Raw genomic sequence first — 68,133 nt, forward strand, 5'->3', positions numbered from 1 at the left:
ACGCGAACTCCAGGAAGTGGAGCGGTGAGATCATGCTCATCAACGAGGAAGTCCAAGGCGGAGGAAGCCATGGGCGTGGTCGACATGTCGGCGAAAGGGAAAAAAGATTCATCAAAAACAACATGTCAAGAGAGAATAATACGATTCGACTGGAGCTCGAGACACCGATAGCCTTTGTGTTCCGAGGAGTAGCCAAGGAAGACGCATAGGGAAGAACGAGGTGCAAGTTTGTGGGGTGCTGTGGAGGACAAGTTGGGGTAACAAGCACACCCAAAAACTTTGAGATGGTCATAGGAGGGTTGGGTGGAATGAAGGTGGGTGTAAGGTGTCGAGGAGGCGAGGGTTTTGGTGGGGAGGCGGTTCACAAGATAGGTGGCAGTGTGGAGGGCCTCAACCCAGTAAACCGGAGGAAGACTCGCCTGAAATAGCAGAGAACGCATAATATTATTAATGGTGCGAAGGGAGCGCTCGGCTCTGCCATTTTGCTGAGAAGTGTATGGACACGACATGCGGAGTGCAACACCGTGGGAGAGAAAGAACGTGCGGGCGGTGGAATTATCAAATTCACGGCCATTGTCGCACTGAATGCTCTTGATGGTGGTGCCAAATTGCATGTGAATAAAGGCAAAAAAATTTGAGAGAGTGGAAAACGTCTCAGATTTTAGGCGAAGTGGAAACGTCCAAATGTAGTGTGAGCAATCATCAAGAATAACAAGATAATATTTGTACCCTGACACACTAACAATAGGAGATGTCCAAAGATCATAGTGTATCAAATCAAAATTATGACTAGCCCTAGAGCTGGATGATCCAAAAGGAAGCCGTGTGTGATGACCAAGTTGGCACGCATGGCATATATGGTGGAGATCATCTTTATTACATGAGATAACACTGGAACTAATAAGCTTGGACAGAGCTTCACGCCCAAGATGCCCGAGACGACGATGCCAAAGTGAGGTGGGTGCAGCGATAAGTGCGGAGGTGCTGGTGGCGGGTGGAAAGAACGGGTAGAGGTCGCCAGAGCTATTGCACCTGGCGATCACGTTCCTGGTTTGCAAATCCTTCACAGAAAGACCAAACGGATCAAATTCAATAGAACAATTATTATCGGTGGTAAAACGACGAATGGAAATCAAATTCTTAATAATGTTGGGGGACACCAGAACATTGTTAAGAACAAGATTACGATGTGGAGATGAAAAAATATGTGATCCGGTGGCAGTGACAGGAAGGAGTGCTCCATTGCCCACAATGATAGATGAAGGTGTAAAAGATGATGGTGGGGAAATGGTGGAGAGGTTACCAGCATCCGCGGTCATGTGAGAACCAGCACCGGAGTCGGCGTACCACTCGAACGGTGCCGGCGGAGTGAGCGTCATGGTGTTGAACGACTGCGCCAGGGAGTCTTGAGTCCAAGAGCCTCCATGGACGGGGTTCCAGGGTGCCGGCTGTGACACCTGGTAGGCCGGCGAGGGCCCCTGGAACGCTGGCGCTGCTCCCCCGTAGACGTACGGTGAAGGCGGAGCGGTGTAGCCGGAGCCATAGGCGCCACCGCTCGGGACGCCGCTGAAGGAGCTGCCGTAGCCGTACTGCGGGACGGCAGTGAACGCTGGTGGCGCCGGTGGAGGACGCCCATAGGGCCACATCTGGAGGGTGCCGGCCCAGGGGTGTGCAAATGACGGGTGCATACCTGGGGATGCATGGCTGAAACCGGGAGGGGCGCCAGCAGCAGGTTGCTGCTGCTGCTGCTGGCCGCCACGTCCACCGCGGCCGCGACGTCGGCCGGAACGCTGGCCACCAGTGGGTGCTCCCTGCTGTCCACCAGAGGGCGCACCATGGGGGCGCGTAGGAGGAGTGGGCGCCCCATAGCGCGGCGCGGCAGGGCCACCAGTGTTTGCCGCCGGGCGTGGCGCGGCGACGAGTGCGGCGGGAGGCGAGGGTGGCCTCGCGTCGATCTCCATCTCCTCCAGGAGGAGGTGCGTCCGAGCCTCCGCGAAGGTTGGGAACGGGCGATGCATCTTGAGAATGGACACCATGTGGCGGAACTTGCCGCTCAAGCCACGGAGGAGGGTGAGCACTAGTTGCCGATCACCAATGGGGTCGCCGAACTCGGCAAGTGACGAAGCCATGGACTCGAGACGACGGCAATAATCTGTGATTGTCAGGGAGTCTTGGCGGAAGTTGCGGAATTGCGTCTCGAGGAGGAGGGCGCGGGATTCCCGCTGACCGAGGAACTCATCCTCGAGGTAGCACCAAGCTTCGCGTGCAGGTCGCTGCCGCATCATGAGCGATTGCTGTAGATCGCCGGAGACCGTGCCGTGTATCCATGTCAACACGACACAGTCGGCCTGCACCCACGCCGGGCGCGTGGGGAACGCCTCATCCTCAAGGACGTGGCGAGTCAGCGCGTACTTGCCGAGGACGGTGAGGAACATGCCGCGCCACTTGGTGTAGGTGTTGGTGGCCTGGTCGAGAATGACGGGGATCAGGGCCTTGACGTTGACGACGGCGGTGGCTTGCGCCCAGATAGCTACGTGGGCGGCCTCGTACTCGTCCAGCGCGACGGAACGGAGGCGCTCTTCCTCGGCGCGGCGTGCTTTCTCAGCACGGGCAGCATCATCGTCGTCCGCCATGAGGGGCAGGACCGGCAGCCGCACCCGGTGGCGCGATCAACAGCACACCCGGCGATGTGGGCAGCAGGCAAGCGTACAGCACGTGCACAGCCCGTACAGCACGCAGCACACCCGGCGACGTGGGCAGCTCCAAGCACGTACAGGATGTACAGCCGCGTACAGCACGTACAGCACGTTGACGACGACGGCGGCGGGCAGGAGACGTACAGCACGTACAATAGAAGATCAGGAGCGGAGGCAGGATCGGATCGGCGGCCACACCCGGTGACGAGGGAAGCTACGGGGCGGGCGATGGGATCGGCAGCGCGGGCGATGAGACTGGCGACACACCCGGCGACATGTAGTCAGCGACGGGGGTGGCGATCGGATCGGCGGCGGCGCTGGTTAGGGTTGCGGAAGGGTAGCGGATCGGAACCGCGATTGATACCATGAAAGTGTAGGAATAGTTGGTTGTATTCCATACGTGTACAAGAGTACATATAGGGCAGCCGGGGTGGCATGCAAGCCTACCGCACAGGCGCGTGATTACATCCACAATTAAGGGACCTACTATATATACAATATGCTAACAGATCCCGTCCACCGAGCTGAGGAGATTGCCGACCGCATCAACAAGATGCTCGCGGTGCTCGACACCAACATCCTCTGTCTCAAGACCCGCAAGTACACCGAGGTCAAGCCCGCCCTAACCAACGTGGTTCATCCGCACCCAGCTCGCCAGCGCCCCTGCAGCGGCTTTTCCTTTAATTACAAGGAGGGTGCCATCAAAGAAGCCATTTGTCTTGAACAATATGGATCGTGTGCATCCGCTCCGTCTGTGGTTAGATTAGTATTTTTCTTGGCACGATGATCGCACCCTGCAGCTCATACCTGTGTCAGTCTTCGTGAATTTGGTGGTTTTCATGCAAGAGATTTTGCTTCGTGGCACAAAGGATTGGAACTTGATATTTCACGTGCCCACAAGTCACTCTGTTTTCGTTTTCATACAACATATTTTGCTTCAAGGCACTGTTCTTCGTTGGGAGCTGCATCTACATGTTTATACACTGATCCTCTGTTTTTCGTTGCGAGCTAGTACATGCACACTGATCCAGTGGTGCGCAATTGCAAGTTCAGAACAACACATAATAATTACAAGCAGCCCTTTGCAAGTTCCGATCCGTTACATGTAGCTTAACTGCTGAGGTTGCGCCACACCGACCAGACGATCCCGGCGAGCACGACCGCCGCCGCAACAGTGTTCACCAGCAGCTGCCTTGCAGGCTCCGGCGGCGGCACCGTCGTCGTCATCGCCGCCTGAGCTTGGTTCTTCCCCGGCGTCGTTCTGGCTTCCTCCACCTTACCTCTCACTTCTCCACCCGTCCTTTTCTTGCTCTTCTTCTTCGTCTCCGGTAGCGCCCTACTGACCCTGCCGTCTTCCTCTGGTACCTTGGCATCTTGCAGTGGCTTCCTCGGCGCTGCCTCTCCGTGACGAGGAGCCAGCGCCGCCGGAGAAGAGCCGCCTTGCAGTTGCTTCTCCGGCGCTTCCTCTGCGGGATGAGGAGGCAGAGGTGCCGGAGAAGGGGGTGACACGGAGATTGCCCTCCCTGGCATTATTGGCCCGGGAACGGCACCCGGCGTCCCATGTGGCGGCGGCGGCGGCGGCGGCGGCGACGGCTTCGGCTCTGCGGTGGTGGGTTTTGTCTGATCGTGAATGGTGGGCTTCGCCGGAGCTGATCGTGGAGGCGGTGGCGGCGGACGCGACGGCGGCGGTGGCAGGTCTGAATAAACAGGAGCGCGAGGGGGTTCGGGTGGCGGCGGTGGCGGTGGCGGTGGCGGTGGCGGGCGTCGCGGTGGCTCTGGATAAATAGGAGGGCGAGGTGGTGCCAGCGGTGGCGATGGACGTGGAGCCTGCGCCGCCGGCAGCTCAGTGCGAGCAGGAACACGAGGCGGCGGCGGCGGCGGGCGTGGGGGTGGAGGGTTGGGATAACTTGGACCAGGAGGCGGCCGAGGTGGTCTTGGACGGTCGTATTTTGTAGGAGGTGGCGATGGTGCTGGCGGCGGCGATGGAGGCCGACGCGGCGGCGGCAGCTCAGTTGGAGCACGAGGTGGCGATGGAGGACGACGTGGCGGCTCAAAATAAGTTCTAGGTGGTGGCGGCGGCGGCTCAGTTGGAGCACGAGGCGGCGATGGAGGCCGACGTGGTGGCTGAAAATAAGTTCTAGGTGGTGGCGGCGGCGGCGGTGGTGATGAAGGTTGTGGCGGCGGCCGTTCCGAAGAATAAGCAGGAGCACGAGGTGGTGCCAGCGGCTGCGTCGACTCGGAATAGCCTGGAGGACGACGAGGTGGCGGTGGGAGCGGCGGTGACGTACGCGGTTTCGGCGGCGGCGGCGGCCTAGAGTTGGATGAAGGAGGCCAGCGAGGCGGTCCCGGTGGCGGCGATGGGGTCGGCGACGGCGGCGTCCCGGGCGACGACGGCGTCCCGTCCGCCGGGACGGCGATGGGGAGCGTGATGATGAGCTTCTCGCCCTCGAACCTGGCGCGGACGGCGTCGGCGTCGCAGTTGTCGGGGAGGCGGAGGTCCTTCTTGAACCTTGCCCACCGACCCCCCCTCGCCGGCCGCTCGCCGGTGGCGCGGAGCACGCCGTGGTTGTCCACCTGCACCCTCACCTGGTCCTTGCGGAACCCCGGGAGCGAGATCTCCACCACGTCCACCTCGCCGGCCAGCTTCCACTCCACGACGGGATCGAAGTCCTCGAACTCCCGCGCGGCGGCGCCCCGCCGCCTGTCCATGGTCGGCGCCGGAGACGACGGCGTACGGCGCGGCGACCAAGCTGCTCGATCGCTTTCGCGGCGAGCGCGCGTGCACGGACAGCGACACCCGTCCTCTCGTCACTCTCTCGTGTTTATATATTCTCGGGGAGGAGGAAGGAATGCCATGGCGTGCCGTCGACCGGAACCGCGGCCTGTTTGAGAGGCATGGATGGATGGTGGAGCTGGGAGGGGGAAGAGTGAAGGAAGGGGATGCTCGGCGGCAGGAGCTGACATGGAGTGAGGTGAGTGTGTTGGGTCACCTCCTTGCTTGGGCAAGGACATGGTTCCTTTCTTTTTCTTGCCTCCATTGCTCTGCTCTGCTCTGCTGCTATGGTAGTAGCTGCCACTGTAGTGGAGTGCTAGCTGAAAATGGAGGCAAGATCAAAGCACGTGGCTTGCATTACCGGTCTTAAGTTAATGTCCTATCGCGGAATTAAATTTCTAATTTAAATAAATCATTGACGAAAGAAAAATGGAAATGACTGATTTGGTTTTGTAATTAACTTTTTTTGAAAAGAAATTATTAACCTATATTTAATACTCCTAATTAGTATCTAACATTCGATGTTTGGATCCTTGGCTTAAAGTTGAGATTTTCTCACGTTGAATGTTCGGATGCTAATTAGGACTAAACAAGAGGTAATTATAAAATTAATTGCAGAAGTCCTGAGCTAATTCGCGAGATGGACCTATTAAGCCTAATTAATCCATCATTAGCAAATGGTTAATGTAGCATCGTGTTGTCAAATCATGGACTAATTAGGTTTAATAGATTCATCTCACGAATTAGCCGCCATCTGTGTAATTAATCTTGTAATTAGCCTATGTTTAATACTCCTAATTAGTATTTAGTATTGAAAAATTCGATGTGACTGGATTAGGAATTAAATTTCTAATTTAAATAACTCATTAACAAAAGAAAATGGAAATGATTGGTTTGGTTTTCATTTTTCAGTTGCGATTACTCATTCGCGCATATGATGTTCTGCCGCCTATCCGAGTAATCTACGGACGTAAAATGCATTTGAAGACAATATATGGGCCTAGGCCCGTACAAGATTTACACCGACTAACGACGGGCCCCAGAAGAGGATTCGACGCTACAGATAGATATGTTGGGCCGTGTAGCCCACATTGTGTCGATTGATTGACAAGTACCGGCGGTGTTTGGTTCGGCTAAATGTAACGTAATCAAATTAACGCCGTTTGTTTTCACCCAATCCCTAGTTGGTTAACGCTGCAATATAATCCCACCTCTAATTATATAATTCCTCTTTACTCTTGTTTTCATCTACCTTGGTTGTCCTTGGATATATAGATATACACACACGGCCATGGATTTGATGCTTTTAGAATATTCTGAGATAAAAGCTACAATGGTATCCATGTGCTTGTGGATTTATTCACATCGTTAAAATACCAACAACCATCAAACTCTTAGCTCGACGAAGCTCTTTCCCGTCTTCCCCCGACCAATCTACCATCCCATGTACCCCTTGACGGATTGTTGTCCTTGAACAGCCGCGGGCTGATAATGTAGCCTGTTTGCTTCAGCTTATCAGCCAGCTTATCAACTACCGAACAGTATTTTTCTCTCACAACAAATCAGCCGTTTCAGCTTTTCAGCCGACTTATAAGTCCTGCCGAACAGGCCTGTAATCAGCACCGAAATTAATTATACGTGTGGCCACCTTAAGGCGCATTTGGTTGCTTGTATGCGGCCTGACCAGGCTCGGCGCATGCATCCGACGAGTGATTGGTTGACTGCAGCACCGCTAGTCAAGCTCCGTACGTGCAACTGAAGGGCGATTGGTTGCTTGCATCTCCGCCTGGCTCGTGCCTTCGCGTGCAGAAATCACCACTCAACCTGGCTCCCGAGAAACGAAACTGGATCTCGTTTCTCCGGAGCCTAGCTCGCTGGCTGCTGGTCCGTGAGAGCCATTAAGACAAAAGAGTGCTAAACTCTCTGCATGAAAGTCCCAAAACATGCGCATCAATCATCTTAATTATCTTTCATACAGATTAAGAAGAACACACAGGCAGCAGGAATGGAAATACATGATGGAAGAGTGAAAAAAAGGATCTCCAAAATAGAATGGCAGTCACTTGGGCAGGGCCACAATGTGCCCTTTCCAATTCATAACATTACAGTAGTACAGGTTATACAAAATATGTCCTGTCTTTCGAATTCACTGGACCTTCAGAATCGGGTTATTGTTGTTTCGATTTTCAGCAAGCTGGGCCAGTAATTCCTCCTTCAGTTTGTCTTCCAGCTTCGCCTTATCCCAACTAAAGCTAACATCGAGCAAGACTTCCTTGATGCTTTGGAGAATGTCTAGCCCAGCAAAGCCACGTTCTTCAGATATCAACTCACCCGTGACCTGCAGCTGCTCAAGTTTGGGGGCTGCTCCTCGGTCAAACGTTACAGACTTGATACCCCTCAAATCAAGCCTGAGCACCACGAGTTGTTCAAAAGCTGGGCTTTTGAAATGTACGCCTTTATCGTTGAACGACCACTGCTGTAGACGTAGGATGGCAAGGTTTGGTAGCTCACCTAGGATATCCATAGCTGCACTGTCCTCCGATATCCTAGAGCTCCGTAGCTCCAGCTTCACGAGATTCCTAAGCTTCTTGATCCATTTCGGGATTCGGACTAGGTTGCCATACAGCTTGAGAGACTGCATGTTTTCTGGAGGAGGGCACTGTTCATCCAATTCCAAGCAGCCAGATAGACCAGGGTATCCCTCTGACCGCACTAACAAGGACTCCAGGCACTTGAGTTTCGTGATGGTCAATAAGAACTTCCTGTAGTTTTTCTTGTTGAGACCCGTCACTCTTAGCTTGCGCAACTGAGTAAGAAATTGGAGATCTTCGAGAATATCATTTCCGCCATTGATATTGATAACACCCATTGTGTGCAGGGCCCTCAGCTTCCGGATTCCACTAGGAAATTTGACACCATGTGGATCCACTTCCCGCATGAATGAGAAAGCCAACCCGTTGAAACCATCTCTCCAAACTACCCATGGGATGCGCACTATTAGAGACAACAAGTAGACGGGGCCAAACACTATGAGAAAGAACATACAGCCAAAGCCTGCTAGCAAAGTCCTCAGCCATCCGAATAAGGGGCACACGAAGACGTCGAGTAGGTCACAGCATAGTTCGAGCAGGCACCGGGCGCTGACACAGTCATCGTCCTGATCTTGGACGACACAGCATGTGCAGCACCTCCAATAGTAGAAGAACTTGAAACAATAGCGGATCAAGCTAACGGCTTCACAAAATCTTCTCTGCTCCTTATCATTGCTTGGTAAGAAGCCTACACGAAGATATTGTAACATCTTTAGCTTGATAATTGCTGTTGGTATCTTGATTATGCGCGTGTCTCTGACATCCAGTGTTTGCAGATGCCTCAGATTACCCAATGAGTTTGGCAGCCGACAAATTCCATCACATCTTCGTAGGGAAAGGTAGTTAAGGTGAAAGAGCAGCCCAATTTGATGGAGGTGATGATTTCTTAAACCCTTTGTGTCTTCCAAATCTAGCACCCGAAGGAATCTCATCTTATCAGAAATGAAAAAGGCTGTCCAGTCACCAAATACTGTTAGCGAACGTATATGAGACAAGTCCAATGCACTCTCAAATGCCGTCTTGTCTCTTGTCCAGCTACTGCTTACAGCAAGGTGACGGATTTTGCCTTGGTTGTTGAGGTTGCAACCTTCCTCTAGTGTAAAAACAAGATTTTGCTCTACCGACTTTGAGATTGCAATTTCACGAATGAGATCATGGACATGCAAAAAGCCAACCCTCCGAGTGTTATGCGTTGCACCTTTTGATGGCCGAACCATGCTCCGGTTTATAAGGTCTGTGATGTAGCTGTTCCCAATTTCCTCTGCACTTGTGTTCCGTGTTCTCCTCAAGTAACCCTCTGCAATCCACCTTCTGATTAGACGTGTCCATCTGATGTCTTGATCTTCAGGAAAAACCGATAAATACAAGAAGGGGAGCTTCAGATAATATGGTAAGCCATCATAGCTCGAGGTGAGCACTGTCTTTATCATCCCAAGCTCTGAATTGCTCTCCAGCTCATCACTAATATGTTTGTTCAGATTTCTCCACTCAATGGCGGTTTTAGGTTTGGTTGCAAGGAAACTGCCTACAGTGGATATAGCAAGAGGGAGGCCACCACACTTCTTTAGGATAAGGTTTCGTTGCTCAATCATGTCTGGATACTTGTCAATGTTTTGTTTCTCCTCAACATTCTTGAATACCTGCAATTCCAAAACTTAGAATCTCAGATCAGGTAAACAACCTTTTTATTTTATTACTTTTACACCACAAAAGAGCTATAAAAATGTACTAACCATATATCAATTACCACATTAGCTGACAAACGAGAACAGAACAGTTGGCCCAATACAGACAATTCCTTTTTTTTATAAGAGCAAATGATTTTTTCATTGTTACTTTCTAAAGTGAAATTAAAACCCGAGAAAATTTTCTCGTCCATTATTCTACTATTGGTAGATGTAAGTGGGTTCTGATCCAATGGTAATGACCCGTCCTACTAGGCTCATAGCCTAGTGCCTAGGAGGACATAGGGAACGAAAGAAACATGACGGAGAGAAAGGCATGATGGTGGTAGGAAACAGGGAGGAGCTTGGAGTGAAGAATCACGAGACTAGTTGCCATGTTGAACACCAATTAATTTGTTATTGGACTAGCTGTGATTAATTTGTGGCACTAGCATGATTTCAGCCCTCTATATATATATTCTATGCAAAATATAATGAGGGCTTGATGAAAGTGATCAGGAAATTAAAGATGCAAAGATCGTAAGTGTTATAATGTTGGCACCCAACAAGAATAACAAGTATAAAGAAAACTATTTAGAAATAATATAAGTATCCCAGATGTCTATAGTCGTCGTACCTTCTTTTCAAATAGGCCAATAGCTTCCTTCCGATCTAGCATTTCGAGATTGTATACACGTCTAGTTTCTTCCGGAAGAGTTTGTAGCAACTCGCCGTTCCGGGTAGTGACAATAATCCGGTTTGAACTATTTTCTGGTAGGAGGACAAGTATCCACTGGACTGCCACAGTGGATGATAGATCGTCCAAAACAATGAGACATTTCTTATCCCGGAAAAGCTCTGCCAAATTTTCAGCCAGTTCTTTCTTGTTCTCTCGTTTATTATGGTCTGTGTGGCTGGGCTCATCATTTTGCGGCGTATCAGTCTTTTGTTTGTCATCGCGGCGTAATTGCCGGAACAATTCTTCAAGAAATTCTTCATGTTTGAAAGAGCGCGACACGGTTAACCAAGCGCGCCTGTTAAACGTGTCATCAAGTTCTTGTTGGTAGACACTCCTCACAAGAGTAGTTTTCCCAAGGCCACCTATACCACAAATGGCGATCACATAGCAACCTGCTTGACCAATTAATCCCTTAATCTTTTCTCTTGCTTCCTTCCGGTCGATAAGCTGATCATCCTCCAGGGCAGCTGCCACCGTACGGGCGCGAGTAGTAGGCTTCTTTACATGTGTCTCCTCGCCAGGATTCATTGAGCTACTAGCATCACTGATCTCATCTTTTGAACTGGACGCAGGAGGATTCGCCTGAACACAAACAAAAGTTGGTACTTTATACTGATTCAAACTTTGTGCTGCTACTAACAAGGTATATACGTGTGCATCATATGATTAATATAATATCCATTGAAAAAGAGGGAAACATCCATTAACTTATTATCCCTTCCATGAGTACATGGATGTTAACAACCATCTTACTATTACTAATTGGAGGCTCCTTTTGAAGCCTCGTGAAGCCACCTAGGATTCCTAGGTGGACACTCTAGAAAAAGAGAGAAATCCTAGAAATTCTCACAAAAAAAGCAAAACATCCTACCATCAATCGATAGATTCAAATCATCATAGCCATTAGATCTATTATGTTTTCTAAAAACTTACCCACCTATGCCATTGTGAAAATAGTCTAAAGTAACCCCCTAAATCTATATATAAATTACCCACCTCTGCCATTTTATAAAATAAACTAAAGTAACCCCCTAATCTTCATCAAAATTACCCACTTACGCCATTATAAATAATATTTAAAATAACCCCCTAATTTGCAACTGAATTTCCTACCACTATTACTTAAACTTAAACTAACCCTTTAAATTTGCATCTATATTACCCACACATGTTATTATTAAAAATAATATGAGGTAACCCATGTTTGAATCAAATAATCTTAATTAAAAATATACATCAATATATAATTTTAAATCGTCTATATCTTGCACTATTGGTATACGATAAAATAATTAAGGTCTATGTGCATGATGTGTGTCACCATTTATACTATGTGCATGATGTGTGTCACCATTTATAAGGATATAAAGTGATGGGAATATAGATTTCTATACTAAAATTGTATCTCAAACTTAGGGTTCATTAAACAAATTCAAGCGCATACCTGCGATCCAAAGTGAAAAGTTAAAGATTATAAATATGGATGAAATATTATAGAGTAATTACTAACTCAAATCTATCACAATTGGATGAAGATATTAAGTATATATCTACATAAGTATTGTGTTCGAATATTTAACAAACGAGAGGTAGCTTATGGTAATAGTTTTGTAGCAATGTAGTCTCATGTTTTTTTCCACTGGAGACTCCGCATTGCCACGAGACAAACTAGGAAAACGAGAGAAATTCTCATAAAAATTAAAAAACATCAAACACCAATCCTGTAGACTCTAATAATCATAGCCATTGATCTATTATATTTTCTAAAAAGTTACCCACCACTGTCATTGTGAAAATATTCAAAAATGAGTTCTAAACCTATATCTAAATTACTGAGCTCAGCTATAATAAAAAATAATCTAAAGTAACCCCATAATCTTCATGCAATTTACTAATACACATCATGATAAAGCATAACTTTAAATGCTATTCTAAAATTTTATCTATGTTACCCACGTATGTCGATATTAAAAATAACCTAAAGTAAACACCTAAATCTTAATCTAATTATCTTCATGTGCATCATACACAAATATCAAAAAGTAAACTAATATATGATTCTAAATTACCTATTTATATCATTGCTAATATAAAAATACTAAGTTAAAGTATATACACATGATGAGTGCCATCATTTAGACCATTTATACATGTATGTGAGGAATCGATTGAAAATATTGATTTGTATGCTAAACATAATGTATGGAGGATTGGAGGTGTGATACAAAATGGAAAAAATATGAATATGGATGAAAAAGTGCATAGAGTAATTATTAATTAAAAATCAATCACAATTGGATAAAGATAGGTACATATCTATATAATTATTATGTTCAAGTATTGGAAAAATAAGAGAACAGTAGGTAAACAATTTTGATTATTAGCTAAGAGTTTAATTTCTAAATAATTTTTATATACAATAGCTTCTAAAAACATTAGCCCGTGCGGGAGCACGGGTTGATGGACTACTAGAAATATAAGCCAAGCGTCAGCCGGTCTATATCGAAGGTCTTTTTCTTGCGTCTTGTAATAAAGTATGCCTATACATGCGTATCTACGGATGTGGGAGGCCAAATGCAATCTTGTTGGGGGTGTGTCAGCTTAATGCCGTGAGAAGACTAATATAACTTTATCTTTGCTTACAAAGTATAAATTTTGAGACACCTTCGCTTTCAGGACTGTAAATTCCTAATAAGAATAAAGGCTGCAATTTCTCACGAAATAAACATCATAGAAGGCTACACTTCTATTTCATATAGTAGTTTGTTATAATAATTATAAATTTAGTACCTTCAGGAGAATCGCAGGTTGGATTAAATTTAGTAGTTTGTTATAATAAACATCATAGAAGGCTACACTTCTATTTCGCTCGAATTGCGTGTAGACAGTCCCTTTTCTTCATTGTGCAGATAATTTAACTTTCGTTGAATCAGTTTTTGAAAGTCGAATTAGTTTTCCTATGTTCTAGCATCGGTTCATCCGTATAATTGTTGAAAACTTACAACAACTACATCGAAAAGTGAGGACCATTACCTTCTTGTAGAAGACATAAAATTCCTTCTCGAATGACCATTTCTGGTCTATCTCTGATACCATGTAAGGCTGCTCAGTGCACAAGCTCGCAACTTCAAACTGCTGCGTGGACACGATAATCCGGCTTCCGTTCTTCCTTGGGAAATATGTTGCTATCCAGTCCCACTCTTCTATGGTAGATACACCATTAATAACAACCAAGTAGCTCTTCCCGGTAACATACTTATTAAAAGCATCAACCAAATTTTCATCTTCTTTCAGTTTTTTCATAGCACCCATCCCTGCAGTCATCACTTCTGTTGTTTTCCCAGTTTCTATTTCACATGAATGCACGTAAAACTGCCTCACCAAACTGCCAAAGAATTCATCTGGATTGAAGGGATGCACCAGCCTTACCCAGGCCCGGCATTCAAACTTGCCTTTCACATTCTGATCCTCATAGGCAGCTCTAATGACGGATGTCACCCCAACATCGCTGCTTGCCCCCCACACTGCCATCACCCTGAGGCTATTTTCATCCTCCCCCTTGGTGATTAGTTCGACAAGGTCCACTTTCTTCTTCTCCTGCAGTGCAGCGCGTGTAGCTTCAGCCATCTCGAGTTGTACTTCAGTACTGATCACGAACTGCTCAGAGGTGGTGCTAGCTGGCTTGGAGACAGAGCTTTTTATAAGGCGGTACCGCAGGTTCCTCTTGCTAATATCCTCCACCTTTTCCCTAAGTTCCTTCATCTCCTTGGCCACACGGCGCCGGTCTAGAAATTTGCCAACGAAGCAGAACCATGATCGATTCTCTAGACGGACAGCGAAATCCTAGAAGTATGTATGTCAACCGATCATCAATATGAATGCTGATAAATTACGAATACAGATGCAAATATATATATAATTTGATAGCTGATCATTAATCATATCGAACTTAACTAATCAATCTACCCATTTATTTTTTACTTCAATGAAAAAAAATGTGAATTCAATGAACTAGTATCTTTCAACTAATTAGGCATGTGTATATCAAAAATCCTATCAATCTTCCACAAGATTTTTCCTTACATTTCTTCCGGTGTTTGAGATTCGTGTGGCCGCTGTCAGCTGCTCGATCTCCTTATTCTCTCTAGGATCGCTTGCTTGCTTGGCATGCGCTCCTGCTCACTCGTGCGTGCGCCGGCGAGGAGCCGGGTCCGGAGGGATGGGTGATAGGTGGGACCATCTTACTATTACTAATTGGAGGCTCCTTTTGAAGCTTCCAGGTGAAGCCATCTAGGATTCCTAGGTGGACACTCTAGAAAAAGAAAGAAATCCTAGAAATTCTCACAAAAAAGCAAAACATCCAACCATCAATCGATAGATTGAAACCATCATAGCCATTGGATCTATTATGTTTTCTAAAAAATTACCCATCTATGCCATTATGAAAATAGCCTAAAGTAACCCCCTAAATCTATATATAAATTACCAACCTCTCCCATTATATAAAATAAACTAAAGTAGCCCCCTAATCTTTATCCAAATTACCTACTTATGCCATTATAAACAATATTTAAAATAACCCCCTAATTTGCAATTGAATTGCCTACCACTATTACTTAAGTTTAAACTTAAAGTAACCCCTTAAATTTGCATCTATATTACCCACATATGCCATTATTAAAAATAACATGAGGTAACCCTACATTTGAATCAAATAACCTTAATTAAAAATATAAAGCAATGATTCTAAATCGTCTATATCTTTCACTATTGGTATATGATATAACAATTAAGATATATACGCATGATGTGTGTCACCGTTTATAGGGATATAAAATGATGATAATATAGATTTCTATGCTAAAATTGTATCTCAAACTTAGGGTTCATTAAATAAATTCAAGCGCATACTTGCGATGCAAAGTGAAAAGTTAAAGATTATAAATAAGGTTGAAAATATTATAGAGTAATTACTAACTAAAATCGATCACAATTGGATGAAGATATTAAGTATATATGTACATAAATATTGTGTTCGAAGATTTAACAAACGAGAGGTAGCTTATGGTAATAGTTTTGTAGCAGTGTAGTCTTATTTTTTTCCATTGGAGACTCCACAATAGTTCCCACGAGACAAGATAGAAAAAAGAGACAAATTCTCATAAAAATTAAAAACATCAAACGCCAATCCTGTAAACTCTAATAATCATAGCTATTGATCTATTATATTTTCTAAAAAGTTACCCACCACTGTCATTATGAAAATATTCAAAAATGAGCTCTAAACCTATATCTAAATTACCGAGCTCAGCTATTATAAAAAATAATCTAAAGTAACCCCATAATCTTCATCCAATTCACTAATACACATAATTATAAAGCATAACTTAAAATGTCATTCTAAAATTTTATCTATGTTACCCATATGTGCCATTATTAAAAATAACCTAAAGTAAACACCTAAATATTAATCTAATTATCTTCATGTGCATCATACAGAAATATCAAAAAGTAAACTAATATATGATTCTAAATTACCTATTTATGTCATTATTAATATAAAAATACTAAGTTAAAGTATATACACATGATGAGTGCCACCATTTAGACTATTTATACATGTATGTGAGGAATCCATGAAAAATATTGGTTTGTATACTAAACATAATGTATGGAGGATTGGAGGTGTGATACAAAATGGAAAAAGTACGAATATGGATGAAAACGTGCATAGAGTAATTATTAATTAAAAATCAATCACAACTAAACAAAGATAGATACATATATCTATATAAGTATTATGTTGAAGTATTGAAAAATTAGAGAGTGGTAGGTAAACAATTTTGATTATTAGCTAGGAGTTTAATTTCTAAATAATTTTGAAATACAATAGCTTCTAAAAACATTAGCCCGTGCGGGAGCACGGGTTGATGGACTAGTATGTACAAGTTAGGATTGGGTTTGGTGGTTTTCGGGTTAGATGGAGAAGGTTGGGGCGGCGGTAGGTTCGGCGGTGGCGGTGGTTCGGCCGACAATGAAGGTGGTGGCCGATGGCTCGTGGGTGTGTGTGTTGGGGGGAGGAGGTTGTTGTAGGAGGGCCATGAGAATGGGGGTGGCAGATGGTGGGTGTGTGGGCTGCGAGGCAGCTGCCGCCACATTGGATGGTGGTGGACGAGGAGGCGAGACGTTGAGGCTGGAAGGCATTGAGGAGAAGAAGAAGCCGTCTGCCTTGATGGGCCTCGCGGAAGCCGCACAGGAGTCTTGTGCATATACACACAAAGACCCTGTTTATCCCCTAGCGCGCCGCGGAGTGCCACCCCTTCTCGGAACTGGTAAATTTCAAGCCAAACAATGCAGGCCCTGTCTATTTCAACTCTAAATTTTAGCGACTAAAGTTTATTCACTTTTATAGCAACTTCAGAAGATTGCTAATCTTACCCTAATATCTTCTTTAGGGGAGAAATAAAAAAAAAAGAACTCCAACAGTTCTTCAAAACCTCCCCCAATCTTTTCACGACGCCAAAAAACAGCCACCCACCGCGTATATTTTAGCGTTCACGTTCCTTCCCCAATCCGCAGAAAAAACAGAAGTGCTCACGCTCATTCTATATTTTGCCATGCGCGCCGGCTGCTGCCTACTCGGCCCGCACCACTCGCCCCACACCAAGCCGTGGGGGTTCGGTGAGGATACCGTGGCGCCGCCAACATTTCGCAAGGGCAAGGCCTCCTCCGCCTCTGTCGCGCCCGCGCTCCTCCTCCACCACCACCACGTGGACGTGCCGATGGACGCTGGCATCTGGGCTCCCCGACAACCTGCTCCTCGAGGTGCTCGCCCATGTGCCGCCCTTCCTCCTCTTCCACCTCCGCCCCGTCTCCCGCCGCTAGGAGGCCATCCTCTGCAACCTGGCCTTCCTTGCCACGCACGCCGCAATGCCCTCCCACGGGCCCTGCCTCCTCACCTTCTCCAGGGGCGGTGGCGGCGGCACCCACTCCCCGCCGTACTGCAGCGTGCTCAGCATCCCCTGCACGTCCGCTACAAAGCTTCCCTTCGGCTTCCTCCCGCCCTGGGACCTCTTCCTCGTCGAATCATCGGGAGGGCTTGTCTGCTTCTCCAGTTGTGATGCGGAACTCGTGTGCGCAGTGGAACTGCTGTGATGCAGAGCCGGTGATGGGTGAAATAGATACAGGACGGTGAGGGGAAGCTGGTAGTGTGAGGAATCGAATGGAGGCGGCCGAGATACGGCGGATTTGACCGGCAGCGAGCTCTGCTCAAAGGAGCGATGGAGCTCTATTCTGGAGGTAGAGGGGCCTTTTTGTTCTGGAGGTAGGTCCAATTATGATGATGTAGCAAATATTGGGGGTAGTTATTGGTGTTCTGCTATGAGGTGACATGTTTTTGGGGAAAGAAAATTTTAGCATAGCCCCCAATACATCATTTTGGGGAAGAATTTTTTGGGGAACTCTTGGAGTTGCTCTGTCCCTAACTAAAGTGCCAAACAAACTTGCTTATGGGGACTAAACTTTAGTCCATAAGTCCCCAAGGGGTTGCTTATGGGGACTAAAGTGTACCGTGGATACCCCCTGCCCTCATTTATGACATGTCCGTGACCCCTCCCCCGCACCCCTCCACACCCACCCGTCCCGATCTGTTTCTGCCTCCCGTTCCATTCCCCGCTGCCGGCACACCCGCTGCTCCCGCTAGCGTCCCCACTCCTGCCAACGCCTCCACCGCCACACCCCCGTTCCGCCCCCCAGATTCGTCTCGCGGTTGTCGGTGTCGTCGTCTGCGACAGCATCTCCGGTTCGTGGCGTGGTGGTGCGGCAGTAGAGCGCGTGGCCGAGCGACGAGCGGCGAGGCAGGGCGCGGTGGCGATGGGGCCAGGCAACATGGTGGGCTGGGGTGTGGGGCGCAGGAGGCAGGCCACGGCGGGCGAACGGGCTAGGGACGAGCGGCATAGGTAGGAGGCAGGGTGCAGCGCAAGAGGGGCCAAGCGACGGGCAGACAGGCGTGCGGCGGTGCAGAGACTCGCGCAGTGCAGAACAAGAAAGGAACAGGGAGAAGGATGCGGCAGCACTCGGGATGAAGGAGCAGCAGCTGGATGAGGGAAAAGGGCAGGAGCAACATTGATTAGGGGTACTAAGGTCATTGTTCAAGTCATTTAATGCTCCTTAGTCCCTACAACTTGACTAAAGGGGAGTTTAGTCTATAAAAATAAGCAAGTAGAAACCAAACGCCAGCCAAAATAAGATATCAATTTGCACATAGGCAGCGGAATAAGAGTATTTGCCTAAGAAATCCCCCCTCCCCCCCCTATTTTTTTGTTACACTGAAAGAAAAACAAAAAACCAAAAAAGGTAATTGTTTGCACCCCTACCTGGAGACAATCTTCGACGTCGTAGGCGACGTCGCGGACTTGCTTCACCCAGATCTTGACCACCTTGTTGTCGTCTCGCTCGTCATGGGCAACCATCAGGAAGCCCTGCATCATCTCGAGCTCGTCGGTGATGAAGGCTTGGTCACGCTGGACTCCAAGCTGCAGCGCCACCTCCTCAGCTATGGTGGATTTGGCGTAGCTAAGCGCGCCATTAAGCACGGACTTCCCAACGCTCAGCACCGTGGCCTCCATTAGCAACCCTAAGTTGCTTTGTGTGCAGTGGATCGAGCTAGTCTGGGATATGATGGTAGAGGCTATGAATACTGATGCTGTGGGTACGTAGATCCAGAAGCCAAAATGTCAAATGAGGTAGTAATATTAAACAGAACTGGGCCAGGAGGCAGCTCTTTAGCCTTGTTTAGTTCCCAATTTGGGAGTAGCAAAATTGGCATTTTGCCATAAATGCGCAACTGTAGCGTTTCGTTTGTATTTGTGAATTATTATCCAAATATTGACTAATTAGGCTCAAAAGATTTGTCTCGTAAAGTACAACAAAACTGTGCAATTAGTTTTTGATTTCGTCTATATTTAGTACTCCATGCATGTACCGCAAGTTTGATGTGACGGGGAATCTTCTTTTTGCATAGTGTCAAAGTTGGGAGTTTGGAGGTAACTAAACATGGCCATTCATTTCACCTGGCCGGCAACTCTCTTGCTACATGTGGATGCGCGGCATATACAGCTGTACATGCATTCAAAATTACTGGGTACTCCCTCGGGTTCCTCCGTTACAAATCGCAAGTCCAACTTTTTGGAAAATCAAAACATCTTAAGTTTGATCAAATTTATACAATAAAATATTAACATTTATTGTATCAAATAAGTACTATTAGATTCTTCATTAAATATATTTTCATAATATATCTATTCGGTGATATAAATCTTTGCAATTCTCTCTATAATTTTGATTAAACATAAAATGATTTGATTTTCTAAGAAAGTTGGAATGACCTATATTTTGGAACGGAGGAGGAAGTAGCATCTAGCACATGGGTTCATCAGCAGAATAATCCGCCTCACGTCTCATATCACTAAATAACTTTTTTCGATGACTAGTTGATCCAACGTCCTGATCTAGATCAGGGTCAACTCTTTGCTCGAGATCTAGAAACTGTTGCAGCAGTATAATATTTTGTGGACTTTACGAGTCAACTCCAGCTTTATTTCATTTCTGTTTCCTAGGCCATTTGATAAACTAGTCAGGTTGGCGGACAAAGCCATAGGAATTTGCAGCTATTTATAACTATTATGCCTTAGTATTTGGCCAACAAATGCATAAGTTTGTTGTGCATTGCGTGCATAATATAGAACAAAATTGCATCTCAGATGTTGCGAGGATATACTTCTATGGTGTTACATAAGAATTGTGCTAATTGCATCTCAAGACAAAGACCTACGGTTAGGAATTCTAACATTGAAACGAAAAGAAGATCAAATCACACGGCTGTTCTAGGAGAACATAAAAGGGGAGAAAGATCATGGCAGACGGGGCTATAGACTTGAGCTAGCTTGTTAAACTTCCTCTCCTTAAGCATGGCATGGGTTCATTTCTTTGCAGGGCTCAGGCACACACTTTGTATTAGGGTTTAAAAAAAATATTTGAACTCTTATAAAGCTTCATTCCAAAATCACACTATGCAGAGGGGGCCTTAAAAACATAATCAATACCGCATTAAAGATATGTGAATTACGAATGCAGAGGTATAATGATAGCAAGGTGCTAATTCTTATTGCTATCAGACAGGCAGCAGACATCGAGTTCTGACGTGAAATGGTGAGCTGAAGATTGACCAGGCCATATCGTGATCCAGTTATTCCCTTTCTTCATTGCGTTGCTCAAGAGGCGATTGACTCAAGAACAAACATAACTCTAGTTTTTTTTTTCCTCCGCAACAACATGCATTGCCAAAAAAGACAGGGAGAGAACAAAGTGCTTCTGTATGCCTGCAGGAGCTAGCAGCTGTGACTGCCGGCAGGGCCTCAGCTAGGGGCAATCTTCTCGATCTCTTTGCCTTGTTCTATTGCTACACACTCAAACATTTGGAGCTAGAGCTACCTTTTAGAATTCTGCAAAGATTTTCCTTTTGGCTCAAGAGATCTGGATTATAGGGCAGTCAGTGCTGCTCCTCAGATTCTTCTTCTTCTGAACTTGTGACGTCCCTGCAAGTGCCTGCCTGAAATCCACTCCACAGCCAGTCAGCCACACTGCAGGAGGTGGTGGACAGCAACCGCGTCCACTCCGCCGGCGATTTCACTCTGGCATTTGGAAGTGAGCAACGTCCGGAGGGTGGCGCCGCTCCGGCGAGCCGCGCGCGGCATGAAACCAGAGACGGCCTTTTCTCTGCCAGCCTGAACACCGGCCGCTCCTTGGGGCTCTGAAAACACGGTTTTCGTTCCGCGCGAGCTGGGGCTGCTTCGAGATGGGCAGGAGGAAGAAGAGGCACACATGGGAAGGACGCCCGGCGTTAGGCGGCGCTCCGGGCGGAGGACCGGACCGGGATTGAAAAGTTTGCAAAAGCCCCCGGATTGGATCGCGACTGTTAATCGCGATCCGATTATTTGCATAATACCTCCTAGTTTTTGCATTTAATTGGATATATCGCGATTATTGGTCGCGATCCGATTATTTGCAATAGGACACCTGCTATTTTCACATAGCCCCCTGGTTTGGATCGGGTCCTCCTCCCGCCCGTCCGGCGAAGGCGCCGCCGTCGTCCGCCCCCGCCGGAAGCGCGGCATTCGCAGGGCGGCCGAGCTCGCACCGCCTGGTATTGGGCACGGCGACCTCCAGCGGTGGTGGACCCGAGACGTGTTCGTGGAGAGATGCCACGCCCGCCTGGCCTCCGACGAGAATCGCGCGCAGCATCCGCCGCCTGTGCAGAAAAGCTGCTCGGTGATGATCCGGCGAGACTAGCCGCTGCCGTCGTCGGTCCTGATCCGGGAGATAGGTCATGCGGTTGTGGGCAATGCAGCAACGCACAGCGGTGAGCTCAGAGCTGCTTATTAGAGGTGATCTTTGCTGTCACTTGAAATTGTCAAGACAAATTCGATGACTGAATTTGCTCAGTCCCTAGTACTCCCAACTCTTTTTCCTACTTGCATAACACTGTTGCTTAATGCTCAAGCTGCATTCCGTCTTCACCTGACAGCAGGCCTTTTTTTCGACCTGATGTTCTTTTTAGCACTCAGTTGTCGGTGCTTTGTTTCTTGTACTGGATTGCGTCTTTCAATAGACTTCCTATTTGACAAATGATCAGTTTTTTGTATCTTATCAATTTTTGTATCTTATCAATTGATTGCAGAGGGAATGGAAGACGTTGAATCACTACAATGACAGCATAAATTAGGGCAAAACTCTGGTGCAATCTTAAGCTTTCATTGACCAGAATAAAGTGGCGCAGGATAAATTATTTGAATCAAATATAACACCGTCTCCATGCAGCACCGTAACAATGATACAAACCAAAAAAAAAGTAATTAACTGTGATGACTTGCTGACAGGAACTGAATCTCAAGCAACAGTTGCATGAATCTCTTAGCCAATGTATTTCAAACTACAATGCAGCAGGATATCTCAGCACCTAAGTAGATGTTGCTCTTTTGTCCATGTAAGTGGCTTCTTCATGGTATATTTGACAATATCCTTTTGGCAACACTCGGAATTGGAAGTCCAGTGATCTTCTGTGATACTTCGCTTAGAAATCATGAGCTTCAGAGCACAGAAATGATAGATGGAAGAATTATGGTACCTTCTTCTGGAAGACCTGAATCAACAATCAGCGAGCAGGTGAGTGCCCATGGGAAGGCCAATATGTTTATAGAGTAGCCTCTAAAAGAAAAAAAAAATATAGATATTTTCAGCAATATAAGATTATATTTCATTCCTGAATTAGCTGAGCATATTGTACTGTACCTTTTGAAAAGCTATTGCCTTTGCCGGCAAGCTATTAGCAACGTCTATGGGTGAAAGATCATACATCAAGTTAGTGAAACCCTTGCCTGCCTGTGAACTTGTTCTGAACTTGTGATGGTCCTGAAAGTGAGGTGCGTCTATACGTCGCAAGAGGCGACAAAAAAAAGAATCATCACCTCAAGCATTGGAGCAGGGTGCGGATAGTTAAATTAGCATCATGAGCCAATAGGAAAGTGGTATGGGTCGCTAATAGCAAATAGAATAGAGATTCGGTGCATCAAACATGACAAAATTGATGACATCAATGCAAATTAAATTCCGATTACACTAATGAATTGCTTACACCAAGATTTTTAAAATAAGATCCCACTTAACTATGTCTCGATGGTATTTTAAAAAATTATTATTATTAATACATAATAATTAATTCTAGTTACTACAAACAAATAATTAAATATAGTAAACAAATGATTAACCGTGACGAACAAAATAATAGCACAATGTGAACTAAAATAATTAGAATCATGAACAATTTATTGTATAGAACATAATAGAAAATGGATATCACGAAATAAATAAGTACGCATTACACAAAAATATAATCTTAGAATAAATTATATGAGTTTACAAAATAAGATGTGTACAGTTCGAACAAAGTATATGAACCTATAGAACAAAACATCTATACACGTCGAATAAATTATACGAACTCATAGAACAAAAATCTATAAACCTAGAACAATTTATATAAACTTACAGAACAAAACAGTCATGTGCATAGAACAAATTGCATGAACTCATAGAATAAAAGAATACACCTAAACAAAACAATTCAGTATCCAAAGGAAAAATAAAAGGATAAAATAATATGAAACAGATAACATTATAATAACTAATAATAAATTAAAAAGAAAACTAAAAAGAAGAGAAATAAAATAATAATACTAAATTTAAAAGAAAAGGAAATAATAAAAAAGAATAATACAATAATCAATTATTATAATAATATATTAATAAGAAAAAATAAAAAGTAATAAGTAATAACATGATAAGAAAAGGAAAGAAAAAGAAAAGAAAACGAAAGGAAAAGGAGTAAGAAATAAATATAAAGAAAACAAAAAAAAAGAAATGGTGGGAACCGTAGGCGATAGTTAAATAGATATATATATCATATGAGTTACAAGTGACATGGTGGTTGAATTGTAGTTCACTTTGTTCCCATGCAGGAGATCTTGGGTTCAAAACCCACTACTAGCACTATTTTTGGTGCGTGTCGGGAGCCCGTCGTCATGGCCTTCTTCTCCGTGGTAGTCATGGCTGAAACTAACACGCCCCCGGCGCCACCTCCTCCTGCACTCGTGCAGCAGCATCCTGACCTGCCTCCTCTGCGCAATCTGGGGCTAATGCCATGTGAGAGAGGCAGGAGGAAGAAGATTCATCAAGAGAAGGGACGCCCGGCGTAGGATCGGATCGCCGGTCGGATTGGATCGCGATCCGATTATTTATAAAATATCCTCTATTATTTTCATTTAATCTCTCATTTTGGATTGCGACTATTAATCACGATACGATTATGTGCAAAATGACTGGGCTGGTGGGCACGGCAAGGTCCGCGGCGGACCCTGGACGTACGTGTTCGTGGAGAGATGCCACACCCGCCTGGCCTCAGACGAGAGTCGCAGCATCCGCCGCCTGCGGAAGCTGCTCGGTGATGATCCGGCGACGGCGAGAGTAGCGCCGCTGCCATCGTCGTTCCCTGATCCGGCGAGGAAGATGAATCCCCGAGTCGCAGAGGCCCATAAGCTGACTGAGCCCACAGCCCACATCTTGTTACGCTGCAAAAGAAGCGCTGGCCCACCGTGGCGCCACGTGGGCCTGTAGGAAGATGAAGCCCGTGTTGTCCAAATTTACCCCTTTTTATTTTTTACGTTTTGCAATTTTCTTTTCAGCTCGGCACTCGAGAGTTGAGTGAGTTGAGACTCGAATCAGCAAGGTTCCTTAACCGACTATGTGACCTGAAGTCGAAGGTACTACACAAAGTTCACTAATTTAATGGCACACACAAGCTAGAGAGTCTTTCAGTAAAAGTCATGGCAGCAGGTTAGTGGCAAATCACCTGAGCATGATTCTTTTCTGAAAAAAAAAACTACTTGACCATGATTAGAGAGGGTACTTAACTTGCAAGTGCATCTGCCAAGCCAACCCCCAACTTGTCCAGAAAAAAAGTTACACGTAACCGTTGCATGCACTTCAAATCAGGCAGGCAGGTAGAACATTTGTCGATACGAGCTAGCAAGATCAGTTCCAAGTGCCCGTTTCCAGCTTAAACTCGCTGCCCCTTCCAAGTTGCTGCTGCAGAGTGTGCCAAGAACAAAAAAAATCTAAGAAGCTGGTAGTCTCTGCGTCACCTTCCTGACCTCATTGCTTATAATTGCTTGCAGCTGCAGATCACAGTGGTTGGTGGGCCGTTGGGGCAAGCATGCGTGAGGAATCTTTGCGCTTTTTTAGTCTGATCTGATAAGCTTTATGAGGATGTTTGTTGCTGTTGACTATTTCTCGTGACGTTTGACCATTGATCTTATTTGAAAATTATGCAAGTATCATTTGTTTTGTTTGTGACTTACTTTACCATCAAAGGTATTATAAACTTGACTTATATATTTGCAATAAATTTTTGAAGATGAATGGTCAAATATCACGAGAAAAAATTAACAGCGACAAATATTTTGATACGGAGGGAGTATCATATTACTACCAGCGTAATCGTACTAGCACAGCGGTTTAGCTGATACGTTCACACACGCATCACCTCCCGGCCGGGGAGATAAGCTCGTGGGACGATCACGAACTCGATTTGATAACTCGATCTCTGACGATACCCCCATCCTACCAACTCATTACTACTTTACGACTGGATCTGAAAATTCTGAATCATTGTTGAATATGGAGCAGCAACGTGCAAAGAACAGGTTGGATAGGTCAAGTCCTGGCTAGGAAGAACACACGACAGCCTGACAGGGAAACTTAAGTTGTAACCACGCTGGGGTGGTCACCGTTGATTCTCCTTGGGATAAGCCAAGCTCTGGATGGCCACCGGTCACCGCCCCGCTTGTCCTGGCTTCTGGTCCCTGGCCGCTTTTGGTGTCTGCATCCTCTGCAGCACCATGCAGCTTCTTCTTTCAGGCTTTCAGCTCTCACTCTTTCTTTTTTTGAAACGAAAGGCGTGGCAGTGTCGTCAGGCGCGGGCGGTCGACGGTGAGACGTGAGACGACGAGACCTGATGGTTGCTGACTGACAGGATGGCGAGGGGAGGGGTTAGCCTTAGGAGCGCGAGACGTGTCGTCCATGCATGCAATGGCCGGGAACCGCCTGATTTGATTAGCAAGCAATCAGCGGCTTCCGGAAGGAAGGGGGCATCGTGACCATTTTCCTGCCGAGTTCCCACACCATATCAAAAGCTCAAGCTCTCGACAGAGACGACCACAAAGCAAAACTCCCTTGCTCAGGCCTCAGATAATCGTATCGTAACACAACTCTAGATGAGTATTCCCTTCATGCGGGAACACGTGCAGATATGAATTCTAGAAGAAGAAAAAAGACACGTGCAGATGCAAAGACCAAATATGAATTGACCCTAGTAGGTTGATGACGCGTTCGCAACTAATAAGCAGCAGGAGTCCTCTTGACTCTTTAGTCCTGACGGGATCTGATGATGGCGGGAAGGGAAGGTCGTCAGGCTAATCTGAAGATAGATACAGACAGGTCAAGGTTGCTCGGTAACCACCAAGCAGCGGATGGCCTGGCTTGGCCATGGTCGTCTCCTAGGCTCGTAGTAGCTCCTACCTCTGCTGCTGCCGCGCAGCCATTCTTGCCTGAAACCTTCGCCGGCGGTTGGCAGCAACGACTTGCCGACTTGACTGTCGAGAGTCATGGGGAGCGTCAGTGCCACACTGACACACGAGACACAAGGATTATTGCCGCTACAATTGTGTCATGTTGCTGCTACCGCTTTCGGCATCTCTGTCCATCGACCTGCCGTTTTGGAAGGGAAAAAAAAAAGCCGCTCTCGCACGTTCCGTTCCAAGACGCCACCATCCACAGCTGTACACACATCCAAATCGACGATCGAGTGACGTCTCGTCCACTACTACTGCTAGTCTGCTACTCTGGAAGATGCATGGAATGGATGGAGCTCGGATGATCAGTCTCTGCTGAGCTTTTAGGCGCTCGTGTTGCAGTCCCTGTCTCAACTTCTGAACCGTTCAAGATCAAACCGATCAGAGGAGTAAAAACATCCTCCATGGAGCCATAGCGCTGTCGCTTAGCGTTCAGTTCAGGCGGCGCCTCCATGTCCATGGTCCCGTCCCTGGACGAACGGCGCCGACGAAAGCAACCATTTTTTTTTTCTGGGAGGTGCTACCGCAGGCAAGAAGCCAGCCTCAACAATTGTATTAATGCGAGAGTGTTGCATGCAAGATTTGGGAAGGAAGAGAAAAGGATAGCGACATGTCTAGTTTACAATGTTCCTAAAAAGCAACCATTTTTATTTCTGCCTGCACTGAACTGATTGACTGACCTAGTATCAAATTGGGAGCAGCGGCTACAACTTTTTATTTTTTTTTAAACAAAAAGAAAGATTTTTAAGCAGCGGCTACATGAACACGTGGTCAGTTGGCGCTCCACGCTTGGACACGATCAACAAGCGATCAAGCGGCACGGATTACCAGAAAAGAAATCAGAACAAGATCAGGGGGCGAAGGAGGAGGGGAATGATGGAGGAGATCAGGGAGGCCGGTCAGGCAGCTCGAGCTGAATCAGCAGCTCACCTGCAAGAAGGGGACCTCGTGAGCTGCCACTTGTCCTTCCTTCTTCTTCTTCCCCACCACCAACATTTTCCTGCCAAATTCCACACGAGCACAAATCGAAACTCCCTTCCTTCTCTCTCTCTCTCTCCCGACCAACAAGCCAGGAACGCATACAGAGACTGAGACACGGCGGGGACCAGGTCGAGGACAAGCTGTTGCTGTGGATCGGCTGGTTCTTCCCTATTCATTCATTGCATCCATCACCCATGCCATCATAGTACCATAGTTCACCACCACCACAAGTCCAGAATTCCACAAGCTTATTACCTACCTCAGCTCACTCCCCGCCTCCCATGGCGTTCCTGTACAGGCTCCTCAAGTGCCGGCGCAATGCCGCCGCCGCCGTCGCTAGCGCCGCCTTCCTCCTGCTCGTCCTCGTCCTCTCCGTCCTCCTCGCCGCCGCGCGCCGCGACGGCGACGCGGCGGGGACGATGGTCTTCTTCTCCGGCGCTTCTCCCGCGATCTCGGCGGCGCCTTCCTTGCTGCTGCTGGGCGGCCAAGAGGAGGGGACGAGCTGCGAGACGGCGCTGCGGTCGCTGCCGGACCACGGCTCGCGGTGCCGGTACCTGTCGTGGCAGGGGCACCCGCCGTGCGCGCCGGGGGCGTACGTCGACTACCTCCGGCTCTTCTACTGCGACTTCGGCCGCGCGCCGTGGCTGGGCGCCGGCGCGATGGCGCTGTGGCTGCTGGTCCTCTTCTACCTCCTCGGCGACACGGCGTCGCGCTACTTCTGCGCGTCGCTCGAGGGGCTCTCGGAGGCGCTGCGCCTGCCGCCGGCCATCGCGGGCGTCACGCTCCTCTCGCTCGGCAACGGCGCGCCCGACGTGCTCTCCAGCGTCGTCGCGTTCGCCGGCACCGGCGGTGGCGGCGGAGGCGACGCCGGGGACGTCGGGCTCAGCAGCGTGCTCGGCGGCGCGCTGTTCGTGTCCACGGTCGTGGCCGGCGTCGTCGCCGTCGTCGCGGAGAGCCGGGGCGAGGTCGTGATCGAGCGGCGCGGGTTCGTGCGCGACGTGTGCTTCCTGCTCGTGGCGCTGTGCTACCTCCTCGCCGTGCTGCTCGCCGGCACCGTCACCGTCTGGGCCGCCGCGTCGTTCCTCTCCCTCTACGCCGCCTACGTCCTCATCGTCTGGTTCTCCCATTGCTGCGCGGCCGCCGGAGCGGAGGACGACGACGACCCGCTCCTGGAGGACGGCAAGAAGCCCGCCGCCGCCGCGAACAATTCCTCCGACGTCCTCGCCGCCCCTCTCCTCCTCAACGTCCACGGCGACGGCGGCGCAGCACCTCCGCTCCCCATCTCCTTCAACAAGTCTACCACTTCCCCGCCGCCGGAGAAAACCTTCTCCCAGCGCGCCATGGACGCGCTCCAGTCGCCGCTGTACCTCCCCCGGCGCCTGACGATCCCGGACATCACCGCGCACCGGTGGTCCAAGCGCTACGCCGTGGCGTCCGCCTTTCTCTCCCCGCTCCTCCTCGCCGCCACCTCCTCCCCCACCAGCCCCGCCGCGCTCTTCTCCGCCTTGGCGGCGGGTGCCCTCCTGGCCGCCGCGGCTGCCCACACAACAACCTCCACCTCCCCTCCTGAGACCCGGTGCGGGCGCCTCCCGTGGCTCGCCGGCGGGTTCCTGATGTCGGTGCTCTGGTCCTACCTCCTAGCCCGCGAGCTCGTCGCCCTTCTGGTGGCGATCGGTCTCGTCGCCGGCGTGAAGGCGAGCGTGCTGGGCGCGACGGTGCTGGCGTGGGGGAACTCGCTGGGGGACCTGGTGGCGGACGTGGCGATGGCCATGCACGGTGGCGCCGGCGGGGCCCAGACGGCCGTGTCGGGCTGCTACGCGGGCCCGGCGTTCAACACGGTGGTGGGCCTGGGCCTGTCGCTCACGATGGCCGCCGCGGCCCGGTACCCGCGGCCGTACGCGATCCCGGCGGACGCGTCGGCGTACCAGGCCGCGGGATTCCTTGCGGCGGCGCTGGTGTGGGCCATCGTGGTGCTCCCCGCCCGCGGGATGCGGCTCGACCGGGTGCTCGGGGTCGGCCTCCTCGTCGTCTACCTCGCGTTCATCGCCGTCAGGCTGGTCTCGCTCGGAGGGTCTTGATCTTTTTCTTTTGCTATTATTTAATCATTAATTTTGGGGTGGTTGTATATTATCATATATAATTGGGTGGTGGTGATGGTCGATTTATTGGGACGTCAATTTTTTGTTGGATTGGATATGATGCATAGAGAGCTGTTGATCGATGATGATGATGTACCATGCCAAGAACTTCTCTCTTCAAATCAAATGTACATGTATAGCGTATTAATTAAATGGTGTTTTTATGTAAGTTTTTGATCGATTATATAGGTTGACTTTTTACATGTTAACATTAGGCACCGATAAAGACTGCGAGGTTAATTATTTTCTCAACTGTTTTTTTTAAACGGCATTATTTGTTTCTCGACTCCTGCTTTTCGAAATCCGGATTAGTTCACTTATAGTTGCATATGTTTTGTTGGTTGATGAGACCCAAATGATTTAGAGAATGAAGAGCCAAATATCATCGATCATGATGATAATGACATGTGAGTAGCCAGTAGATGAAGCTAGCCTTAATTAGGATGTCTCACAATATGTCTGTCGGCATGGACATTATTTGATAGGCAAGCCTGATGACGACACTGCTTGCATGCATCTTGTCTCTTGTTGCTGCATTCATACATGCATGTGGATGAGTTATATGCATTGCTCTTATTGTTGGGTCCCTGGTCCGGTGTGCATGCATGTACGTGTCGATCGGCCGAGTGACATCTTTCCTTCTTCTTCTTCTTCTTTTTTCCATGCTTCGTAATTTTTGTTGCAAACGCTAAGCATATCTTAATACATGTTCAGGTTGGCAATTTGCCTAGCGTAGAGTGCGGAGGAACGAGTGTGTTTGTATGACCAAAGGTTTTAGATAAGACCAGAGCAAAGGCTCAATCATCTAGAACCACATTGACATTGTTGGCACAATGGAGAACCGGGGAAAGGAGAGCTGTTTCATGAACAACACAAAGAATCGAACGATTTGTGTGAAATATAAAAATATTAAAGCAGACATAGCAAGCACGCCAGTGGTCTATGGTGCAATGTTCTTTTGCATTTTCCTTTTTGCACTTTTCAGCAACCGCATACGTTTATTTTGTACCCAATACTAAGTCTTCTTCCATCTTCGCTACAGGTCCAGACAGTCTTAGACTCTTAGTCCTAAACAGCATGCATGTCCTTCTTTTCTGAGACTCTGGCAACTGGATGAAATTGTTCTGATTGGGAGAAGAATTGCTCTCTCCCATAATGTACAAATGATCATGGCGGTCCTCCATGCTGCGCTCTAGGGGTACCATGCAGCAGCTCCCTAGTTCGGTCCCGGATCTCGAGGGCGCTGCGCTGTCGCGATTCCGAAATGATCTGCCTATCTTTCAGTTCGGTCCTCCAGCTGCATTATTGCCACGCCCGGTCCTGCAGGTACATGTTTGCGGCAGCAGAGAGATGGGCATGACGGCATGCATGGGCTGATGGCGCGTGGCGTCAACTGGGCTGGGCACCACCCCTCCCGCTTGATCCTCATCTTTTCTCGAATGCTACACAGGTACTGTCAACGAACTGCATGCATATACTATACTGTATATGTCATGCACTGATGCAGCACGTATTCTAATTTAGTCTAGGTTCGGGTTTAATAAAAATTGGATCATACTATTATATAATTTTAAAGGGCTGAGTTGGATTGTGAAGGAGACATGTTAGTTACGTAACATGCATCACGATACATACAAGAAAGAGCAGTAGATCATCCATCTCTGACGATATAGGTCATTGTATACAGTATACTGCCACTGCGTATCAGAGACACCTGCACTACAGTCTACATGTGCTCAATGGTCACTGCGATTTCTCCTCTTACAAAAACCACATTATATAATTTATTTTTAAGCCCGTCCGATATGATGGGATCCTCTCGCATGGATCTCGCTTACTTTGCAAGTGTCCATCCACGAGCAAGGCTAGCTGGGCTAGGCATCTGAATCTGCAATCCATCGACGAGACAAGACATGCCAGCCAGCAGGAGCAGCGGCTCCCAACGACCACCGACCGGCCCATCCATATCGTTCTTCGTACAATTCATACAATCAACAGGATCCGATCATGGTCAGAGAATGGCCGGTGTGATTATATTCGAGATTGCATACTACCGCTGGCAGTGGCAGTGCCATCAGCAGCAGCAGCAGCAGCGCTGGAACGAGTGATGAGCCTGCTGCATGCGACAGGGGAGCACGAGCTCGATCCTAGTCCTGCAAGCGTGCGGTGGGCACACGTGGTGGATGGATGGGAAGGCGATCTCAATTATTATTTTGATTGCCCCGCACCAGCCCAGTGGTCGGATCATCGACCACCCTTTCTTCACCATCGGCCAGGCACCCTGCATGCCTGCTCCTGCCAGCAGATACATGTATACTTCTCTGCTCCAAATTTTAGGTTGTTTTGATTTTTTAATTTATATACCTAAATATAGTGTATGTCTAGATGCATACAAACATACATGAATTTAGAAAAGCTAAAACGATCTACAATTTGGAACGGAATTTGGAACGGAGGAAGTACAAGATAAGAAAAGAAAGTGAAAGAAAAAAACAAAAGATAACAAAAGAAGAAGAAATGAATAGGATTATAAGAAAAGGATTTGAAGATAAGTAAATAATAGAAAATAAACATGAAATGGTTGTGGACACGAAATTTAGGCCTGAAACTAACGGGGGCTCCTATCTGACTTCCGTGTGCCAGATAGGGAGGATGGATTAGAGGTCCATTAAGCCCACAACCACCTCTTCGTCCTCACCGCTTCCTCTTCTTCCCCGCGAGACTCCACTACCCGCCCCTTCCTCTGCCGCTACCCCCTCCAACCCGCCCGGTGGCGCTCCTCCTCACCCTCGCCGCCGCCCCCTTCCACGAAGAGTCACCTTCTTCCCGAGGCTTCCGCTTCCCGCTGCCACCTCCACTACCCCGGCCGGTGGTGGCAAGCCGCGCTGCCCGTCCACCAACCACCGCTGCCCTTTGGCCCGCCCTTCTATTGACACCGGTTTTTTACCAGAGTCAACCGTTGTGGATAAAGTTCTGATAGCCGATGAAGGAGGGAGAAAAGGGTATGTGGATGTAACTGTAGTTGATCAAGATTCTAGAAGCCGATGGAAGATCAGGCGGGCCCAGTTTGAAGTGAAATTGACTCACCGAATAGCTATAATAGTCATGTCGTAATCGACTAGGATTTTAACTTGCTCCAAGGTATAAATATAAACTAATGAGCCTTGTAAATAATCATCAATAAATCAAATATAACCTTTTGACGCAACGCCGCCAAAACCCTAGGAGTAGGAGTAGAGTAGATTCGACGAGTTCCTTCTAGCGCGCAAAGCTGCATCGGCTTCAATCTCAAGCGAGCTTGTAAGTACCACCATCTGATCATTACGACCTCTATCAAAACTTTCTGAGTTAAGTTTTATATTCTGATATTGTTGTGTGGCTAGTTATCGAGTTATTTTAGATTGCGAGTAGAACTTTGCAGGCTTTGTCTAATATTCTACTTGTCTTCGATGTTGCTCATAGTTATCGAGTTTGCTTAGATCTATCTAGGTTGTCTTTATCGGCTCCTTGGTTGTTCCTGAGCACTCATAGTTATCGAACGGCTAGATCTGGCTAGTTTGTCTTCATCAGCTCCCTTACCTTGTTTAGACATACATAGTTATCAGATTGTATCAGCTGGTAGACTTTGCATTCTTTTATTGCTTTATATATGCTAGGTCCGATATATCTTTACCCCTGCCCCTCGTATTGCTAACCATCAAGCCCCTGACGTCAGCACGCTACTGTTGAGAGCTGATGCTTCAGTCGAGTCATGATGACATCATTGAGCCGATAGGGGCGTGTACGAGGACTTGCTACTGCGAGCTCGTCTAGTTGAGTTAATGGGCCGAAATTAATGCCCTCTCACCATGTTACCTTGTCCAAGTTCAATTACACGGTCATGACATTGATTAAATTTCGTTAACTTAATTAGCTTGTAAGTGGTAAGAAAGAGGTCCTTGTTTGTTGTGCTCTAATCTTTTAGGTTAATAGATTGACATCAATGCCTTCTCATTCGTGTTATCTTGTCTAAGTTCAATTACACTTATCAAGATATTAAATCTATTAACCTATCTAATGCGTGCATGGTTAACAAGGGTTCCGTTTATGGCTATTGTGTTACAATACTTTATCTTATCCCGTCGGCTGACATAGCCGATGGCACATGCCATTAATATTTTATTTATTTACACCGCATGTTTACATTAAATATCTATTTGTTGTGGTGTTTATTCCAAGAATGTCTACCATGAGTTCGAAAGGCTTCGCCGCCGATTGGCTAAGGAATTTAATGTTTACCTTTTCAATTTTCAGGTCAAATTGACCGGCACGCCTTGCACCACTCGCGACCCGATTTGGAGCTTTCACTAGAGTTAAGCAGATCTCCTAGGTCCTCCGTGTTGTTCAACATAGGAGCTTGAAGTTCAGATTTTGCGTCAATACCTACCTAATTTGGTGACGCTCCTTCTCACCCTCGCCACCGACCACTACCCACCGGATGGCCAGCCCTGCCCGGCCGGCGGTACTCCCACGCCGCCTCACTTCCACCAATGGCCAACCCGCCACCTCCACTCCCGCCGGCCTTCCTTTCTAAGGCCGGTGGGCATTGGAGCCCCCCGACACCCCAAAACCCTAACCCTAAGATCTCCCGACCTCGACCACCACCGTCGTCGCCAGCTGCTCCTGCCCACAACCCACCCCTCCGACCTCGGGCACCGGTGGAACGGCGGCGAGGTGGACGGCGGCGGCGCATGAGGACAAGCAGAAGCTAGGGCGTGGGGAGGAGAGGAGATCGGCCGGAACATCTGGTGTGCACCAATATTAAAGCACCGGAAGCCATATTAAGATTGGCGAAACTAACCGGGTTGTTTTTTATCGGCCCGGCCAGTTCGCCTGTTGCTGCAATGCGGCCCAGCCCACAAAAACACTATCCCATTCTCTCCCCTCAGATGTCTCAGGCACCCCCGCCGCCACTTCTCCAGGGGCGACCGGCGATCCCCATCTTCCCCGGCGGCCGGTAAGCTTCCCCAGCTCGGCGAGCGCTGCACACCTCTCTCGCGCTCATCCCCTCACGTACTTCTCCTCTTGTCCATTCGAAGCGGTATGGACGACCCCAAGAGGAGCGCGGCGGCGGCGCCCTCCCTGCCCGACGACGCCCTCGTGGAGATCCTCTCCCGCGTCCCCGCCAAATCCCTCTGCCGTTTCAAGTGCGTTTCCACGGCCTGGTGCGATCTCATCGCCGACCGCCTCCGCTGCAAGAGGCTCCCCCAAACCCTCGAGGGCTTCTTCTACGCCTACGACGGCGACGACGACGACGAGATACACGGCGGCGACTGCGACGATGGCAGTGGCAAGGGTGACGGCGGCGGCGGTGTGAGCCCGGGTCACGTCGCCCGCGGGCGCTTCATCAACACGTTGGGTAGATTCGTGCCCCTCGCTTCCTACTCCTTCCTGCTGGAGCAGCTCGGAGTTGAGACCATCTGTCTCATGCGTTCCTGCAACGGGCTCCTCCTCTTTGGGCACAGAAGGGATTCGGACACCTACGATTCACTGGGCTATATCGTGTGCAACCCCGCCACCGAGCAATGGGTGGCCGTGCCCAGCTCCGGCTGGAAACCTTTCTCCCTATGGGATTGGGATGAGAGCGAGGACTCGGACTCGGACTCCGACAATGAATCATCTAACTGTAGGTTCACCTATTTGATCTTCGACCCTGCTGTGTCCGCGCACTTTCAGTTGGTCGAGTTCTGGTCAGGCGATGCTGTGTGCGTGGAGGAGGTGCACACCTACTCATCTGAAACTGGGGTATGGTGTAAGAAGACAAGTGAGTGGAGTTCAGATGAGGCCGTATCATTCTTTGCTGGAAGCGCCTTTGTCAGTGGCATGCTGCATTTCAGCGTCACCAACTTTGATACGCACCAGGAGCAGATAGTTGCAGTTGATGGGGAAGGGAAGAGGTGTAGGATCATCGTCGGGCCAGAGAAGAGTTGTGATGCTGTTTTTATTGGTCAATCCAAAGGACGCCTGCATTACCTGAGTCGACGTACAGACAGCACTAGCAAGATGACTGAACTGTCCATTTGGGTTCTTCAGGAGTACAATACAGAAGATTGGGTTCTGAAGCACAGGGTGACCTTTTTGCAGCTGTTTGGAAGAATGAGTTGCCGAGATCAAGACTACAATGTGGTTGCCATTCACCCGGATCGTGATTTGATCTTCTTTCTTCAGCACTGGGACCTGCAACTGAAATCATATGACATGGATAGCAAGGAAGTGTGTACTCTCCGGATTCTAAGGGTGGGTCCTCAGCATATTTTCCCATATGTTCCCTATTTTGCGGAGTCAACGGCTGTTGCTTGCAAGCACTGAAATTGTGCCTTGTGACTTTGTGAGGTACTGGTCAAATTTGATGTTCCAAGTATGGAGCACAGGAGCAGCTATTAACATAAATATATCTATAGAATTAGGTATCTGAAGGTACTTCAATGTATTCCTTCTCGTACATTTTGTCCATTTGCGGCATTCCTGTAAGTTAGCACTACATATGTATGCAATTGCCTAAGTTGCACAATGTATGATGTTTGGAGTTCAAGTTAAAAGTTCAAACTGGGCACTTTGTGTTTCCAGAATCATATTTGTTGCATGCACTTTCTTTACTTTTCTTTTCCATGCCACTGGGTGTTCATGAACTGTGAATATTTGTTTGCTCGCCCCTATATATGTTTTCTTGTGCTGAAAGGATATATCTTCCTCGATGTTGCCAGCAATACATGGTATTGCAAAATTCAAATTTAAATTGTGCGATAACATCAAAAACTGCCTACCTTCGTTTACGCTGTTGAAGAGTAGGTAGAACCTTTTTAATTGGATAGTTTGGACTGGGCAGATCTTACCTGTAGGTCATGTTCACCTGTGTCTATGATAACAGCTCTGTGAAAAATGACTACAGTATTTAGAGGTGGCACTTTCACAACTACTTGGTTTAAAACTTTACAAGTTAACTTCATCTCCAACATTGTACTTGTGAACTTCCAGGACTTTCAACGGAATCTCAAATGCCAAACAGATTCATAATTTATTCGTATATGTTCACAAACTGTGCATGATCTCACAAGTAATGTTGCTTACATTCAGAGTATTACATTTGCTTGTCGTTGTACCTGTACCTCGGATACGCAGATGCGGCTTGTAAACTAGGTTAACTGGACCTGATATCCTCCTGCCTGTTGCTGCAATGCGGCCCAGCCCACAAAACACTATCCCATTCTCTCCCCTCAGATCTATCAGGCACCCGCGCCGCTACGTCTCCGGCGGCGCCCGGCGATCCCCATCGTCCCCGGCGGTGGGTAAGATTCCCCAGCTCGGCGAGCGCTGCACTCCTCTCTCACGCTCATCCCCTCACCTACTGCTCCTCCTGTCCATTCGCAGCGGCATGGACCACCCCAAGAGGAGCGCGGCGGCGGCGCCCTCCCTGCCCGACGACGCCCTCGTGGAGATCCTCTCCCGCGTCCCCGCCAAATCCCTCTGCCGTTTCAAGTGCGTCTCCAGGGCCTGGCGCGACCTCATCGCCGACCGCCTCCGCTGCAACAGGCTCCCCCAAACCCTCGAGGGCTTCTTCTACGTCTTCGACGGCGACGATGAGACGCAGGGCGGCAGCAGCGATGCCGGCGGCGTGAGCCCGGATCGCGCCGTCCACGGGCGCTTCATCAACACGCTGGGTAAACCCTCGCCCCTCGCGTCTTTCTCCTTCCTGGGGAAGGTGCCGGGGATCGAGGAATTCGGTCTCCTGCGCTCCTGCAACGGCCTCCTCCTCTTTGGCCACAGAAGGGCTGGAGATTCCTATGATTCACTGGGCTACATCGTCTGCAACCCCGCCACCGAGCAATGGGTGGCCGTGCCCAGCTCCGGCTGGGGACCTGATTACAATGACGAGAGTGAGGACTCTGACTCCGACACTGAAACTAGCTGTACTTTCACCTATTTGGTTTTCGATCCTGCCGCGTCCTCGCACTTTCAGCTGGTACAGTTCTGGGTCGACGATACTTCGCGCGTGGAAGCGGTGCACACCTACTCCTCTGAAACTGGGGTATGGTGTGAGAGGCTAAGCACGTGGGGTGATGATTTCGTAGCATTCTTTGCAGGAAGCGCCTTTGTTGGTGGCATGCTGCATTTCAGTAACACCAGCTATTTCGGATGGGAAATAGATCAGGAGCTAATAGTTGCAGTTGATGGGGAAGGTGGGATTTGTAGGGTCATCAGCGGGCCGCAGAAACTTTGTGATGTTGCTTTTGTTGGTCAATCCCAAGGGCGCCTGCATTACATGAATCAACATGGAGACAGCACAGGCGACATGACTGGACTGTCCATTTGGGTTCTTCAGGACTATGACACAGAAGAATGGGTTCTGAAACACAGTGTGACCTTTATGCAGCTGTTTAGAAGAATGAGTTGCCGAGTTCAGTATGACTATAGTGTGATTGCCATTCACCCAGATCGCAATCTGATCTTTTTCTTTCAGCACTGGAACCTGGAACTGAAATCATATGACATGGATAGCGAGGAAGTGTGCACCCTCCACACTCTAGGGGTTTGCCCCCATTATATTTTACCATATGTTCCCTATTTCGCAGAGTCATCGGCCCTTGCTGGTAAGCACTGAAATTGTGGCTTGTGAGGTACTAGACAAATTTGACGTTCCAAGTGTGGATCACAGGAGCAGCTAGCAACATAAACGTATCTGTAGAATTAGGTATCTGATGGTACTTCAATGTATTCCTTCTTGTGCATTTTGTCCACTTGCGGCATGCGTGTAAATTAGCACTACATATGTATGCAATTGCCTAAGTCGCGCAATGTATGATGTTTCAACTTCAATCAAGTTAAAGTTCAAATCCCGCACTTTGTGTTTCTAGAATCATATTTGTTGTATGCACTTTCTTCACATTTTTTCCCCATGCCACTGGGTGTTTACTGACTAACTGTGAATATTTGTTTCCTCACCCCTCTGTATGTTTTTTTTTGTGCTGAAAGGATAAATCTTCGTAGATATTGCCAGCAATGCATGGTATTGCAAAGTTAAAATTTGAACTGTCGCATTAACATCAAAAGCTGCCTAGCTGATGTTTATTACATGGTATGTCTAGCTTCCAGACACATTTTTCCCTTATTTGCTGAAGAATAGCCAAAACCTTTTAATTTGATAGTTTGGGCTGGGAAGATCTTACCTGTACATCCCGTTCACGTGTGTCTATAATAATAACAGCGCTGTGAAAAATTGACTACAATATTTAGAGATGGCACTTTCACCAACTACTTACAACTTCACAAAGTTATCTGCAGCATTATACTTGTTAACTTCCAGGGCTTTTTAACTGAATCTCAATGCCAAACAAAACTCTTCATAATTCATTGCTATATGTTCACAAATTCTGCATGATCTCATTGCGATGAAGTTTTAGAAATGTGCAAAGTTCAGGAAATATTTAGAGAAAAGGACCCCTGGGATTTTCATGTGATGTTGCAATGACAGCCAAGGAAGATGTGATCATATTGGACAGCCACTGCAGGCTGAGCAGCAGTGCTGGAATGAGTCTGCTGCAATAAGTAACAGGGAGCACGAGCTCGTAATCCTGATCTTCAAGTGTAGTCGTTCATTGGTTGTTTGTTCTGTAATAGACTAATAGTTACTTTTTCCCCCTTTCATTATTAACACGTTGACTTTATTAAAAAATAATGTCTTTGCCGTGTTCTTCCATTTCCTGCAACAGCAATACAACAGTGTGCACAATAATATCATTCCTTGCTCCCATCCCCCCTCTGCAGGTCCATGAAGGGCAGGGCAGCGTAAGGCAAGGGATGAGGTGCAACAAGAAGGAATTTTTACATCTTCCCCAAGGTGAAGTTGGATTAAAGAATTCATCTCTAACCTTCGTAAGGCTAGCCCAAAACTGAGAATCCCCGGCATATGTTGAACTTTTGTGATAGTTCTATCCGTTAAGTATTTCCTTATTAACAGATTCTGCCAGACTCTGTCCCCATTAGTTACTTTAAACAACCACTTGCTAAGTAGACACCTGTTGTGAACGTTTAAATTTAAGACCCCCAATGCTCCTTGATCTTTTGGAGTACAAACCACGCTCCACTTAGCTAGCCTATATTTCTTTTTATGCTCATCACTTCGCCAAAAAAAATCTAGATCTATAATAATGTAGTTTCTAATCTAGTTTCTTTAGAACACCCATCGGTATCTAAAAAAAGGATAGCATAAACATAGGTGTACTACTTAGGACTGAATCAATCAAAATCAAACGTCCACCCACGGAAAGGAGTTTACTACATCAGCAGCACAACCGTTTCTGAAAATTTTCCTCAATGTGTCTCCAATCGCTATTGCGGAGTTTGCGGTGATGCATGGATAGAGAAAATCAATAAAAACAAACTTCGGCCGCCTGGTGGATGAAAGCTAGGAAATGTGTGCACAAGGCTGACAGGAAAACTTTCGACTCGATGATCATAATTGTGGCCTAGGTTATATGGTTGGAATGAAACGCTCGTACCTTTAACAGAACAGAGAGGAAGGCAATTGATGCAGGCGATCACAGAGGAAGCTTCGGTGTGGGTTTCTGCTCATTTCAGCTGCTTAGCTCCTTTTGCTATGCTGGGTTTGAGTGTTGCTACTGCTCTAGGTACTGATCAAAATGCTGCTGCTAGTTTGGGTTGCGCTGCAGTGTACATGTAACAGCAGGTTCTCTCTGAAATGCTCACGAGGTCACCTCTCCAGATAACACTGTAACTCTGTAACTGTGTAACTGTTTCTCCTCCCTTCCTCCTAATGAAATAGGTGCCAAGGCACGGTCGCGAAAAAAAATTAATAAAAAATGAATTCGGGTATATCCATTTAGTACCACGATGCAATTGCAGTTGCCCTGTGAGTATCTCCGATCCTTTGATCTAGCTTCTAGGGCTGTGGCTGTGCATGAATTGCTACATTGGCATGAGGTTTAGTTATACTTATGAAACTGGTTGACCACATTTGGCATGAGGTTTGTCTTCCGTATGAACATTTTTTGTGCGCCTGTTTCATCTGAATATTTATGCAATGCAACCTGTAGATGCCAGTGACTTGGCTGGAAGGCGGGAACACAGCTCGACCTCGACCAACAGTATCTGAAACAGAACCTAGAGATCAACAATATGAACCCTTACAATGCAACCTTGCAACCTAGTGTAAACAGACTATTGTCAAAAAAAAAACTACTATATTACTGGTGTTCACAGAGGTATGCATCCTTGATTCCATGCAACCTTGCAGCCACCTCTTGCATGTCCACGCGCTCATTCGGGGATGTCTTGACGCAGCAAAGCCCAATGTTCAGCACCGAAAGTAAACACCCCAAACAGTTTTCCTTCATGGCCATTGGAGCTTCCTGAGATCGCAAGTCTCGCAGGAGTTCAGGATCAATGATGTCCACAATCCTGTCAGGAAAATTCATCTCAACGTATTTTGCAATGTTCAGGCCATCCTTGAACATATTGTCCGTTGGTCTCTTCCGTAAAAATACTTCGAGAAGAACAACTCCAAAGCTATAAACATCTGCAGCAGTTGAAACTTGACCTCCGCCTGTTGCATACTCTGAAGACCATACATGGCATGACAGTAGTTCAGTCAGCTCATAGCACAAAAGCAGCCATTCTGAATTGGAAAGGAAGAACATGGCGCAATATGAAATGGCATTACCTGGAGCAACATATCCAATAGTTCCCCAGAATGCAACTGTTGAAGAAGCCGAGTCAGCAAAAGTTGATGTGCTTGAGTCAATCATCAATCTTGCGAGCCCAAAATCTCCAACATGAGCTGTCATCTCATCATCCAGAAGAATGTTGCTAGGCTTAACATCACAATGAACAATAGTTCCTTGACTGTAATGGTGGAGATACTCCAGCGCATCTGCTATATCCACCAGAATACTTAACCTTTGAGCCAGTGTGATATGGTTTGAAGTGTTCTCATCCTCACAAGTTGAGTACAGTAATAGATGCAAGTCACCACGTGGCATGAACTCATACACTAAGGCTTTGAAATCACTCCCGTTACCATCGATGCTTGAGCATGCAGTAAGGATAGGAACTAGATTGCGATGCCGCACGTTTCTCAAAACATTACATTCTGCTATGAAGCTGTTTTGTGCTCCCTTTATCTCTAAACTGAAGACTTTGATTGCAACAGCTTCACGCGCAAAAAGTTTTCCTTGGTACACAGAACCATGTCTTCCTCTGCCAATTAACTTAGATTTTGAGAATCCATCTGTTGCTCTAGCAAGATCATTATAAGAAACTATAGGGAAGCTGCTGCTATCAAATGAGGGAAAAGCAATAGATTTTCTCCTCTGCTTCCCTCTCCATATAAACAAGACAAATACTACTATAGCAAGTGACACCATGCTCGCAACTGGGAGCACTACTTTCAATTCAACAGAATGCTTGTGCTTGGTTAAGTTCAAAGGCATGACCGAACAGGTTGGCAAGTGTAATTGAGGTACTCCACCGCAAAGCTCCCGATTTCCAACAATATGTATAGCTGTTGCATTCCTGAATATTCCTTTCGTTGGGACCTCACCCTCGAGGTTGTTGAATGACAGATCTAATTGCTGAAGAAGTTCCAGGTTAGCAAGAGACACTGGTACCGTCCCACTTAAGTTATTATGAGATAGGTCAAGCGCTTTTAAGCTACTTATGCTGCCCAAAGTTGTGGGGATGTTTCCACTGAAAACATTCCTGTCCAACTTGATATCTTCCAGGCTTTTGCAACTTCCCAGAGTATGTGGAATATCACCAGACAGTTTATTATACGAAAGGTGCATATACATGAGTTGCTTGGCATTGCCTACTTCAGTAGGAAGTTCTCCGTCAAGTTGGTTGAACGATAACCAAAGTACTGAGATTGTCGGAATTCTAAAGATGTTATTTGGCACCCTACCATGAAGATTGTTATGGGAAACATATAGCACTTCAAGCATCTGGAGGTCTCCCAAGCTTGGGGGTATGTATCCATCCAACTTATTTGTACTTAGCTCAAGATGTACCAATTGGGATAAGTTGGATAGAGATGCCGGAATGGACCCTAAAAAAAGGTTATTATATAAAGCTAGTATCTGTAAGCTTTTCAGAGATCCAAGCCAACCTGGAAGAGCATCTGTAAATAGGTTACCACCCAATTCTAAAGCAATTAAGTTGGGAAGGTTTGCTAAGCCAGAAGGCAGACTCCCTGATAATTGATTCCGTCCCATGTGTATGTATTGGAGTTGAGTGGAGCGGTTTCCGAATGAATTCGGCACAATGCCCTTCAGACGATTCCCATATATGGAGAGCATTTGTAGCTCAGTGCAGTTGGCTACACTAGTCATAAACTCCAAGTCTTGCTCGTCATGTGCATGGAGCTTGTTCATTTCAAGGTTTAACCAAGACAATTTAATAAGTTTTCCTACTGAGCTAGGCACAACTCCAGTGAAACTGTTGATAGCCATGTCGAGAAGGTACAGTTTCGAAGCATTTGTCAATGAACATGGGATATGGCCGTGAAATAAGTTGCTGCCCAATCGTAACACTTGGAGATTGGGTAGAGAGTTACCGATATTAAATGGTAGCACTCCGCTTAGATAGTTGTAGGCAAGGCTAAGTTCAGTAAGAGTAGAAAGGTTCAAGAAGGCTTCTGGAAACCAACCTTCCAACTTGTTTACACCTAGTTGCACGGAAAGCATCCCAGGCATCTTTGCAAACTCTTTTGGTATGTTCCCAACAATGTAATTATACTGACAGTGAAGACTTCTCAGAGTTGTGACATTGGCAAGGGAAGCAGGTATAGCTCCAGTAAGATTATTGATTGAAATTTCCAAAGTTCTAAAGCCTTGAGGCAAATCTGCAGGGATTTTTCCTACAAGATTATTGCCATTAAGCCATAGCACCTTGAGGCTGGAACAGTTGGCAAGATTAGGTATCCTTCCTTGTAATGTGTTATTACTCAAGATGATAGCCTGCAGGTGACGCAGCTGACCTAGGGATGGAGGGATCTCTCCAGTGAATGAGTTAGTGTCTAGGAATAGAAATTTTAGGAATGTAAGGTTTCCAAGTGAAGGAGAGATTTGTCCTACCAAACCTCGATTTGTAAGATTAAGAGAGGTGACACGACGCGGAATTTTTACCCTGCACCGGATACCCTCCCAGTTGCAAAAGTGAACGCTATCATTCCAGGACATCAAGGTTTGTTGTGGATCAAGACTGATTGCCTTCTTGAAATCAAGCAGTGACAGCTCATCTGTTTCGTTTCGGTATAACAAGCCACATATGACGATAGGCTCAGTACAAGTCATGAGCACCAACACAATCTGCACAGTTGTAATAACCTTCATTGTTCGCTAGCTATGTTGGTTGAACTTTGCTCTTCACTACATACACAGACAGAAACAAAAAGGTCAACGGTAATAATAAAAGGATATCCTGCTAACTTGTCATTATTCTGAATTTGGTTCTCGATCATCTAAAAGTAGATTTTCTGGATGGGAAATTAGGTTCGTGTGTTTATCTTTCATTTTGTCAAAAGAACTAATTTACACTCTAATTTTCATATCAGACTATTAGAAAACCAAAGCATCAAGGTACATAGGAGATAACTGATGTGCTGATCAAATCTGTTCCAGCGTAAACATATCCATAATCAGTTTCATGCAGCTACTTATAGCATGTGTGCAAACCGCAAATCATATAATTATATAAATTTCAAAACAATTACTGAGGGAACATCAAGTTTTAACAGCAAAACAGGAACATGAGAGGTACAGGAGATGCTGAAACTCACAGCTCACAGCTCAAAGGCCACCGGAGAGAGGAGCAGCACACCAACGGCGCCCGCCCTGGATGGGAAAAATAGCTGACGAGGATGCCACTGCAGCCACGAGACAGAGCAGGCACGAGTATATATGACTGTGGATCCTTTGTTGCCCATCCCTGAATATATTTGTAGGCATGGCGCCTAACTGTGAAGAGGCAGATGAGGAAATTGAAGACCACAGTTGTTGACTATGAAAATGGCTTGGGTCTTCAGTTGCATCATTACCAAAACTAGACAGGAGCGGGCTCCACGGTGACACAAGTTTCCAAGGAGAAAATGGGACATCGACATCTCATAGCACAATTGAATATACAAGTGCCAGTGCTAGGTTTTGGAAAAACACATCATATATATATATATATATATATATATATATATATATATATATAGACACACACGAACAGCGCTCGGGCACTCACCGCGAGTGGGTGGAGCACCTCGGGATGAGCAAAAAGTGGCGGCACTATTCGCTCGCTATTCCGCACTATTGAGCAACTATTTGGGGTCGCTTTCAGCAACTATTCAGCAGATATGACATGCGCGGGTGCGTGATTAGGCGTATAGCTTAATTATATTTATTCGTAGGATCTTTGTGGGTTGGCAAGACCAAGAATTCAGCCGGTTGTGCTGCTATGCTTAATTCTTGGTCTCGCCAACCCGCAAAGATCCTGCGAATCAATATAATTAAGCTATACGCCTAATCACGCACCCGTGCATATCATATCTGCTGAATAGTTGCTGAAAGCGACCTCCAAATAGTTGCTCAATAGTGCGGAATAGTGAGCGAATAGTGCTGCCATTTTTTGCTCACCTTGAGGTGCTCCACCCACTCGCGGTGAGAGCGATGTTCATATTCCTATTTTGAATAGTAACCTGAATTTGAATAGTGCCTCTCAATTTGAATAGTAAATCAATAATTTTAAATAGTACAGTGAATAGTAACTCGAAATTCAATATCCAGAGTTGCCAATCCCTGTGAAGAGGCAGACGAGGAAATTGAAGACCACAGTTGTTGACTATGAAAATGGCTTGGGTCTTCAGTTGCATTATTACCAAAACAACTAGACAGGAGCGGGCTCCACGGTGACACAAGTTTCCAAGGAGAAAATGGGACATCGACGTGCATCTCATAGCACCATTGAATATACAAGTGCCAGTATGAACTAACTTTTCATCGTAGAGAGGTAGGTTTTAGGAAAACACAGCACACCGGGGTGACCTTTAGATATATATATCTATAGCCAATATGGCTCGGTATATAAGGAATATAATCAAGTATACATGGAAAGTATATAAAAGGCTATACAATCTCTAATACCCGCCCACAGTCATAGCGGGAGAATCGCGGACATGATATCCGCGAACTGGTGTGAGGACGGAACGTGGAGCACGCGAACCTGCCCCAAGGCCACCTTCTCGCGAACAAAGTGGATGTGGATCTCGATATGCTTCATGCGCAGATGATGGAGCGGGTTTGCTGTCATGTAGATAGCACTCATATTGTTGCAACAGACAACTATGGCTGAAGCAAGTGGAACGTGGAGCTCCCGAAGAAGCTGGCGCAGCCAGCAACACTCAACAACTACATGTGCCACAGCCCAGTATTCCGCCTCGGCGCTGGATCTGGAGACGGTGGTCCATCGCTTGGAGGATCAAGAGACCAGAATGTCGCCAAGGTAGACGCAAAAGTCGGAGGTAGAACGCTGAGAGTCCGGACAGCCCGCATCAGAGTATGCGGCCAAGGATTGGATAGGGCTGGTGCCGATGTGGAGCCTGAAGGACAGAGTGCCCTTCATGTGGCATAGGATGCACTTGATCAGCGTGAGATGAGGCTCGCAGGGATCATGCATGAAGAAGCACACCTGCTGAACCGCGTACGTTAGGTCGGGGTGAGTCACGGTGAGGTACTAAAGAGCTCCTGCAAGGTTCCGGTACTCGGAGCCGTCCTTGAGCTTGGCACCATCCGTCACCGAGAGCTTGAGGCGAGTGTCAATAGGGGTCGCCATGGAGTGACACTAGGCCATGCCAGCATGCTAAAGGAGGTCCAGGGCGTACTGGTGCTGAGACAGGAACATGCCATTAGCAGAGCGCGTGACGGAGATGCCGAGGAAGTGGCGGAGAGCACCCAAGTCCGCCATGGCGAACTCGGATTGTAGCCATGCAGCCACGTGCTCGAGAAATGTTGAGGACGAAGCGGTGAGGATGATGTCGTCAACGTACAACAGCAAGTAGGAAACACTCGCACCGTCTTTGTGTAACAGCCTGGGTGCTTAAACGGTGTTTTAATCTTAAGAGCAGGTCCTTTGTGCTTAAAAAAAAGCTTTGGCAACTTTTGGGCAAAGTCCAAGCTTTGGGACTCTCTATTTAGAGGTTTCCAATGTCATCTTGAGCTAAGCCCTATACCAAAGTTTTAGAGCTTTGGGACCTTAACAACTTTGCTTTAAGGAGCAAGTTTGAAATCTGCCCGAAAGCCTTCAAAATCTAGGTCAAAGTTCCCTAGTTTGGTCAACTCAGCCTCTTTAGCCATTCCGGCTAAGTCTGGATATCATCCCGACCTGGCGCCTTGAGGCGGATTTATCTTTGGAAAGTTGAGCAAAACATCAAGAAACCCCTTTATAGAAGTTGGAGAGCTAAGTTCCTACAACAACCTTGCTAATTGGACCTTGGTCCAATTCACCTCGGAAAATTCCCAAATCTGCAGCTCAAATCAGCCGCGACCCTTGAAAACCAGCCAAACCGCCGTTTTTCCCTAAGTCCCGGAAACCGGCGTTCCTCCAAACTTTGGAGCTTTGAATCTCCAAATCCATCATGTTTTTGAACTCGGTCAAATTACAAGAGTTGGACCTTGGTCTGTGTACTACAACTTGTAAAGGGAGTCAACGTGGCGCAGTTTGAAAATCGGGAGATCAAGAGGCTTGAAGATGGGCTCGGCAAAGGATCTCGCGGATCGGTTGGCCAGACAGTGCCAGAGCGCGCGTGCGCCGCGCTCCAGAGCACCGCCGCCGTGTGGCGTGACCTCGCTGGTGAGCACCACCTCGCCCAGTCGCCGGCCATGACAAGATGGGTCAACGCGTCTCGCTCCCCAGTCGCGCGCGATGACGACCCGCGGTCCTCCGCTCTATCCCGTCTCGTCTCGCCCGAGGCCTCGCTGATCGCGCCACGCGTACTGCCCGCAGCTCCGCCGTCGCCCCAGCCACTCTACGACCGAAGATCGGCCGCTGCCGCGCCGGTACCGCCTCACCTCACGCGCGCATCCGCCTCACCCGGATCCCCGGCCGCGCGTCCCAACGCCTTTCGGCCCTCCCGTCACACCCCAGCCGCGCTGCCCGCGCGCGCGCCCCGCGACGCTACCATCTCTGCCAACCACCGCGCAGGCAGTGACAGCTCCTTCCCCCGTCTCGCTAGTAGCGTGCCCCGGCAGAGCCGCTAGTCCCACGCATGCTTGAGTCACACCGCTCGCCCTGTCACCTCACCTGCAGCGTCCTCGACTGCAGTGCCCTTCCCTCCCTCCTGTCCGCTAATGGCGCCGCCACCATCAAAGGCCGTGACCTCACACACGCGCAGACCTAGCAGATCCGCGTGCCCAGCAAACCCGCTTGCCCCCAGCCCCAAAATCCTTGCTACCCAACCAGGGCAAGATTGCGTCCGAGCTCGCCAATGGAGACGCCGACCAATCGCCACCGCGGCAGAGCACTCCTTTTCTCCCTCGATCTTATCCTCTCGCCGCTCGAGCTCGTTTCTTTCCTCCGAGCACTTCCGCGCAGTTATAAAAGGGGTACCGAAGCCTCTTACCGGAGTTCCCTTCACTACCACCGCCTTGCCACACTACCTGCTCTGTTCTTCTCCATCGCACTCACCGCCGCACACTCCTCTGCTTCGCGCTCAAGCACCGCCGCCTGAGCTCTCTATGGAGCTCCCCCTTTCGCCCAACACCGCGCCTTGCCGACCCCACCAGCTACTTCGCCATCCTTTCGCGTAGCGCTAGAGCTTGCTTGTTGTCCACAAGAAGCACCACCACCGCCGAAACGCCGTCGTTCCGCGTTCCGCCTCGGCTTGTTTCTTCCCGACCCCGAGACCTCATCAGTAGGACTAGAGGTGAGACTGTCGACCCCTGTCCAACTCACCCGACCCTGTCCGACTTGCCCGAGTGTTGTCCGCCTCGCTCGACCCTATCCGCCTTGCCCGAGTATTGTCCGCCTCGCCCGAGGGCTCGGTTGTGTCTTTTTCTTTTGGACCGAGGGTATCTGTGTAAAATTCCAAAGATTTCTCTGTATTAAATCTAAGAATCCCGGTGCAGTTATTCCTTAAGTCTAAGGGTTAGATTGTAAGTTTTTCCCGATCCGACTCTTTTAACTTGTTTTAAATCGACAGAAGCTTGGAAATTACATCTTAAATCGAGGAAAAATCGGAAAAATGTGAAATCACTTTGGTTGAAATCCTCGTTCTGAGTAGAATCCAATAAAGTGGATTTCACACCTTTTCCTGTAGTTTTGCTACAGTTTTTGGGTTAAATCCTTGCATATGCTGTTGAAATCACCGTCTAAGTGTCTTACCCTTGCATTGCATTTCGTGTAGAGCTGAACCTCGCCGACGGCACCTACGAGCTTCACCTGCCGCCGGAAGACGAAGTCGTAGTTGAGCCGCCGCCTGCAGGAGTCGAGCCTGTGCTCACCGTGGACCAATTCGCTACCACCCCGCTTGAAGGCAAGCCCCGGAGCATAACCCAGTTTTTCTAAACTTGTGCATACCTTCTGTTGTTATGTGTGTGCATTTACGTTCCAGGAGTTGATTGAAACTGTAGATGCATGACTTAGATTCCCTTTGATCTGAACGCTAGTATGATAGGCCGAGTAGCTGCTTGCTTAAATAGGACTCGGTAAAAGTCGAGTGATTTTCTGTCACTCGCAAGTTATAGGAGTTGCTTGCTTCTTCTTGCTACAACTATAAGGACAATGGACGGGGCAGAGCTCTGTGAACTATTTTGGTGGTCGGTGGATTGCCCCGCCTGTCTACATGAAATTGGATTAAGGTCGGAAAGTGTAGTGTTTGTGATTAAGTGTTTGAAAGTACTAATCTCATACCTAGTATGGGATGGGAAAGTCTAGTACCTGATTGAACCGGCAAGTGGCTTATACCCCTGCTATCCTTGTAACGTAGTTTCCATGGTGCATCATGAGGGTGCAAGTGCGGTCACAGTACGGTAGAGACCGGGATTGTGGAGCATTGCATGTCAAAGGCGGTTTGGACCTGACACGCGCCTGGGAATTGATGGGGACGGCTGACAAGTGAAGCGACCCCTCGTGGTGCGCGGATGTCGTGAGATTAGGTTCACCATGCATGGTTAAGAAATTCGAATCGATTCGTCTGCCTCTCACAGTTTGGGACTGCTTGATCGTTATGCTACACTGAGTAAGAATGGAAGATGATGGTGATCTAAATATTGTTACTTGTTTAATTGCTTGGAAACTATGCTTGTTTAGTATAGTTGCTAACTTCGATTGGTAATTGAACGTAGAACTTGTGGCTACAATATTGAAAGTAAGGACCTACTGTAGTCGCTTTTGGCAAAAACAAACCCTAGAGCCAAAGAGCTTGCATGTCTAGGCGTGGGTGGATTAGTACCACCGGTCGGTTAAGTCTTGTTGAGTATAGTTGCTCAGCCTTGCTTGTGGCATATCTTTCAGGTGATGTTGAAGCCCTTGAGTTTGCTGCTTGTGGCACTTGGCCTCCCCAGCTTCCTCCTGGGTGGACGGTCGGGTGGGATCCCTCCTCGGACAGCGAGGACAGGACTCATTGATGTCATGATCGGCCTCGTCGTGACGTCTGACTTCGGCGCTAGCTTCCATTAGTTTATTTTCCGCTGTTTAAGAACTCTGCAAACTTTGTTTGAATTTCGAACCTGATGTTGTAATAAATTAATGTACTTGTTTAATTTGGATGATCTATTATATTCTCTGGAACCACTCACCTTCATGTGAGCTCTGCTTTCTCGGTCCTGTGTAGTGGTTTATCGGATGAAATCCGACGAACTACCGAGTTAACTTGATTAAAACATATGATCGCGTGTCAGGTGACTTAATTGTGCTTTAGCTAAGTTAATTAGGGCGGTTCCACCACACTTTGTAAACAAAGAGGGAGGTGTCGGACGTGGAGGCGACGAATCCAAGTTGGCGGATGAAGGTGGCGAACCGCTGGTACCACACGCGCGGGACCTGTTTCAGACCATACAAGGACCTCTGCAGCAGACAAACGTGTTCAGGGGCGGCGGGGTCAACGAAACCCGGAGGCTACTGATAGTACACCGTCTTGTCGAGATGGCCGTGAAGAAAGGTGTTCTTCACGTCCAGCTGGTGAATCGGCCAAGCGCGGGAGGTGGTGATGCTAAGAACAGCCTGGATCATCGTTGGTTTGACAACCAGGCTAAACGTCTCATCGTAGTTGATGTCGTGGCGCTAGGAGAAACCACGAACCACCCAGTGCACCTTGTGGTGGGCAAGGGAGCCATCGAAGTGGAACTTATGCTTGAAGATCTACTTGCCCATCACAATATTGGCCGAGGGGATGAGCCACCAAGTTCCGTTGTCAATGAGAGCCTAAAACTCATCAGCCATGGCCGCACGCCAGTTGGCATCGGCCAATCTGCTGCGGTAGTTCATCGGGAGTGGCGAGATCGACGAAGCCATGGCGGAGAGGTTCCTGTACCACACCCGCTGTATCGTCTCGGTCTGTGAGCGGGTCACAGGAACAGGAGCTGAAGTCGACGGAGGTGGCGCTGGAGCCAGTGTCAGGGCAAGCGTGGAAGGGGCAGGAGCTGCTGCTGCCGCGGGGAGGTGCTGGTGACGAATGCCCAACGCCTGTGCCCTTCCTTGTAGGGGCAGGGATAGAGCTATTGCCCTGCTGAGACGATGTAGAGGAGCTGGAGAGGCCCGGCTCATGGAGGATGATGGTGGGGTCCTCCTCGACTGGAGTGGGGGGCGACAAGCACGGTTGTTCAACATCAGCAAGCAGTGGAACATCTGCGGGGAAGGGCGCCGCTGCTGCAGTGCATGGCTCTGACGCGGCACATCTAGCCAAGAGGAAATCAAGACCGGAAGACGAGCACGGCTGTTGGCCAAAAGGAAAATAGGACTCGTCGAACACGATGTGGCGAGAGATGATGATGAGCCTAGTCACGAGGTCTAAGCAATGGTACCCTTTTTGAGATGAATGGTAGCCGAGAAGAACACAAGCAGTGGAACGCGGAGCGAGCTTGTGTGGTGCTATGGCCGAGAGGTTTTGGTAGCAAAGGCACCCAAAGACGCACAGGTGGTTGTAATCATGGGCTTTCCTATAGAGTTCGAAAGAGGTGGCCTGGGAAATAGCTGAGCAGGCACGCCTGTTCAGAAGGTAGGTGGCCATGGCAAGGGCCTCAGCCCAGTAGATGGGTGCCATGTGTGCATGAAACAAGAGGGTGCGGCTGATGTTGTTCAGGATGCAGAGAATGCGTTCAGCTTTGCCGTTCTGCAGTCAAGTGTATGGGCAGGACAACCTCGAGTGAATCCCACAAGAGGAGAAGAGAGAGGAGAGTAAGATTATCGAACTCTGTCCCGTTGTCAGCTCGAACATATCTAACAAAGAGATCGAACTAAATCTGAACATAGGAGTAGAAGTTTTGTATATGGGTGGAAACCTCCGATTTGTGAACTAGGCGAAACGTCCAGTGAGAGTAGTCGCACGGGCCACGCGAATCAGCCCTCTAGGTTTTCCGAGCTTGGACGTCGCACGGGCTCAGGCTTAGATATTCAGCCCGGTGCATTTTGGGTCGGGCTCGTGCCTCGTGTTTAGTTCTTCGTGTTGCTGCAATGCGGCCCAGCCCACAAGACCCCCAGACCTAATTTTAGTTCCAGGCCCCGCCGCTCTTGCCCAATCGTCGCCGGCGGCCACCGGGAGCACGCCTCGCCGGAGCTGAGCCTATCGAGATGCTCAGCAACAAGGCAGCTGCGTCGGGCCGCTCTTCGGGCCGCTCCGGCGGAGGGATCAGGATCGGGCGGTTGCAGCTGCGCCCGGCGATCCCCATTGTCCCCGGCGGCCGGTAAGCTTCCCCAGATCCGCGAGCGCCGCACTCCTCTCTCACTCTCACGGCTCATCCCCTCACCTCCTGCTCCTTCTATCCGTTCGCAGCGGCAAGAGACAGAGGAGAGCGGCGGCGGTTCCCCTGCTGCCCGACGACGCCCTGGTGGAGATCCTCTCCCGCGTCCCCGCCAAATCCCTCTGCCGGTTCAAGTGCGTCTCCAGGGCCTGGCGCGACCTCATCGCCGACCGCCTCCGCTGCAAGAAGCTCCCCCAAACCCTCGCAGGGTTCTTTGTCAACGACGGCGACGAGATACACGGCGGTGACAGCGACGATGACGGCTCGGATCGCGTCGTCGGGCGCTTCATCAACACGTTGGGTAGATTCGTGCCCCTCGCTTCCGTCTCCTTCCTGGGGAACCAGCCGGGCATTGAGGAATTCGGCTTCTTGCGTTCCTGCAACGGGCTCCTCCTCTTCGGGCACAGAAGGGCTGGAGACACCTACGATTCACTGGGCTATATCGTCTGCAACCCCGCCACCGAGCAATGGGTGGCCGTCCCCAGCTCCGGCTTTAAACCACTTCCCTTATTTGATGAGGGCGAGGACCCTGGCTCTGACTCCGACAATGAAATTGGATGTGCTTTCACCTATTTGATTTTTGACCCTGCTGTGTCCTTGCACTTTCAGTTGGTCGAGTTCATTTCGGACGATTGTGTATGCGTGGAAGAGGTGCGCGCATACTCGTCTGAAACTGGGGTATGGTGTGACAGCGATTGGTCTTCAGATTGCGGCATATCATTCTTCGCAGGGAGCGCCGTTGTTAATGGCATGCTGCATCTCAGTGTCACCAGCTTTGATACACACCAGGATCTAATACTTGCAGTTAATGGGGAAGGGAAGGATTGTAGGAGCCTCAGCGGGCCGGGGAAGCGTTTCGATGTTGCTTTTGTTGGTGAATCCCAAGGACTCGTGCATTGCGTGAGTCAACATAAAGACAACACTCGCCAGATGACTGAACTGTCCATTTGGGTCCTTCGGGACTATGATGCAGAAGAATGGGTTCTGAAGCACAGTGTGGATTTTTTCAAGCTGTTTGGAAGAATGAATTGCCGAGTTGAATTTGACTACAGTGTGGTTGCCATTCACCCGGATCGCAATTTGATCTTCTTTGTTCAGCACTGGGACCTGCAACTGAAATCATATGACATGGATAGCAAGGAAGTGTGTACTCTCCACACTCTAGGGGTGGGCCCTCAGAATATTTTCCCATTAGTTCCCTATTATGCGGAGTCATCGGCCCTTGCTAATAAGCACTGATCTTGCGCCTTGTGAGGTACTGGTCAAATTTGATGTTCCAAGTATGGAGACAGGAGCTATATCTGTAGAATTAGGGTATGTGCTCTGATGGTGCTTCGATGGTACCTTCTGATTCCTTTTGTACATTAAAAGCAAACACTTGAGGCATGTGTGTAAGTTACCATTAAATATGTAGGCAATTGCACAATGCATGATGTTTGGACTTCCAAGTTCCTACGCTCTGTATTTCACTTTTTCCAGAATCATAATCCCTGTCCACTTTCTTTACTTTTCTTTTCCATGTGACTGCGTGCTTGCTATCTCTGAATATTTGTTTCCTCAGCCCCTATATATGTTTGTTTGTACTGAAAGGATTAAATCTTGATGTTTCCAGCAATGCATGGTATTGCAAAGTTCAAGTTTGAAAGCTTTGCTGCATTAACATCAGGTCCCTCAGTATTCCCAGCCATCTAGAGTAAATGGCCCATATCCCTGTATTTTTTGTCACCGACTTTTCAAAACTGGTACTTGAGTTACATCTTAGTTCTGGACTCAGTAGAAATACAGTAGAGAGATGAAAGTGCTCATGGCATTAATGTTTTCTGCTTCCAAATCTCCGGAGATGGTATTGTGCTAGTAGCAACTGTGATGGGATCCTATGATGAACTAGATGTAAGATGTGAAACTGGAGTAGCAGCCGATGTGATCCTTGCATCAAGCTCTGGAGTGAATAATCCATGCAATTTGTTACATCAATTTCTAACACCTGGTTGTATTGACTGCTTTCTGTATATTGTAAATAGCATTCAAATACAATGTGGATTTGAAGCTTACTGAGTGCTGGCGTTTGAAGCATTGGAGTTTAAACCCAAGCAAAAACTGAATAATTTAATTTCCAAGCAAAAACAATAATGCTGGTGCATGCTAATATGCTATAATGCTGAATAGTCTTTTTTTTCATGGAGCTTGGCATAATAATCCACGGGACACATAAAGTACAAACCAGAAAGATTAGCATGGCGACTAGTACCAATTGCTGTTTCAGAAGACAATACGAATGGCTGAAAAATGCCATCATTACATACAAACAAATATTAGTGGGTGAACGAGAAAATTACTTGCTTATTCATAGTAAACAAATACACCTTATGCGTCCTTTAAAAAAATGCAGCAAGTATGCTAATAGCAATGTTCCTTCTGTCGAATGATGAAATTAACACATCTGAAGATTCAGCAATCAGTATGCATATTTGCTAGCTTTCACAATGAAGGTCCCAGCAATCATACCTCCTCAAACTACATTCCGAAGCACAGACAAGTACGCCAACAGAATTCCAATCAATTCGCACTGCTTTGCAACAGTTGATTCATTTTCACTAAGGACCGATCTACAACATTCACATGTATACTGACGGATCTGTATAAGATATGACATCATACAAGCCAATGGCTTGATGCAGAGGTACAATGGCACAGAAACTAAAAGAACTTACAAAGAGGCATGGTAACACATAGGCAGATGCTATGTAGGAACGAAATAGAGCTCATTACTGGGATGCTGCTTCCACCAAGCTAACAACACAATGATTAACACAACGCAGATGAAAGGAATTAATCGACTGAGAAGACTGTTTGTTTCACTTTTCTTCGTTCCACTCATCTTTTGATTCTCAGCAGCATCAGCATTGCGTTCTTCACATGGAGTCCGCGCACTATCAGAACGCCTGCTGTTGGTTGGGAACTTCAGGTCTTCGGTCAGCAAGTCTGTACTCTGTGCATGGCATTGGTTGCTCTGATGAATAGACTTGCAGTAGCCTTTCCTTTCCTCAAATTCACCATCCTTTTGAACCAAAAGATGATCTGGGCACTGTATCTGCCTAAAAGCTAGGCTTTTAGGTAGGCGGTGGCTCTCTCTTTCTGAATCACTGCAAGAGGTGAAAGAGCAGACCTGCTTCCTTGGAGTTGATAAAGCTTGCCGCCTGTACACCTGGGTTCACGGCAAAAATAAGAGCTATGAATTCACTTTAATCTACAAACTCTGTAATATTCTGAAACTTCATTGCGCAAACCAAAGTTCTGAAAAATGGACATCGACACAAATATTTACACATCTATTGAATTACCATAGCCCACCCTCAAGAAGATGTAGATGATATTTATTGCACATATAAAAGAAGCTTATGAATACAGAAGGAAATGAAAATATCAGTTGCTTCTGCACCAAAATTCAAGTGATCATTTTCAGTATCATTCAAGGAACAACGTGAATACAGATAATATTCCAAAGGGCAATGATAGTAACTCATATGCTATGCTTTAACATGCTAAGTATATCAAAGATCTAAAATTGCTCAGTTTAAATGATGATCTGCCATATACCTGATTAGTAGCTCGAGGTGTTAAGCAAGTAGGACATGGGTCACCAACTCTTGTCAACACATCTGAGCACCTCCTACTTGCCTTAACAAGTCCAGAAGAATTAGATTGTCCTATTGTACCCATAGTATCACGACAATCAGGTGCTGAAATGTGGAAAAACTCATCATCCGACATTGCATGTGAAAAGTGAGATCCACTACTCCAAAGGCGCCGCCTTGCACGTGTGCTTCCAAGAATATCAGCACATTGTCCAAGTGGCGGCTGAGAATCTAAGTCATTAAATGAACGAACAGATTGCACCTCACAAGGAGATTCACTAGAGCCACTGTCTCTAGTATCCGCATCATCAATTGGAGAATTTGACCCATTCCTGCTATGCCTCCCACTACAGTTTACCAATGGACTAAGTTTTTTGCGATCTCCACATTCATCCTGCCTCTCAAGTAGCTTAGCAGTCTCGGCTGCCTGAAAAGCTGCAGTGCAGATATCTGGAATATAGCCACCTTGGCATTGCTCCAAAGCTTGGATAATGCTGCTGATCTCTGAAGATATTATCCTCATATTCAACCTTTTCATGATGGAATGTATCATTTGAATGGATGACATAATCATCTGAGAATTGCTAGCCTTAGTGCTATGATCCAATATCTGTAATCCAGATCTTATCAATGATCGCCCATAAGGCTCAAGTGTCAAAGTATTATATTTTGACAGAGCAACCACCAAGCTTAAGTGCATAACAGTGTGACAGTGAGCCTCCTCTAGAGCCCCCGAGACCTTCAAGCAGACACCATTGACCAACTCATTGGATGCGAATTGCCAATAATTGGACTGGACAAGAGCAGTGATACAAAGAGCAGAACCAGAAGAGATGCTCTTGTTGGTGTTCATCAAGCAATCTGATAAGGGACGGCAAAGGGAGCTAATAATCTCAGATTTCTCTTCTTCCCTACCCAGAGGATCAATGCCATAGCGGGACAATGTGCAAACCACCTTGGAGCAACCAGCACTATGCAAGGACCCTGATGACATAATCCTGACGATTGCTGAAACAATCTGCCCGATGTATGGTACAATGTTACGGCCTTGAGCTTCTGCGGCAGTCTCAAAAATGCATAAGATCTCCTCCATAGAGTACGAGCTTGGCTTATCAGAGGCGCACACACGGGCCAGAAATGGAGGAAGTGTGTTCGAATCAAGATCTTTCACATACAGTTTCAAGCCTCTGAAGGAAGGCTTGTGGTCAATGGAAGCCATCATAGAATCATCCAGTTCTGAGTATTCACCCACTCCAACACTTCCAGCCATTGCATACACTGGATTCATTAAAAAAACAAAAAAAAGAAGAGCTGTCAGCAAATGTAAATGCAGTATGCGGTATTGGGAAGCGAATAAATGGATCAGCAAATCTATGCGTGATGGATTCTTCAGTTAAAACATACTAAAACAACAACATAAACATTTGCTAAGAGTTTTCAGTTGATTTGCCTCCCACTAGCAATATATGCAAATCATGCTTACATAACACAAGAAGTCAAGAAGTAGAGCACAGATTGCCACTAAGAAGGGAAGAGAATATCCAGCGTTTAGGCATTAACTTGTTTAAAACAAAACTAATAATGTGCATTTCGGTCTGGGATTCAAAGACATGGTCCCAGCGTCGTCCTGCACAGTATGTACGCAACGCAAAATCTTCGATTAACTACTTGCCGATCCTCATCGGCAGACCGCAGAACGCCGTGGAGGCGTGGAGCATGGCTAACCCCCTGAAACCGCATTTCAACCGCCCAAGAATTCGAAATAAACGGCACCCCGCCTTGGAAATCCACTGGTACGGCACATAAAACGAGACCAATCGATACTGCGCGCGCTGAAGAAGAAGAAAGATAGACCAATCGAACCGAACAAGAAGTCAAGAACCGTCAATGGTTGATTCGATTGGCACACCAAAACGAAGCAAGAAACCGCGCAAGTCCCAGATCTCCCGCACCCAGAAAGACGAAGACTTTGATTAGGCTTCCCACGTCAGTTCAAACACCCTACAGAGTACAATCCACGCTTTGGGGGGTAACAAAGAAAACATCCGAGGAAGATAGGGTTCCTCACCAGCGAATCCGGGCGAATCCCCACTGCACGGGCGAATCCCACCAAGACCGGCGAAGCGGAGGGATACGACGACGATGAGCGAAGAGTTCTTGCGGCGGGGTGGGTCGCCGCTGGACGCTCCGGTGGTGGGTTGGTGGGTGGGGGCGGGTTCGACGGCGCGGCCGCGGACGAAGCGGAAGGCGGCGGTCTGAGCGGCAGTTCCGAGTTCGAGTTTTTTGAGGTCTGGACGTCCAGTGCCATTCGCTTTGGGCCCTGCCTGTTTCAGCCCAACTTGGTGAGGCCCGAGGCCCGATATAAAAATAATTTATTTTAAATAGAAAAGGCCACGTACTATACATTTTTAATGTTATTGAACTCTAAGATTAATTCTCTATTTATAGTCAAAATTAAAAAATTAATTTTGAAAAAGTCTAAACGTAGATATATTTTGGGACAGAGGGAGTAGATTATTTTTCTTTTTGACGTGGATAGATTTAGCCTGGACAACTACGTACATTGTATTATCTGAATGTACACACAACACATGCTACCCCCACACACTCCACGCACACCCCTTTGCACATGCTAAACCTACAAACTATACACATACGACGTCCTTCCGAGTATCGATGAAGTCGCACAACGCTTCGTACATGACGAGCACGTCATGATTACCATTGTGGCTTCACGCATACGTCCAGGATCTACAGAATTAAATTTGGGAATAAAATCATGGTGCAACACCTAGCCGTTCCCGTAGAAAATCGAACTCGGATGGGTGCGCTCCCTCGATAGGTGGCGCAACTACCGTGCTACCAACGCGTTGACATGGATAGATTTTGTTATTACAAGTTGACGAGCTCACCCCTAGTCCACGCCCCAAGAACATGAAAACCATAGAGCAAATCTTTTTAAAAAAAATATGTAGACGAAGGATAGATTGATTAATGGCCTAAATTTCCAATTCTATCATGTGCATAAGAATCATATGACCGGTGTGAGGATTACAAAAGTCTTTTGCGAATGATCTAGATTTGGGTTTTCCATTTCTCCACGGCGAACCGATTCCTGGAGAAAATGGAATAGGAGGACCGGAGGAGGAGTCTTATGATAAAAGGCCTCCCTTCGTGCCGAACAATTGTACAGCGGGAGTGGGAGTGAAAACTGATTGAAGAGAGGGAGAACATAAAAGAATAAATGGCATGTTTGGATTGGTTCCAAAAACCGCCCCGCCAATCATAGGCTCGCCCACGCGTGACTGGCCGTTGATTAGTTCGACGCCCACGCATTGGCGCGCCTGCATGCCCGCTCCCGCGACAGCAGAGTTGCAGTTCATTTTCCCACCCATGATTTGGTGAGCTGCTGGCACCATAATCGACCGCCTCAGTGTCAGTGTGCCAACATTTAGCAGGGTTGCGCTGGGCTAAAACCAAACAGCCCCAAAGGGCACGTTTGGATAGCTACCCTCCGCTAGGCCAACATATCTTTTCCTTGCTTTACAACTTTGACTAGGAAATATGCCCGTTGCAACGGAAAAAAATATTAAATTTAAAATGAACTGCTTAAATAATTATATATTTGTGCAAATAATATTATCGCATGATTATTATCCTCAGAGAAAAAATGATGGAGCATTCATTTACCGTTAGATTTTAATTGATATGATCGAAAAATATGACATATAATATATGTTTGTTGCGGCTACGAAACCAATTCCTCTACTCAAATATTAAGAAACCTAGGATCTTTTTAAATATGTTTTTTCGAAATTGCATTTTAGGATTAGTCAGTAGCATATTTCATAACAACTACGGGAGCTTTCACGTAAACGTGCTGAGTCTTATCTCTGCCAGGCTTCCACAGTCCATTTTCTACAATTGTGAACCATCTATCCAGGCACATACCTCACCGCCACTTCGATGGCCGGCACCATTGTGAGCAGCGCTGGCGAGCAAGGTGCCGGGGCCGGTGAAGGCCAACAAACTAGAGCTCCCAGTATTACTTTTGCAGGTTGGCCCCTCACCTTGCCTCCCCTCCGTCGCGTTCTTCCTCCTGGGCGGCAAGCACCGCCGTGCAGGTCAAGGGCCTCAATGTTTTGGCCCATGGCGCATGGCGGAGTGCCGGAGGAGCACATCAGGCAGGGAGGCAAAGTTGCTGAGGGGCGGTGGTCGAGCTGCAGGTCCATGGCTGCGGTTGGGCGGCGGTGCTCAATTCCACGGTTGTTGTAGCCTGTAGCTTGATTCACGCCGACAATACTCGATTCGGTAAGCGGCAGTAAAGCTAACACCTCCCTGCTCCTCTTCTCTAGCAGGAACACGCGAGCCCACCAAATCCGGGTCAAGCAATCAATTCACGCACGCCGAATCTTCCTTCTCTCTGATCCCTCTTAGTTGTATTTCAAATCAAGCAATGAAATCAGATAAGCCCCAATCCACCTGCATATGGACAAGCGTGCAGGACAAGCGTGCAGCTGCAGCTCCCAAATTTGATCTCCTACTGCTGTGTTGTGTGTCCTCATGCAGGCATGTGAGATGCAGATAGGCGGCGCGGGAAGCAGGAGAAGGAAGGTTGACGAACTCCATGCGGCCGGTTAACGGCGCCGGATAGGGTGAAGGGGAGCTTGCATACCAGGATAACAGATAGAGATTCGAACTCGTAAGCAGGGCGGGAGCAGTCCGCGGTTGATGCGGGAACTGAGATGGAGTCGTCGACGGTCAATGATGGATGACTGAAACAGTCGATGGAGTTGGATCATGGGTTGATTTTAGTAAAGTTCAAGGATTTTTTGCAAAACAATCACGATGGTGGGAAGAAACAACCGCACTTTAATATTCGGTATAGATCGTACGTAGTACCTACAAGAAATGAGAAAAAGAAGGTGTTTTAGGAGCTCTACTCGATCAAAAGTCTCATGGATTAACTAAAAATAAAAGATATTTTTTTACAGTGCAAGCCCACATTTGAATCTTGCTTGAACCTTCATACTAGAACCTAAGGGAAAAAAGATAAAAAAAGATAGAATTTAGTGCTGAAACAAGAACGGCATACTAGCATTTTTCTCGCGCGAATTTCCATCCAAGTGGTAAGTTGTAACGGGCTCAAAGGCCAAACCTGCACACATCACGTCTTGCAAGGATGCACACGCAAATTTGCACACCACTACCACAACTCACGAAACGGACCTTCCAGAATCGCTCATTCGTCTCCCAAGTCCCTCTCCCATTCCACTTCCCGTTACACCACCCCGCCCACTGCCAGGCGGACCCCGCCAAACACCCTACCCCACCCGTCATTCCCTGACCCCCGACACCCCACGTGACCAAACCCCTCGCGGGCATCCGCCCACGCGCCGGCGACCGGCGGCAGCAGGTCACCCCGCGGCGGCTATAAATACCCCTCCCCCGCCGCCACCGCCAGCTCCCCGTCCGAATATAAGCGCCGCGCACGCCTCCACCTACCTACCCACCACCTCCCCGCTCCTCGACGGAGACCTCGCAAGGCTGCAGCCCGGATCCACCCCCGCCTCCGCTCCCCGATCTTCTCTATAAAAGACCGCGGATTTCGAAATTTTTTCCGCGGGATCCCCTCCCCAACGGCCTCTCGTTCCCGCGCGAATCGGCCCCGGGTTGAGCGGGATTTGAGTTGACCCTCTGCTGCTGTTGTTGTTGTTGGGGGATCGTTCCTGGGGGTGGATGGCGGAGCCGGCGTTGGAGGGGAGCCAGCCGGTGGATCTGACCAAGCACCCCTCCGGCATCGTCCCCACGCTCCAGTAAGTGGTCTTGCTGGTCTGCGCGCCCCCAAAGATTACATTTTTGGTTGGGTTGGGTTGGGTTGGGTTGGGTTGGGTGGGGATGAGAGGTGCCCGAGGTTTGACCGGCGGCGGCGGCCGGGATCTGGCTGATTCGTTGGGTTCTATCGCTGTTTTCCGAGCGATTGTGTCGTGGTTCAGCTGACCGGGCTTGATGGGTTTGGTCGATGGGGTGACTCTCCTGAAGGTTTCAGTGTTTCACCTCTTGTTTGTGTCGGGGCTAGATCCAGGGTGGTGTGGCAACTGGCAAGGACGGAATACAGTTCCTCTTGTGCAGTGAAAGCTCATGATATTGCCTTAACCTGCCATATTCCCCTAAACAATTTCCCTTTAGAGCTGGATTAACTAACATCAAGCTGGATTTAGCTAACATCAAGCTGGATTTAGTGTTGGAAGCTCGGGGTTGGTGCTATTTGGGGCATGAATGATGCAGCTGGGTCTGGATGTTACTAGAAGACGAGGTTGATGTTTAACATTGAATGTAAAAGTCTGCTAATTAGTGCCGTTCTTCTCCAGCTTCTGAAATGATACCGGCTCATCAGCTTGCTGAATGCTAAGCTGCTAGCTGCAAGCTTACTAGGTGCCCTGTGTTTGTGTCCTTCTGTGCTTCTGTTTGACCCAATTATGTTGTTGAAGAATGCAGTAGCTTGGTACTCAGTTAAGCAGTCAAGCGCTCTCGATTTGCACTACTTTGGTAGGCTGTTGCGAATTGAACAGAGTTGATTGTCTGCTGCTAGCATCGGTGTCGCCTAGCTAGGCGTCTTACTCTGTTTCCATCTTGGCTTTCACTGCTTTGGAGCGATTCTGCTTGTGCTGTTGCTTTCTGTACTCAAGGCAGAAATGTTGATGTTCCTTGCTGTATTTTGCTTTCTGTTGTTTTTGTCTGGTAACAGGAATATTGTGTCGACGGTCAATTTGGAATGTAAATTGGACCTCAAAGCAATAGCCCTTCAAGCGCGGAATGCAGAATATAACCCCAAGGTGGGATTGTTGTGTCAATGATATTTTATTTGCATGTAGTGCTATGTTGCCAAGGTTCTGCAAGTATTCAGTAATCTCTGGTGCTACGACTCAAAAAAGTATTTTGTTCATGTTTGGTCGTCTGTTTTATGGTTTTCGATAAATGATTGGATCATAATGCTGTACTTCCAGTGTGATCTGTTTTAACATGTAGTCTGGGTAATACCATTGAACTTTTCTTTTCCGTATGCTTCTTACTTATCTGATATTTGTGGTCCCTGTTTGTTGGATGATGAATAACCTGGAATGAGGATTTTATTGTTTCACATGTGATATGTCGATCCACTTGTTTAACCATCTCTTTGAAATTCATGCTTATCACCTTGTACACTTCTAAGAGAATACAGAACATCCCTCTGAAGTCTGAACAAATAAATTTTACCGCTCAGTTTTCTTAAGTATTGGGTTACATAATATGTGCAAAAAAACTACCTGTTCCTACAATTCAGATGAATCTTTTTAATAATTCACTTTTGTGCAGCTAATATGCATCATTGTGATGTGCATATGATTACTTTTACTATGTCTGCATGTCTACTGATATGGAATACTTTTTTGAGGAAATAGTGATACGGGATACTTGATATTAGCTCATCATCGCATTCAGTTCTTACATATGTGATTTCATTGTCATGCTTTCTGTTTTTATGCTGCATATGTTGTTTCAGCAATGTACTTTGTGGTTGCTCTGCTAACTCCGTATTGAAAACAGCGTTTTGCTGCGGTTATCATGCGGATAAGAGAACCGAAAACTACAGCATTGATATTTGCATCTGGAAAAATGGTAAGTTTTAACCTCTCCTTACAACTGATGTTGTGCATGTTCTTTTTAGGGTTAAGTCTGTACGAGATGAGATAATTGGAAGCCATTTGTGGTTTAGATGTTTTGCTATTGAAATTTGATGTGAACACCTTGTAGATACAGATTGGTTGTTTTTGAGTTATCGCTTTTTTTCTTGACTGTTTCCTTATCTATTTTCCATCTGAGAAGTCATTCTGCTACTTTTGAGCTAATATAAAGAAACATTTTTTTGTGAATTATCAGGTCTGTACTGGAGCAAAAAGTGAACAACAATCTAAACTTGCAGCTAGAAAGGTATTTTGTAGTTCCCTCTTCATGTAAATATGCTTAATCTGCTGAAGGCTGTCTGAACAGTATGTGTTTTGCTGTTTGCAGTATGCTCGCATCATCCAGAAGCTTGGTTTTCCTGCAAAATTCAAGGTACATATTCCATTCTTAAGACGTGTGGTTTAATTCTCTGATAATCATTTGTCACTGAACTAGTTATTCTATGCTGTCAGGACTTCAAAATTCAGAACATTGTTGGGTCTTGTGATGTCAAATTCCCGATCAGGCTTGAGGGTCTTGCATACTCTCATGGTGCTTTCTCAAGTGTAAGTTGCAATCTATGACTTAACCACAGTTCTGCCACCTTCCTTTATTTCTTCATTTTTCCTACCTGTCGTCTGAAACTGATGTTTTGCTTGGCTCCCCCTCGCAGTATGAACCAGAGCTCTTCCCTGGCTTAATATATCGAATGAAGCAACCGAAAATTGTCCTGCTGATTTTTGTTTCAGGCAAGATTGTTCTGACTGGAGCTAAGGTTAGAAGTCATTTCTCATATGTTCGTTTGTCCTGATTGTATCAGAGTATACCCAAGCTATTCTCTTTCCTGGTTTTATTTAGAGTATATCTAAGTTTTTCTCTTTCTAGGTGAGAGATGAGACGTACACATCCTTTGAAAATATTTATCCTGTCCTCACAGAGTTCAGAAAAGTCCAGCAATGGTATGTGGTGCCTAAGTACATGTTCAATGAGCTTGCCTTAATAGGATTGTTATTGTACTATTCTGCTTAGTGGTTGTGATTCCTTATCATTTTGTTTATGGCTGATCACGTTTTCAGAGAACTTATGGTTGCCACTCACGTGCAGATAACTTACTGCAAGTAAAGCAGAAATGCAGAATGGGAGGATGTTATTGCTGGTTGCCAGCTCCAACTTCCAAGTGTACATATATAATCTGGACCTGGGACTGGGAGGCCTGGAGGACATGATGCTGCACATCAATCTCCTGAGCTCTGATGTGGCACACGTCTTTGACGGTTCAAGTATTTGTCACGGATTGGGCTTGGTTGTGCAGATTCTTGGAAATCAGTTGTAGCTTGCGATGATCTATGAAATGGCAATAAAACTGGAAAGCAAGTTTTTGTCCTGGCTTTCGAATGGTTGTGCAGATTCGTGGATGTCTTTTCTGAATGTTTCTGATGATTAAAAGGCAATGCAGTGTATGTACTCCCTGACATGTTATACGATACTAAAAGAATAGAACTTTTTCATGGACTGTTGCTAACTGTTGTATTCTGAAGAAGCATAGGCGTTTCATTTCCCCTTGTTTGCTTTCCCATGTTTTGGCATCCTTGGTCTTTATATGCAAAAGAATGGACATGCTGCCGTTTGCTGTGGCTGTTCAGCCTTGGTGCATGGAGCGACTGAATGTTTCTAAATTCCGGCTGTCTCGTACAGCAATTTCCTATTGATATTCAGTAGCAGTAATGACAGGCCAGGAACCTTCATTCTTTGCTGATGAATCTGTCGGATCAACTGAGACATCATTCTTTGCGACATTGTTTCTTTCTGAAATGAAATGTCGTCGTCATGCTCATGTACTTGTTTCAACTAGGATGCCATTCTTGCAGAAAGCCTGGATAAAGTGGGCACTGTTACTGCAACCAGTATGAACTGACGTCTGGTCAAATTGGCAAAGCCAGAAAGGAAGGACGAACGACATGGCTTTGTGCTCCCAAAAAGTCATGATGACAGCATGGAGGAGATAGGAGAAGAGCATTGGTTATTTGGTTTCTCCTCTTTTACCCTCGTGCATTTTTCTATGTAGTCCATATGTTCTACAGTAAATTTTTAGCAAGCTTCCATTCCATTCCAAAGTATCAGTTAGTACTTGTTTAGTTGTTTGCCAATAATTTGCACTTTGAATTTGAAACTTTAGGGAAACTGTAAGGCAAAATAGGCGCATTCGTCCCTCAACTTTCAAATCGGCTAATTTAATCCTTCAATTTTCGTTTCGGGACCAAACTCGTTCCTCAACTTTCAAATTGGTCGATCTAGTCCTAAAATTTTATTTTTTTATCAGACCCGCCCCTCAAGTTTTTATTTTCTACTCATTTTACTATTCCGCAAAACCACTTTTTCATAGGTAGCTGGTAGTCAAGTTTATATTGTTCGCTAATTTATTTTTAACTATCTCATCTATCGATTATCATAACCAATGCTTATATTAATTGTATCTATTGCGAATTGTGTGCTTAACTCAACCTTTTTATGCGCAACAGATACCGATGAGTCACTACTTTTTTGCCACATTGTCCACTATTTTTCACAAACTTTAATCTGAATGCTTACCCAGACTTACCATCTAGCTCCCCAAAATAAAACAAACGATCTTTGTAGGAAACATAAACATAAAAGTGTATGGAGATAATTAATATATTCAAATATAGATTTTTTGAGCTTTTGAGAGATGGGTCTGACCCAAAAATAAAATTTGAGGGATTAGATTGGCCGATTTGAAAATTGAGGGACGAATTTGGCCCATAAACAAAATTTGAGGGATTAAATTGGCCGATTTAATAGTTGAGGGATGAACTTGACCATGGAACCAAAGTTCATGAAAAAAATGTAAGATGAACATTGGAATGACAATTTGCAACAAGCTTTGGGGGCAATGATGTCAGGTGTCTCTTTGGAATGGATGCAAAGGATATAAAGGGAGGGAGGGTAGCTCACACATGTTTAGCTTTGGGGGCTTGCGTTTGCGTCAGCAGCTTAGGACCAGACGAAACTGAAACGCCACGCACCAGCAGAAAAGAGAAGGGAGGGAGAGCAGTACGAAACTTGAAAAGCAACCGGCAGTCCGGCACACTGTATTCGTTTCAAATCCACGCGCCCGGCACCAAAACGAGGTTGGAGGGAGAATTGCTGTAGTAGATACATGTATTTTCCCACCATTAATTGAAATCGACATACACATGTCTACGATATTGTATATGTTTGGATTCCTCAGTTATTGAAGTCGGTAGACACATGTTACATACGTTTTTACCATTAATTGAAATCGATAGACATATATCGGCCATATCTTCTTTCTTTTTTCTTTTTTTGAAAGACATATCTTCTTTTTTTTCATTCATTGATTCATTCACCTTATATAGTTGATAGTATTGATATTCCTAGGAATTTGATTTGTTGTCATGGTAGGATGCTTCACCACTAAAGAAATAGGATTGCATTTTCCGAATATAAATTTTTCATGAAAACATAACACCACATTTATAAGAAAAAAACAAAACTGCATCTTCTTTGATGGAACTTCATATTTTGCCCCCAAAATCACCTTCAAACATATAGTTTAAGCTTGATAGATATATGTATGTCTATGGTATTTCAAAGAGAATTGTTGCATATACGTATATTTTGCCCAACATAAATTGAAATTGATATACGCATGTCTACAATTAGAGCTAGACCGCGAGCCAACACTCACGAGGTGGCTCGGCTTGTTTGTAGCTCGGCTCGATCAATTTTTTAACGAGTCGAACAACTATTTTTGCTCGTTTTGTAACGAGCTAGCCCGCGAGCTATCCAACATAGGAAGCCAAGCCTAGCTGTTGAAGCCAAGCCAAGCCAGTAGAGGTGCTCCATGGTGAATTTTAGTGTTTGAAACTTATAATTATTTTTTTTATATTTTATATATGTTGAGATGTTATCCTAAATTTACATCCAGCTCACGA

General features: G+C 47.0%; 10 protein-coding genes across 12 annotated transcripts; 5 read left to right on the plus strand and 5 right to left on the minus strand.

Annotated features, from left to right (window-relative positions):
- Positions 1–1,023: 1,023 nt before the first annotated feature.
- LOC140222310 (uncharacterized) lies at positions 1,024–2,633 on the minus strand. Its single transcript, XM_072292474.1, has 3 exons — positions 1,835–2,633; positions 1,304–1,690; positions 1,024–1,061 (listed from the first exon to the last, which is right to left on the minus strand). Exons 1-3 carry the CDS (start codon positions 2,631–2,633, stop codon positions 1,024–1,026), a joined length of 1,224 nt encoding a protein of 407 aa, XP_072148575.1.
- A 922-nt stretch (positions 2,634–3,555) lies between these two features.
- LOC117847474 (uncharacterized) lies at positions 3,556–5,596 on the minus strand. The gene has a single exon (XM_034728690.2). It carries the CDS (start codon positions 5,403–5,405, stop codon positions 3,807–3,809), a length of 1,599 nt encoding a protein of 532 aa, XP_034584581.1. The 5' UTR covers positions 5,406–5,596; the 3' UTR covers positions 3,556–3,806.
- Positions 5,597–7,367: 1,771 nt separating this feature from the next.
- Positions 7,368–19,191, minus strand: LOC117847727 (disease resistance protein Pik-2). Its single transcript, XM_034728999.2, has 4 exons — positions 18,839–19,191; positions 13,497–14,306; positions 10,362–11,045; positions 7,368–9,700 (listed from the first exon to the last, which is right to left on the minus strand). The coding sequence occupies exons 1-4, from the start codon at positions 19,088–19,090 to the stop codon at positions 7,616–7,618; spliced, it is 3,831 nt and encodes a 1,276-aa protein (XP_034584890.1). The 5' UTR covers positions 19,091–19,191; the 3' UTR covers positions 7,368–7,615.
- An 8,353-nt stretch (positions 19,192–27,544) lies between these two features.
- On the plus strand, positions 27,545–29,995 carry LOC117847428 (cation/calcium exchanger 1). The gene has a single exon (XM_034728640.2). The coding sequence runs from the start codon at positions 27,970–27,972 to the stop codon at positions 29,764–29,766; it is 1,797 nt and encodes a 598-aa protein (XP_034584531.1). The 5' UTR covers positions 27,545–27,969; the 3' UTR covers positions 29,767–29,995.
- Positions 29,996–34,674: 4,679 nt separating this feature from the next.
- On the plus strand, positions 34,675–36,437 carry LOC117847147 (F-box protein At5g49610). Its single transcript, XM_034728310.2, has 2 exons — positions 34,675–34,822; positions 34,905–36,437. Exons 1-2 carry the CDS (start codon positions 34,710–34,712, stop codon positions 36,172–36,174), a joined length of 1,383 nt encoding a protein of 460 aa, XP_034584201.1. The 5' UTR covers positions 34,675–34,709; the 3' UTR covers positions 36,175–36,437.
- A 551-nt stretch (positions 36,438–36,988) lies between these two features.
- On the plus strand, positions 36,989–38,699 carry LOC117850570 (F-box protein At5g07610). 2 transcript variants are annotated; one of them, XM_034732426.2, is made up of 2 exons: positions 37,041–37,151; positions 37,234–38,699. In XM_034732426.2, the coding sequence occupies exon 2, from the start codon at positions 37,238–37,240 to the stop codon at positions 38,462–38,464; it is 1,227 nt and encodes a 408-aa protein (XP_034588317.1). In that variant the 5' UTR covers positions 37,041–37,151; positions 37,234–37,237; the 3' UTR covers positions 38,465–38,699. The 2 variants fall into 2 exon arrangements, with proteins under 2 accessions (XP_072149020.1, XP_034588317.1); XM_072292919.1 differs by having other exon boundaries at positions 36,989–38,699.
- A 2,271-nt stretch (positions 38,700–40,970) lies between these two features.
- Positions 40,971–44,923, minus strand: LOC117850569 (uncharacterized). Its single transcript, XM_034732424.2, has 3 exons — positions 44,657–44,923; positions 41,543–44,246; positions 40,971–41,437 (listed from the first exon to the last, which is right to left on the minus strand). The coding sequence occupies exons 2-3, from the start codon at positions 44,208–44,210 to the stop codon at positions 41,067–41,069; spliced, it is 3,039 nt and encodes a 1,012-aa protein (XP_034588315.1). The 5' UTR covers positions 44,211–44,246; positions 44,657–44,923; the 3' UTR covers positions 40,971–41,066.
- Positions 44,924–52,559: 7,636 nt separating this feature from the next.
- On the plus strand, positions 52,560–54,323 carry LOC117850012 (F-box protein At5g07610). 2 transcript variants are annotated; one of them, XM_034731783.2, is made up of 3 exons: positions 52,560–52,760; positions 52,850–53,337; positions 53,427–53,626. In XM_034731783.2, exons 1-3 carry the CDS (start codon positions 52,648–52,650, stop codon positions 53,486–53,488), a joined length of 663 nt encoding a protein of 220 aa, XP_034587674.1. In that variant the 5' UTR covers positions 52,560–52,647; the 3' UTR covers positions 53,489–53,626. The 2 variants fall into 2 exon arrangements, with proteins under 2 accessions (XP_034587674.1, XP_034587673.1); XM_034731782.2 differs by having other exon boundaries at positions 52,580–52,760; positions 52,850–54,323.
- Positions 54,324–55,354: 1,031 nt separating this feature from the next.
- Positions 55,355–58,741, minus strand: LOC117850011 (uncharacterized). The gene is made up of 3 exons (XM_034731781.1): positions 58,521–58,741; positions 56,415–57,730; positions 55,355–56,022 (listed from the first exon to the last, which is right to left on the minus strand). Exons 2-3 carry the CDS (start codon positions 57,720–57,722, stop codon positions 55,558–55,560), a joined length of 1,773 nt encoding a protein of 590 aa, XP_034587672.1. The 5' UTR covers positions 57,723–57,730; positions 58,521–58,741; the 3' UTR covers positions 55,355–55,557.
- A 3,173-nt stretch (positions 58,742–61,914) lies between these two features.
- LOC117850451 (TATA-box-binding protein 2) lies at positions 61,915–65,664 on the plus strand. Its single transcript, XM_034732276.2, has 9 exons — positions 61,915–62,268; positions 63,201–63,288; positions 64,040–64,111; positions 64,373–64,423; positions 64,505–64,549; positions 64,630–64,722; positions 64,830–64,931; positions 65,042–65,115; positions 65,261–65,664. Coding segments are annotated over exons 1-9 (603 nt in total). The 5' UTR covers positions 61,915–62,191; the 3' UTR covers positions 65,262–65,664.
- Positions 65,665–68,133: the final 2,469 nt, after the last annotated feature.

This window comes from Setaria viridis, chromosome 3 (genome assembly GCF_005286985.2).
Source record: "Setaria viridis chromosome 3, Setaria_viridis_v4.0, whole genome shotgun sequence".
NCBI classification, from domain to species: domain Eukaryota; kingdom Viridiplantae; phylum Streptophyta; class Magnoliopsida; order Poales; family Poaceae; genus Setaria; species Setaria viridis.

Bases quoted from the DNA above. Each gene is read 5' to 3' on its own strand.
- LOC140222310 (XM_072292474.1), bottom strand. From the start codon at position 2,633: ATGGCGGACGACGATGATGCTGCCCGTGCTGAGAAAGCACGCCGCGCC. The intron at 1,691-1,834 runs GTGCGCCCTCTG...ATGCATCCCCAG, and splicing joins TCCTCCTACGCGCCCCCATG to GTATGCACCCGTCATTTGCA. The intron at 1,062-1,303 runs GTAACCTCTCCA...CTTTCTGTGAAG, and splicing joins TCACATGACCGCGGATGCTG to GATTTGCAAACCAGGAACGT.
- LOC117847474 (XM_034728690.2), bottom strand. From the start codon at position 5,405: ATGGACAGGCGGCGGGGCGCCGCCGCGCGGGAGTTCGAGGACTTCGAT.
- LOC117847727 (XM_034728999.2), bottom strand. From the start codon at position 19,090: ATGGAGGCCACGGTGCTGAGCGTTGGGAAGTCCGTGCTTAATGGCGCG. The intron at 14,307-18,838 runs GTAGGGGTGCAA...ACATACTTCTAG, and splicing joins ACGTCGAAGATTGTCTCCAG to GATTTCGCTGTCCGTCTAGA. The intron at 9,701-10,361 runs GTACGACGACTA...TTGGAATTGCAG, and splicing joins TTGGCCTATTTGAAAAGAAG to GTATTCAAGAATGTTGAGGA.
- LOC117847428 (XM_034728640.2), top strand. From the start codon at position 27,970: ATGGCGTTCCTGTACAGGCTCCTCAAGTGCCGGCGCAATGCCGCCGCC.
- LOC117847147 (XM_034728310.2), top strand. From the start codon at position 34,710: ATGCGGCCCAGCCCACAAAAACACTATCCCATTCTCTCCCCTCAGATG. The intron at 34,823-34,904 runs GTAAGCTTCCCC...GTCCATTCGAAG, and splicing joins CCCATCTTCCCCGGCGGCCG to CGGTATGGACGACCCCAAGA.
- LOC117850570 (XM_072292919.1), top strand. From the start codon at position 37,040: ATGCGGCCCAGCCCACAAAACACTATCCCATTCTCTCCCCTCAGATCT.
- LOC117850569 (XM_034732424.2), bottom strand. From the start codon at position 44,210: ATGAAGGTTATTACAACTGTGCAGATTGTGTTGGTGCTCATGACTTGT. The intron at 41,438-41,542 runs GTAATGCCATTT...TATGGTCTTCAG, and splicing joins TATTGGATATGTTGCTCCAG to AGTATGCAACAGGCGGAGGT.
- LOC117850012 (XM_034731782.2), top strand. From the start codon at position 52,648: ATGCTCAGCAACAAGGCAGCTGCGTCGGGCCGCTCTTCGGGCCGCTCC. The intron at 52,761-52,849 runs GTAAGCTTCCCC...ATCCGTTCGCAG, and splicing joins CCCATTGTCCCCGGCGGCCG to CGGCAAGAGACAGAGGAGAG.
- LOC117850011 (XM_034731781.1), bottom strand. From the start codon at position 57,722: ATGGCTGGAAGTGTTGGAGTGGGTGAATACTCAGAACTGGATGATTCT. The intron at 56,023-56,414 runs GTATATGGCAGA...CCGTGAACCCAG, and splicing joins CACCTCGAGCTACTAATCAG to GTGTACAGGCGGCAAGCTTT.
- LOC117850451 (XM_034732276.2), top strand. From the start codon at position 62,192: ATGGCGGAGCCGGCGTTGGAGGGGAGCCAGCCGGTGGATCTGACCAAG. The intron at 64,550-64,629 runs GTACATATTCCA...CTATGCTGTCAG, and splicing joins GTTTTCCTGCAAAATTCAAG to GACTTCAAAATTCAGAACAT. The intron at 64,723-64,829 runs GTAAGTTGCAAT...TCCCCCTCGCAG, and splicing joins CTCATGGTGCTTTCTCAAGT to TATGAACCAGAGCTCTTCCC.